At 39.7% G+C, this 72,089-nt stretch overlaps 2 protein-coding genes and 1 long non-coding RNA gene across 6 annotated transcripts in view; 2 read left to right on the top strand and 1 right to left on the bottom strand.

Annotated features, from left to right (window-relative positions):
* Positions 1-12,877: 12,877 nt before the first annotated feature.
* LOC141284834 (uncharacterized) lies at positions 12,878-59,466 on the bottom strand. 3 transcript variants are annotated; one of them, XR_012338499.1, is made up of 6 exons: positions 58,693-59,466; positions 56,437-56,501; positions 30,613-30,662; positions 30,318-30,496; positions 16,768-16,888; positions 12,878-13,549 (listed from the first exon to the last, which is right to left on the bottom strand). It is a non-coding gene; the product is annotated as an uncharacterized lncRNA (long non-coding RNA). The 3 variants fall into 3 exon arrangements; XR_012338498.1 differs by lacking the exon at positions 30,613-30,662; XR_012338500.1 differs by lacking the exon at positions 30,613-30,662 and having other exon boundaries at positions 16,688-16,888.
* On the top strand, positions 19,328-44,744 carry scn2b (sodium channel, voltage-gated, type II, beta). 2 transcript variants are annotated; one of them, XR_012338497.1, is made up of 6 exons: positions 19,328-19,573; positions 30,364-30,530; positions 30,655-30,865; positions 35,055-35,250; positions 35,336-35,403; positions 41,237-44,744. XR_012338497.1 is itself a non-coding variant. In XM_073817854.1 (5 exons), the coding sequence occupies exons 1-5, from the start codon at positions 19,492-19,494 to the stop codon at positions 41,265-41,267; spliced, it is 687 nt and encodes a 228-aa protein (XP_073673955.1). In that variant the 5' UTR covers positions 19,328-19,491; the 3' UTR covers positions 41,268-44,744. The 2 variants fall into 2 exon arrangements, 1 of the variants encoding a protein (XP_073673955.1); XM_073817854.1 differs by lacking the exon at positions 35,336-35,403.
* Positions 59,467-64,635: 5,169 nt separating the features above from the next.
* The window catches only part of scn4ba (sodium channel, voltage-gated, type IV, beta a), a 25,340-nt gene continuing 17,886 nt past the window's right edge, over positions 64,636-72,089 (top strand). The window contains exon 1 of the mRNA XM_073818170.1: positions 64,636-65,158. Within this exon, the coding sequence (XP_073674271.1) occupies positions 65,071-65,158 (88 nt within the window). The 5' untranslated portion in view covers positions 64,636-65,070. The remainder of the gene's footprint in view (positions 65,159-72,089) is intronic.

Raw genomic sequence — 72,089 nt, forward strand, 5'->3', positions numbered from 1 at the left:
CACCCTCACAAAAAGAGCTTTTTTCTCCTCCTCCAATGACTACGGTTGCACACACGCAACCACCCCGTGTACACACGGCGGCATCACACACACATTTAATAAGAGGCTCGCGCTCCCCGTCAATCGGCGATGCGCGTCCCTCGCTGTCACACAGCGCTCCCGTTTGCCTAGTGAATTCACGGGGCGCGCCCCCGATATACAGCGGCGCTATTCAGACTACAGAGGGCGGGGCACCCCGTCCTCTGAGTCATTTCGCCAGCGCTTGGCGATCAATTACGGGCATTTCGGAGTGGGTACAGAACGTGATAGAGAACGGCTACACGCTTCAGTTCCAGCGCAGACCACCCCGGTTCAATGGTGTGGTCACGTCTACAGTTCTGCCGTCCAGCGCGCCAGTGCTGAGACAAGAAGTGCTCAATCTCCTCGCAAAACGAGCGATAGAAGTTGTCCCGCCCAACGAGAGAGAGAGCGGTTTCTACAGCCGCTACTTCGTCGTTCCGAAGAAAGGTGGGGGTCTCCGTCCAATCTTGGACCTGAGACCAATCAACCGTGCATTATACAAACGCGCTTTCAAAATGACAACGCTGAAACAGATTCTCGCGCAGATCCGGCCCGGAGACTGGTTCGTTTCAGTGGACTTGAAGGACGCATACTTTCATATCCAGATCGCCCCCCGGCACAGGCGCTTTCTGAGATTTGCATTCGAAGGCACAGCATATCAATTCACGGTCATGCCCTTCGGTCTAGCCCTGGCACCACGCACGTTTACGAAGTGTGTGGATGCTGCGCTCTCCCCTCTGAGAGCCGGAGGGATGCGCGTCTTGAACTATTTGGACGATTGGCTGATTTTGGCCCATTCAGAAGATGTGCTCAACAGCCACAAACGCGTTCTATTGCGTCATTTGGAGAGCCTGGGCCTCTGTGTGAACATGCAGAAGAGCGCGTTATGCCCCAGCCAGTCGATTACATATCTGGGGGTGCAGCTGGACTCAGTCTCGATGAGAGCGCGTCTGTGTCAGGAGCGTATTCGAGATTTAATGTCAGCGCTGGATGCGTTCAGCCTGGGACGACCCGTAGCGCTGAAAGAATATCAGAGGCTCTTGGGCCGGATGGCGGCGGCTGCGACGTTGTGCCACCTCGGTCTGCTCTATATGCGCCCCCTCCAGATATGGTTAAAAACGCAGGTTCCAAAGAGGGCTTGGAGGACGGGCCGTGCCCGCGTTGTGGTCACTCGCAGGTGCCTAAGCACGCTGGAGCCATGGCGGGATCCCGATCTGTACCGCCGCGGTGTCCAGCTGGGACTGGTCACACGGCGGAAAGTCGTCACGACAGACGCGTCGACGGCGGGCTGGGGAGCTCATTGCGATGGAGTTCCAGCCTCAGGCCGCTGGACAGAGTCGGAGGGAACATGGCACATAAATCGCCTCGAGCTGAGAGCAGTATTCTTAGCTCTTCAGAGCTTCATCACGCAAGTCCGAGGTCACCATGTGCTGATTCGTACGGACAACATGTCAGTGGTGTCATACATAAACCGCCAAGGCGGGGTTCACTCGAGAGCCCTTCACGAGCAGGCAGCACGCCTTTTGCTGTGGGCAGATTGTCACCTGAGCTCCATCCGGGCAGCGCATGTCCCAGGCTGTCTGAACAGCGGCGCGGACATGCTGTCGAGAAATGGAATCCCTCACGGGGAATGGAGACTGAACCCCAGGGCGGTGGAACTGGTCTGGGATCAGTTTGGGAAGGCGGAGGTGGATCTGTTTGCGACGGAGGAGAATACGCATTGCCCTTTGTTCTTCTCTCTGACTCGCTCCCCTCTGGGCGGGGACGCGCTCACAATGCCGTGGCCGAAAGCCCGTCTGTATGCGTTTCCCCCATTAAAGATTCTGCCGCAAGTACTGCACAAACTCAGGGAGGAGAAAGCGTCAATGCTGTTAGTAGCCCCGTACTGGCCGAACAGACCGTGGTTCCCCGATCTGCTGGAGATGCTAACAGCACCCCCGTGGCCGATCCCGCTGAGGCGGGACCTTCTGTCTCAGGCGGGCGGCTCGATATGGCACCTGAACCCCGAATGGTGGAGACTTCATGTGTGGTCAGTGTGCGGGAACCGATGAATGCGCGCTCTTTGTCTCATCGCGTTATGGGCACAATCACGGAGGCGCGAGCCCCCTCTACGAGACGCTTGTATGCACTCAAGTGGGCGGTCTTTGTGAAATGGTGCAGACTGAATGACCACGACCCGGAGAATTGCCCTGTGTCGGACATTCTGGAGTTTTTGCAACAACGAATGGACGGCGGCAGTATGCCTTCCACTCTTAAGGTTTATGTTGCAGCCCTCTCAGTTTTTCATGCCACTATCGCTGGACAATCAGTGGGTAAGCACGATCTAGTGACCAGATTCTTGAGGGGCGCGAGACGGCTAAGACCCCCTCGTCCCCCCACAGTGCCACCTTGGGATCTGGCTTTAGTACTGGAGGCGTTGGCACGCCCCCCCTTCGAGCCGCTTCAGTCAGTTGGTCTAAAGGAGCTGTCATTTAAAGCGGCCTTACTGCTCGCTCTGGCTTCAGTCAAGCGCATAGGAGATTTGCATGCGCTCTCTGTGAGTGCTGACTGCTTGCAGTTTGGACCGGGTGATTGCAACGTCACACTCAAGCCGAGACGGGGATATGTGCCTAAATCGTTATCAACGCCTTTCAGGGCGCAGGTAATAACGCTTCCTGCTTTCGCCCCGGAACTGGCAGCATCGAACGCCGCCCCTCATTGTGCGCTCTGCCCAGTGCAGACTTTGCGCGCTTACGTTGACCGCTCGGCTCACTTTCGTCAGTCTGAGCAACTTTTTATATGCTTTGGAGGGGCTACCAAAGGGCGGCCCGTCTCCAAACAGCGGCTTTCACATTGGGTGGTCGATGCAATTGCATTGGCTTATGCTAGCCAGGGAAAGGAATGCCCTATCGGTGTCAAAGGCCATTCAACAAGAGCGATTTCCTCTTCCTGGGCCTGGGCTAAGGGGATTTCTATCAAAGATATCTGCACGGCAGCTGGATGGTCTTCACAGAACACCTTTGCCAGATTTTACAAGTTGGATGTAAGCTCTTTGGCCTCTCAAGTCCTGTCGATGAGTCCAGGCAGCGGTTCCACCTATAACTATCAGCCGATTGGCTCTGCGGGTGGTTTCGACTAGGTCGTATAAGCTGAGGGGCGGAGCCATCGCCGTACCCAGCCTGCGATGCTCGCCTTATTGTTGATAGACGGAGCTGCGTTTTTACTACTACACGTACCTCCGTTGTCTACATGATACGGAGTAATATTTAGCGAGGCACAGAGCTGTTGTTTGGCTGAGCTCTCGTTATGTATGCTAACGTGATTTATCCTTATGTGCTTTATGCTAGCGCCAGCGGCAGCCGCTCGCGGAGTATATTGTTACTATTATTGTGCCCGGCTTACCGTTCACATTCTTCTTGGCTTTATTATGTTTCATGCTTGTGACACATATAGCTGTGATAGGTTAAGGGGATTGAGCTATTTCTTCTGCATAGTACAGCTGCTGTTAACTCCGCCGAGGCTGAGTTCCTCTTCGCTGTTCACACGGCGTTGTTCTATACAGTCCCCAAATGCGTCAGCTTCTGACGCAATGTCGAGTGAACCGTCTTGAGAGGGAACGTCTCCGGTTACTGTCGTAACCTCGGTTCCCTGAAAGACGGGAACGAGACATTGCGTACGCTGCCGTGCTCTCCGCTCAGATCTGCTGTACTGTCGGTTCAGTCGGAAGATTCTGAGTTTATGCCGCCAAAACAGCGTATTATATAGCGGCACAGGCCCCGCCCATAATCGCCGTCTTGGCTGGCATTGGCCAGCGAAGAGTTGCAACTTCACTGGCGTTGTGCAATAAGATTTCAGGTAGGATAGGAAGGAAGGGAGTCCCCAAATGCGTCAGCTTCTGACGCAATGTCTCGTTCCCGTCTTTCAGGGAACCGAGGTTACGACAGTAACCGGAGACGTTAAGCGTAGTGTGAAAAGCCCTCATATTTGCAAAAGAAGGCGATGCAGAAGAAGATGGTGCAGAAGAAACCAGAAACCTTGTTGCTTCCCGCATCTACAGTGCCTTGCAAAAGTATTCATACAAATTTATAAAAAAAATGAAATGCCCTTTTCTAAGACAGTTGGAATTTTTCTCAGGAGCATATTGCTTGTAGATGTTACTACACTTCAAGTGAAGTTAACCTGTGGCAAATTCGATTAAATGGGTATAATTTGGAAAGGCACAAATGTCTTAATACAAGGTCTAACAGCTGAAAATGCATATTAGAGCCCTGAAGTCAAAAAAAGTTCAGAAACAGGATTGCATCAAGCCACACATCTGGGGAGAGTGGTGACCAAGATTCTGATGGTCACTCTAGCTGAGCTCTATAATCATCTACAGAAGGACAAACATCACTGCAACACTCCACTGATCTGGGCTTTACGTGAGTAACAAGACACAATCCTCTCCTCAGTAAAAACACATGAAATCACACTTAGAATTTGCAAAAACGTACCTGAAGGACCCTCAGACTGTGAGAAACAAAATTTTCTGGTCTGGTGATCCTCAATTCCAAGCATCTTGTATTGAAGAAACCAGGCACTGTGCATTACCTGGAGAATACCATCCCAAAAGTAAAGTGTGCTGGTAGCAGCCTCTGGCTGTTTTTCAGCAGCAGGGACTGAGGGGACTCACCAGAGTAAAAGGAAAGCTCAACAGAGCAAAATGTAGAGATAGCCTTAATGAAAACCCAGTCCAGAGCATTCAGAACATCAACTGTTTAGAAGGATCACATTCCAACCAGACAATGACCCTAAGCACACAGCAAGAGTGGCTTATAGACAACTTTATGAATTTCCTTGAACCCAATAAAACATTTCTGGAGAAACCTGAAAATGTGTGTCTACCCCATCCAACCTGACGTAACCAAAAAGACTTGAGGCTGTAAAGGTGCTTTAACTAAGTACTGAATTAAGGGTATGAATACTTATGCAATGTACTTATGTACTGTAGGTTATATATATATATATATATATACCTACAGTACATAAGTACATTGCATAAGTATTCATACAGAACATACAGTATACAGTATTCATACAAGACAGAAATACGTACCAATAAGTATATATCACTGCAGTTTCCAACAGAAATGAACACTAGAGGCAGTACTACTACTATTTGTAGGTTTAGGGTTAGGTGTGGGGTTAAGATTAGGCAATCATGTAGCATTTTCAATGAGAGAGGGTAATATTTTGGCAGGGGGTCAAAAATGGGCATCACACCAAATGTGACAAGCTTGCTCTGAAGCTCAGCCGGCACAGAACTGGACTAAGGATATAGAATCCTTGGGTACGAATCCTGTGAGAAACATGACTGATGAAAGAGCTGAAAGATGAGGAATCAAAAAACAAGCTAAAAAGGTATGATTGTGATTGCGTTTTTATGTCACATTTGCTTTTGTTCATACTATCGGGTAGGACTTAAACATTCTTGGAAACATTTGGGATAATGTAAGTACACAAGTCAGCAAAATATATAACACTATTTTAGTGGTACATATTGTGCCTTAAATCCAGTGCACTAAAGTCAGCGAAACATTCATGTACTTCCTCTGAAATAAACTTTCTATGCAGTAGTCTATATGAAATAATACAGACACCTCCTCTATGATTATCTCTAACCTGAGTGGAACATCTCACAAGTGTTGTTCCTGTGCAAGAGTGAGCTCAGTTGCTGAGCAACAGCCTTCCCCAGTACCTTGGAGATAAAAGACATATGTGGAATAGACTGATAATTAAACCAATCACAAGGATCTGCTTTCTTAATTAAGTCCTTAATGTCAGCAGTTTTAAGAAATCCTGGCATGTGATGTAGCAAAAGCACTGGGATATTTTTACTAATTCACACACCACAAATGACCAACTTCACACTGTGAATCTATGAGCCGTATTAAAGGTACAAGATTGAACAGACATATGCTGTTCTTTGAGACGGAACCAGCCAATTGGCTCAAAAATAACAAGCTGTCTGTAAACTAAAGACAGTCTTATTTATTGACTGGATGTGAGCTATTTTAGCCACTGTATTGAAAATTAAGCTATTCTTAAAGGGCTCACATAATCTGCCCTCCAAATGCAAAGTGCAGTAACTACGCAAACACTGAAACTGAGAAAAATGCCTTTAAAGTTTTTGCAACAGCTAGTCAAACATGTTGACACTCTTGTTTCTCTGAACGTTTCTCTGAAACGGGACAAAATTGAACCAGGAGACTTTGTCACAAGACAAAACAGCTGTCACAAAGTCCATTTTAAACCATAACTCAATTTTGACCAAATGTGTAGTTACTGTGATTTGCCTTTGGAGGGCAGTAATGAATTCTTTAATTTTCTTTGACCTTTCCAAAAGTTCCTCCAAAGTCTCTCTGGTGTCAGACTGATGAATATATTAACAAATGACTGCATACATTTGCATGTCAGAAACATATTCTGTGTTCATTAAAAGAACAGATCACCCCAAAATTAAAATATGCTGGAAATTTACTCATCCTAAGGCCATCCAATATATATAGAATTTGTTTCTTCCTCAAACCAAATTTGGAGAAATGTATCATTACATCACTTGCTCACCAATGGATCCTCTGCAGTGAATGGGTGTCATCAGAATGAGAATCCAAAAAACTCTGGTCCATCAATTAACATTAAACAAATACATTATTAAGACATTTTAACTGTAGACTATTGTTTATTGCCAAAATGCATGTTCATAATCTATAATAATGTAATATTATGGATAGAGGACTTTTTCTTACAAACACACAGTTTTTGATTATGCATTATTGTGATGATTTTATCACCTGTTTGGACTTTCATTCTGACGGCACCCATTCACTGCAGAGGATTCCATTGGTGAGCATAAGATATAATGCTCATTTTCTCCAAATCTGTTTTGATGAAGAAACAAACTGGACTATAGGGTGAGCAAATGCAAATTTTTGTTTGTACTATTTTTTATTTGGCCCACACAGTCAAAGACAAGATTACAGACAGATACCACAACTACAGTGCCTTGCAAAAGTATTCAAACACATTTTCACATTTTGTTTTGTTGCAGCATTATGTTAAACTGCTTTAAATTAGTTTTTCCCCACATCAATTTACACTCCATACACCATAATAATGACAAAGCAAAAAAGCAGATTTGCAAATTTTACAAATTTATTAAAAATAAAACACTGTAATAAGTACATTGCATAAGTATTCATACCCTTAACTCAGTACATAGTTGAAGCACCTTTACAGCCTCAAGTCTTTTTGGGTATGATGTGACAAGCTTTGCACATCTGCATTTGGCAATTATCTGCCATTCTTTGCCTTATCTTTTCACCTCTCAAGCTCTGTCAGCTTGGATGGGGGCTGGCAGACATTTTCTAGAGTCCTAGTTGTTCCAGTCATCTTCCATTATGGATAATGGAGGCTACATGCTTCTGTGAACCTTCAATGCAGCAGATTTTTTTCTGAACTCTTCCCTAGATCAAGTCTGTCACTGAACTCTGCAGGCAGTTATCTTGACCTCAGGACTTGGTTTTTGCTCTGATATGCATTTTCAGCTGTTAGACCTTTTCTGAGAGGTGTGTGCCTTTCTAAATCATACTCATTCAAATGAATTTGCCACAGTTTAACTCCACTCGAAGTGTAGTAACATCTAGAAGCAATATGAATGCCCCTGAGCTAAATTTCGAGTGTCCCAGAAAAGGGTATGAATACTTATGCAACAGGATCTTTTCAGGTTTTTTTTTATTTCTAATAAATTTGCAAAGTTGTTACAAACCTGTTTTGTGCTTTGTCATTATGGTGTATGAGATGTAGACTGATGTGGAAAAAAAGTAATTCAAAGCAGTTTAACATTATGCTGCAACAAAACAAAATGAAGGGGTATGAATACTTTTGCAAGGCACTGTAATGTATGTATAATTTTATGTATTTTTATATTCTTTTATAATACATGACATTATTTACAGTACATTAATTTTAGAATGAACTTTGCCTTTAAATTTGTGTAGTATTGACACTTAAAGACCCATTTAATTATCTGTTCAGAGTGAAGGTGTAAAAATGGTCATGTAAATGGTAATGCAAGACTTCCCTGGTGAAAAAAAAAAAACTGTCTGGTTTTAGCTGGTCAACTAGCCTGGTTTTAGCATGTCATAACTGGTCAGCAGGCTGGTTTTCTGGTTTTAGAGGGGATTTGGCCACGTTTTCAGCCTGGTCAGGCTGGTCTTAGCTGGTCAGGCTGGGAACCCACCCACTAAAACCAACCTGACCAGCCTGGCCAGGCTGGGAGACCAGCTTAAAGCAGCTAAGACCAGCCAACCAGCCTAGCCTGGTTTTAGCTGTTTTTTTCAGCAGGGTTGTTTTTTTATCATACAATTAATTCAGTAACCAGCAGGAAGATTCACACTGCATATAAATAAAGGTTATTCTGAATCTTTAAGTCATTGTCATTTGCATTTACGAGAGCCACTAGATGCTGCAGCTGGCTCACATTTGCAGCCTGCAATACATCCGATGAATACTGTCACTGTTGCATCCTGCATCATATAATCGCTCTGATTAGAGAATACATATTAAAGTCAGCTTGTTCGGTTCAAACATCTGGCCATTGCATGTGTTCAGTCACAAATAATTGATTATATATTCTCTTACTCATGAATAGACTCACTGATCTGATGAATAATTCAATGATTCAATGATACGTGATTCAGATTGCTGGTGTATAAGCACTATTTCAATTTGCCAACAAACGTTGTATTGCAGCACAATGCCCATGGTTATGAATAATTCCTTTTACAATGCTGATGGAATTTCTGACTCATGTAATGACATCATCATCCGACAATTGTGTCTTTCATCAAATGAACAGAAATGCCTAAGTGTTTTGTGAGAGCTGAATCAGAAAGAATCGATCCATGTGACAATGTCTTTGTGTTAAATTAAGTTCTCCGGTAGGTACATAACCTGAGGCAATAAACAATGATGTCTCTGTTCTCTTGAGGGAGCTTTTTCGCTTTCTTCAATCTAATATAGCTGACATTAAATGATACACTAGAGGGCGAAAGAGATTCGTTTTACTGTTAGCAAAAGAGGACTGCGTTCATTTGTCTGACCTCCGTTCCATAACACAGGTTTTAAAGGCATAGTCATCATTTACTCACCCTCATGTCGTTCTAAACCCTTATGTGACTTTCTTTCTTCAGTGAAACACAAAATGAGACTTTCTGAATGACTTGTTCCTATTCCCAAGGAGAAAGGAAACCCATTGTTGTCTTGCACTTCTTTGGATCTATGATAAGCCCTCATCTTTGAGCAAACTATGTTTATTTTTTGCTTTTTACATGATTAAAAGGGAGAAACATCTGTTTAAGTTTGATCATGTGTTCGGACCACAGAGGATGTGGTAACAGTTTCACACAATGATAATTAACCATCACAGAATGTGTCAGGAAACAGTCGGCTAAAGTGTTTCCTTGATGGCAGCAAAAAACTTCTGAGTTGCAAAAAGTCTATAAACAAGATTATTCTGGATCCTGGAATTTCTGCTCTTCGTTATTAGGGAAAACAAACAAACAAACAAAAAAACTTTATAGTGTCTTTATGCTCAGTTATGTGGCACCTAGTGTTTATCTTCACAGGTAAGCATTATTTTAATAAAGCGTATTACCATTTAATTACTTTTTAAATCTAATATGCACTCATTTGGTTGACAGTATATGGAACCCATGGTTGTGTGATGACCAGTCCAGACCAGAAGGTTAATGTTGGGACAGATGTCCATTTGTCATGTAATTTCTCAAAATGTCCTGGACCTCTGGACATCATGTCTCTTAGTGTGGAGTGGGAATTCCAGGTAGGCTTATTTTTAGACCAGTACAAATACTTTACATCACTTTAACAGTAATCTCTGTTACTTTGTGTATTGTTTTTAAACACAGAATATCTCCTCTGAGCCAAAAACAATCCTGTACTACATCCAAAATCGAATTGTACCACTTCGTGGTGTTATTTTTCGGGGAGATGTCAAATTAGGAAGTTTTGATATACATCTTCCATCAGTGACCTATAACAACAATGGAACTTATTTGTGTAGAGTGCGTCTCAATGGGAGTTTTCACAAAAATCTAACACACCTTTTTGTCCATTCAGGTAACAGACTATTACTTATGTTTTTTTTTATTTTTTTTATTCACATTGTTGTTTACTTGGCAGTCCTTGCTTACTCATTGTGCATCAGTGGTTTGTGTAACTAAAAAAGTCATCCTGATCTCATGAGGAAAACATACCTGTGGGAACTTTTCGCAACATGCGAAATACATATAAGCATGTACCATTTGTGACATATTGGATGTGAATTGTCCATTGAGTGGAAAAGAGTAAAAGAGTGTTCGGTTTTTTCCCCTGGAACAGATGAACATACATATGGTACATTTTATGTAACGACGGTTTTATATGTGTCACTGCAGTTCTGACTTGAAATGTACCATATGCACTACTTCTAAATCAAAACCTACCCAATAGTTTTAACCAAAACGAATGTGACTTAAAAATGTCAAAATCTTTCAGTTTTTTTATTGGGAGTCATGTTTTTCACAGGATTTGTACCCAAGGATTCTGCAATTCAAGTCCAGTTCCGTGCCGGCTGAACTACCAAGCAAGCTTGTTACATCTAGAAAGTGAAATATATGTAGCTGTAATCATAACTGTGTATGAAAACAATTACAAGTGCTAATAGTGTTCATTTCTGTTGGAAACTGCAGTGATATGTATTTATTGGTACGTATTTTGCATCTTGCAGAAAGGTTCCCACAGGTATGTTTTTGTATGAGATCGGGCAGCAAAAAGTTTTGACACATTAAAAGGATAGTTCACCCAAAAAAAGAAAGTTCTGTCAAAAATGACTTACCCTCAATTCATTCCAAACTTGTTAGACCTTCGTTCATCTTCACAAATTAAGATATTTTTGATAAAAATCCGAGAACTTTCTGACCCTGGATAGACAGCAATGCAACTGACACATTCAAGGCCCAGAAAGGTAGTAAGGACATCAGTAAAATAGTTCATGTGACACCAGTGGTTCAACCTTAATTTTATGAAGCTACAAGAAATTCTGCCGTATTTTACTATTCTATCCTGCTATCATCCCATTTAAACATAATAAGCTTAAAGGTGCCATATAATGCATTGTTACAATATTTTAAATTGTTCTTTGATATCTACATAGAAGGTATATGGTATAGGAAAGGGCAAAAATTCTCCAGAAACGGTTTTACAAGTCCATTTACAACCCTAGGATTTGTCCCTAGAATGAAATGCTCTGTTATTGCCTTATTTGGAAGGTCCGTGAATATTAATGATGAGCTCTACTCTGATTGGCTGTATCACAGAGCTGCTCATCTCAATAGCTTGCACATAGAGGAAATATATATTTAATAGCGGAGCTTTAGCCGCTTTTAATATGTGGTTTGTTGAATCTGCCGTTTTGAATCCGCAAAACATTTTACTCTCACTATTGTGATCACATGTGCTCTGTGTAACGTTATACTGCAGTGACACAAGTACTTACCACACAAGTTTAGATGCTTGTTAGTGATACTCAGGATCTGTAAATCATTCGTCATCATCAGCGCAGTCATCTCTCCAGCTCTCTATTTATGTGAAGATGGTAAGTGAAATCTTATGTACTGCAATGTAACAGGCTACCTTCAGTGGCTTGCCTTATTTAACTTATGTACTGACGTTACTGATGATTAGGCTATGCAAATGTTGGGGGCATAACTATTAACAATCACAACTATTGCGTAATAGTCGGTGTTATGTTGGAATTGACCTTTCAGTGTTTTTTGCAAACACCAGATTTATATAAGAAGAAGGAAATGGTGGTGTTTGAGACTCATGGTATGTCATGTACATGTACTGAACTGTTGTTATTCAACTATGCCAAGGTAAATACAGTTTTCCATTCTATGGCACCTTTAATAAAAAATGACAATAAATAAATAAATAAATAAAGTATCTGGATGATGCAGTGCTAACATAATTATTTAACCTAGAAAATATAAAATATATTTTTTGCCTTATTTTGTGATAAAGATGTTAAATAAAATGCATATTTATTAAACAAATCATGAAATTACCATTAGGGAAATATAGGGATAGTCCAAAATACAAATTGTTATCATCAGTGTGTTAAATAAGTATTTTTGTTTTCTTAGCACACACATAAAAAATATTCTTGCAGCTTCATAAAATTATGGTTGAAACACTGTCACATGGACTATTTTAATGATGTCCTTACTAACTTTATGGGTCTTGAACGTCTCACTTGCCTTGCTGTCTATGCAGGGTCAGAAAGCTCATGTGACACTGAAGTAATTTCTCTTGAAAATTCAGTTTTGCACCACAAGGAATAAATTACATAAAAATAGAAAAGAGTTGTTTTAAATTGTCATAATATTTCACAATATTACTATTTTTCATACACTGTAAAAAGTTTTCGTCAGTTTCAACTTAAAAACTTAAGTTTAGCAACTGCCTTAAGATTTTAAGTTAAATCAACTTAAGTCATTAAAACTCACAAGTTATATCAACTCATTTTTATTGTAATAAGTTAAAATGACTTGTAGTTTTAAGCTGATTTAACTTAAAAACTTAAGGCAGCTGCTAAACTTAGGTTTGTAAGTTGAATCTGGTGAAAACTTTTTTACAGTGTAATAAATGCCAGACCAAATTACAAAGCAATTAACTTTTAAATATTTGATCGATAGCATACAGAAATTCTTGTAAACACCTGTCAAGTTTATAAAATACTAACATTTTAAAGGTGTCTTTATGTGGATAACTTTGTATATGAGTTCCAAACTCAGTTATCTTCTTTATTTTCTTCAGCACTGACCAGGAGAAACAATCCAGGTGTGAATCTTCCACAGGAACATCCTCCCTGGTGGCTGGCCGTGGCATCAGTGTCTGGGTTTGTGTTACTATTTGGTACTGTGTTTTTGGGGAGGAAGGCTTGCAGATCGACCCAGAGAGAAAACAACGCAAAGTAAGTCATTGTCAGTTCAGAAAGAGATGTAGCAGCTTGTTGGACTTTTTTTTTTTCTTTTTTGGTGGCTTCATGTTGTGCTTTATTTTCTACTAGGCAAAATAAAGAAGAAGTTAAAACCAGCACAAATATTGAAGACAACGGAATCACATACAAGGTAACCCACTATCTTTGCGACTTCCTTCTGCACATCTGCTCTCATTTCCTCTCTTTGCTTTTTGTACTTGGTAAAGTCAATTATTCAACCAAATTTATTTGATTTATGTTTATTCTGATTAAATTAAGAAAACAGTGGTTGAGGTTTGTTTCTAGAATGTTTAAATGGGTTCTTAGGTTGGGTTCTTGGGTTGTTGCATAGGTCTTGAAGATGGCTTGTTGTGTGTCTCAGGTGGAAAGCAGCTCTATGCCTGATCTGGTAGAGGTGAACAGTCCTCCCTGCAGTGCAGACAACATCTATGTTACCATGGTAAGGTAGACTTGAAAGCACAATATGAAATAAACAAAATAATGTAAATGATTGATTTATGAAATGTGCATGTCTGTTTATACATCATTAGAATAACTTTTAAGTTAAGTGAGAATGGATTTTGCATGCTTTTGAATTTCCACTGTGAAAAAGAATTGTGCTTAATTGTATCGACACTTGTTGTGCACTTCAAATCTTAAAAATATATTTTTAAAAACCTGAACTTGAAATAATATAATTTTTATCACCTAAAAGGCCACTTAAAGGATAACTATTGCCAAAATGCAACCTGGGCTGTTTTTTTTTTAATTGTAAACAAACTTATATCTAAAAGTATAATTACGACAAACGAGCCGTTTTTGAGATTGACCGTGATTTCGTTTTGTGGTCAGTGGCCGGTGAATGGGAGTACTAAGGGCATAACTTTGAACGCATCAAAATCGATATTTTTACAACACTAAGACTGCTCGACACACCATGAAACTTTGCTCAAAGTATCGCCTGGGTCTCTACACATGAACTCGAGCATTGAGAACATTGTTTGTGTCCACAGAGTTTACTAAAAAGAAAGTTTTTGAACAACTCACTTTCACTGTTTGAGTTTCCACTCGCGGCCGTCTGGCCAGTCAAGAAGTGTCGATCTCCGAATGCAAGGATGGATAGCTCCTAAAGCATATTTCCATATAAATGCACGGCTAATTCGTTGTTTTGTCGCAAGTGAAAAACAATATTAACCTTCTAGTTGTAAAAAGAGCCTCATATAAGCCTAATATTTCGTCCTATGGAGTCCATTCATTCGCATTCGGAGATCGACACTTCTTGACCGGCAAGATGGCTGCAAGCGGAAACCCAAACAGTGTAAGTGAGTTGTTCAAAACCTTTCTTTTTAGTAAACTCTGTGTACACAAATAATGTTCCCAATGCTCGAGTTCATGTGTAGAGACCCAGGTGATACTTCGAGCAAAGTTTCATGTGTCGAGCCTTCTTTATGTTGTAAAAATATCGATTTTGATGTGCTCAAATTTATGCCCCTAGTATTCCCATTCATCGGCCATTGACCACAAAACGAAATCACGATCTCAAAAACGGCTCGTTTGTCGTAATTATGCTTTTAGATATATGTTTGTCTCGTTTGCAAAAAAAAAAAAAAAAAAAAAAAAAAAAAACAGCCCAGGTTGCATTTTGGCAATAGTTATCCTTTAAAGGATCAATTCACTTCCAGAATTAACATGTCCTGATAATTTACTCATCCCTATTTCATCCAAGATTTTCATGTCTTTCTTTCTCAGTCGAAAAGAAATTAAGGTTTTGGAAGAAAAAATTCCATGATTTTCTCCATATAGCGGACTTCAATGGTGGCCAACAGGTTGGAGGTCCAAATTGCAGTGCCAATGCAGCTTCAAAGGGCTCTACATAATCCCATCTGAGGAACAATGGTCTTATCTAGCAAAACAATCTGTCATTTTCCAAAAAAAAAAAAAAAAAAAAAGCATTAGCTCTCTGATGCACATTTGCATCTTCACGCATTACGTAATCACGTTGTTTGCCACCATTGAAGTCCACTATATGGAGAAAAATCAAATTTTCTCTTCCAACCTCAAACTGACTTTCTTTGCGCGTTCGCTCTGTAAACACTGCACTCTTAAGAATAAAGGTGCTTTAAAAGGTTCTTCAAGCGATGACATAGAAGAACCATTTCTTGCTTACCTTTTTATAATCTGAAGAAACTTATTTGCCACAAAGAACCCTTTTGTGAAACAGAAAGGTTCTGCTGATGTTAAAGGTTCTTTATTGTACCATTTAGACAAAAAAGGTTCTATGGCATCGTGAAGCACCTTTATTTTTAAGAGTGTGGGGCGGTACTTCTTCTTACATCATACATGTGTTATTTCATAATGTGGGAGTTTGAGTGAATGCAAGACGGGCATTTGTGGTTAAAAAGTATTTACATTTTTGCTTCTTTTATAAAATGACAAATAGCTTTGCTAGATAAAACCCTTATTCCTCCGCTGGGATCATACAGAGCCCTTTGAAGCAGCACTAAAACAGAGCCATCACTATATGGAGAACAATCCTGGAATATTTTCCTTAAAAAACATAATTTCTTTTCGACCTAAACATCCTGAATGACATAGGAGTGAGTAAATTATCCGGAAATGTTTATTCTGGAAGTAAACTAATCCTTTAAGTGTACTTAAAGAGACTTTCATGACTGTGTTTCTTAACACACTTCAGTACACTTTTAAAAATTGACTTTAAATGTTAATTTAATTTAAAGTATATTTTATTATATGTAATTGTTTTAATAACTATTTTTATACTTTAAATAAGCACACAAGTACACAATTTTGATGTGCTGACTAACATACTAAAGCACATGTCAAGTACTTGATTATTTTTTAAATTTTACTATTTCATATTACAAAGTTAGTATATTTGAAATACACAAAATTGCAATTTCACGATTAGAAATGTGTAAATACAAACATTTAAATACATGACATACACGTTTCAACAGAAATCCAATTAAAGTATTAACCATAAATGCTTATCAGTACATTTAATATGTGTCCCTGGACCACAAAACCAGTCTTAAGTATCACATGTATACTGTATTTGCAAAAGTGAACAATACATTGTATGGGTTTTTATTTTATCACAAACATCATTAGGATATTAAGTAAATATCATATTCCATGATAATATTTTATAGATTTCCTATTATAAAAATATCAAAGCTTAATTTCTGATTAGTAATATGCACTGCTAAGAACTTCATTTGGACAACCTTAAAGCGATTTTCGCAATATTTAGATTTTTTTGCACCCTCAGATTCCAGATGTTCAAATAGTTGTATCTAGACCAAATATTGTCCTATCCTAACAGCTTACTTATTCAGAAAATTGACCCTCATGACTGGTTTTGTGGTCTAGGGTCGCATATGGACAACAGAAATAAAATAAAACTAAACAAAGGCAATTACAAATAAAGATGTACTTAAAGATGTGGAAATTAATTATGTTCTTAATGACATGCATTTCCATATTGTAAGTGAAAATGTATATGCATACATCTCTTTATGTGTAAACTGATTATTAATCATTTACCACAGAAAATAAGTGTTCACAACATGTAAAATGGCTTGTGTTTGTCTGTGTTCTCCATCGCTGGAAGCAGCATGGTTTACCATTCCCACCAGATGCTCCTGTCACAGCTGGACGCAACAGACGTCTTCCCTCTGATTGGCAGCCGAAGGATGAGGAGCCCGTATATGTCCGCTGCCAAGATTTATCAATCAGACCATGCCGCTTAAAAGATGAGACAAAGAATAACTGATTATTTAAATGAATGAAAGTGTATTGTCAGATATGTATTTGTGTACTTTTTTCAATACTCATTGGCTGACTATACATTGTCCCTCATAATAAATATGTGTTCATCTGTCTAAAAGTGCATGCAGTTCAATGCAGTTTAATCAAGTAGCCTTTGTTCCTCACGCATCTCTTAAATTATCTGTGAGATGTCAACAAAGGTCATTATAGTTGTTACAGCACTTTACAAGTATTTGCCAAAAGATTTGAATATCGAGGGAAAGTCCATTTATTTCAATAATTTGTTTCAAAAAGTGACACTTGTATGTTATATTAGTTCTCTACACCCAAAGTGAAATATTTCAAGCCTTTATTTGTTTCAATTTTGATGATTATGGATTAAAGACAAAAAAATAAAAAATAAAAAATCCAGTATTTCACAAAATTAGAATATTTGATGTGACCAATAAAAAAGGATCTTAAACACCTTAAACGCCTTCTGAAAAGTGTGTTAATGTACTGTATTATGCCCTCAGTACTTTGTTGGGCCTCCTTTTGCACTAATTACAGCATCAAGGCGACGTGGCATGGAGTCGATCAGCCTTTGACACAGTTGAGGTGTTATGGTAGCCCAAGTTGCTTTGATATTGGCCTTCAGCTCGTCTGCATTTCGGGGTCTCTGTTCCCTCGTCTTCCTTTTGACAATACCCCATAGATTTTCAATGGGGTTTAAGTCAGGCGAGTTTGCCGGCCAATCAAGTTCAGTTATTCCATGGCTATTAAACCAGGTATTGCTAGTTTTGGCTTTGTGGGAAGGTGCCAAATACTGCTGGAAAATAAAAACATCATCACCAAAAAGCTTGTCGGCAGCAGGGAGCATGAAGTGCTCTAAAATTTCCTGGTAGACAGCTGCGTTGTGTTTTATCAAGTCCACAGTCAATGGACCCACACCAGTAGATGACATGGCTCCCCAAACCATCACTGACTGTGGAAACTTCACACTGGACTTTAAGCAGCTTGACTTTTGTGCCTCTCCGGTCTTCCTCCAGACTCTGGGACCTTGAACTCCAAATGAAATGCAAAATTTGCTTTCATCTGAAAACAGGACTTGGGACCACTAGGCAACAGACCAGTACTTTTTCTCCTTAGCCCAGCACAGACACTTCTGACGTTGTTTTTAGTTCAGGAGTGGCTTGAGGCATAATCAAGCTTTTTGGAGATGATGATTTTATTTTCCAGCAGGATTTGTACTTGATTGGCCGCCAAACTTGCCTGACTTAAACCCCATGGGAAATCTATGGGGTATTGTCAAAAGGAAGATGAGGAAACAGAGACCCCGAAATGCAGACGAGCTGAAGGCCAATATCAAAGCAACTTGGGCTACCATAACACCTCAACTGTGTCAAAGGCTGATCGCCTGCATGAAACGCCGCCTTGATGCTGTAATTAGTGCAAAAGGAGGCCCAACAAAGTACTGAGGGCACAATACAGTACATTAACACACTTTTCAGAAGGCCAACATGTGTTTAAGATCCTTTTTTTATTGGTCACATGAAATATTCAAATTTTGTGAAATACTGTTTTTTTTTTTTTTTGGTCTTTAATCCATAATCACTAAAATTGAAACAAATAAAGGCTTGAAATATTTCACTTTGTGTGTAGTGAACTAATATAACATACAAGTTTCATTTTTTGAAACAAATTAATGAAATAAATGGACTTTCCCTCGATATTCTCATTTTTGGCACATACCCGTATAGTTAACTTCAGCCTCTTGACTTTTTCTCTGTCTTCTCAATGGCATCTACTAACTTACATCTAGAAGAGGCAAACAAACTTTTTTCTCCAGTGCTAATAGTGAAGTGGTTCTAAACATTACACACTTACGTATTCATGCCAACTCTGTCCTTTGAGATTTAAGGAACCACAGACCAGTAGATTTATAAACCATAATACAACTAGTGGCTAAAACCATTATTGGCCATCAAAACCATCAAGGCACAGCCCTCAATGTGCTCTCGTTTCATTAATGAGATATATACACTGCCTTATGAAAGATGTAGGAAGTCTATATCTTTAATAAGCATCATCATCGTCGTCGTCGTTTTTTTTTTTGTTTTTTTTTTGTGGCACCATTCTCATCCCTTGTGTGTATTTCCACCTCTTGCTCATCTCTAGTGCACTTTGATCTCCTTTAGTGAGGAGATGAGGAGAGGTGGTCCTACTGCAAGCTAGCGACTCGTTATTTAGGTTTGCGTCAACGGCCGCTTGGATTTTTTAAGTGATTTCTGAGGAGATACATGTGATATAAAGAGGCATTCTGATTTGAATTGCATTATTATTTCAATCTTATGAAATGAGTAATATCTTAGTTCATATTCTGCTATTATAGTGTATTGTAACGTGGTTCAATTGAAGCACGACGAATTGCAAACGACAACCATACTATCAACCAGTTTTCCTGCTACAGACACTGCCAGCCATATCATAGCACAAAATAAAAACATTTTACGTGTTATTTTGTATATTTGAAACGAAGAAATAGATCTCAAACGACTTTCTGTTCTTATTCTCCGCTACGTTTATTGTCATCGACCAAAATGCCTGTTTTATTGCATTTTGGGAAAACGCAGTGGGCGTCCGCTTTGAAATTATCCTGTGTTGCATTGATGATATTCCTGGGTAAGTAAAACAAGCTTATGCAATGGGGGGGAAAAAAAGAAGGACATTATTAAAAGGACAATTCGACGTTTTAATTTCAATGTACCAGCCAAACAGATCTAGTCAGGTATATGCATTATAAGAGGATGCTTATAAAATTAGGCGTGTGTCATTACATCATAGCGTTTGATAGTTATTGTTACTGATCATCTGTCAGATACATTGAGCAACAATGTTGTGATGTTTTCTTCACATAGTCATCAGAATTATCACTGCTTTGATTGTGATGCCTTGTGAGAGCATTCAGGTTGTGTAAACAGGACATATGTCTATATGTCCATTCTTATTTTTCCCATTTATTGTCACACAATAGGAGTTATAGGGTAGGTTTTAAACAAGCAGCTTTGATAAACACTGCAGTGCTGCAGGTTTATTGATCTGTTTAGCATTGAACAATTAGATCCGTGTCATATTGATGATATAGAGTCTATAGTGTTTTTATCACTCCGTTTGTTTATTTGTTTGTTTTGGGGGTATTATTTAGTGACGCTTTATTTAAGTTACATCGTTAAACCAGTAGGTGGCAACAAGAGAATGTGTTTATAAACGAGTCATCGAATCTTTCTCTCAAACAAATGATTCTTTAACACTGACTTATTTAAAAACAGAGATACTTATTTATTCTGTTTAGTTTTGAACTATTTTCGTTCAGGATCAAAACGTATATTGTGAATAAAATGTAAGTTAATGAACTTCAGGTTCACTTCCATCCATTGGCTGTTAAGTGAAAATGTTGATAAAAATATAATAAACAATGATAATAATGAACTGGAGGCAATACGTTTGGGTGAGGAAAAGGGGCCTGATGAAATGAATCAATATAGTAGTTTTATGTTTACATTTGCAAATTCAGTAATAATACTAATAATACAAATCAAGGTATGTCTGAACAAGCAAACAAGTCTTGTTAAAATAACAGTCATAACCAGTGTGCATGTTTTGGTTGTTTTGCGAATAGGTTTATTGCTACAGCTGTTGCCTCATAAAACGATTTCTGTTAAAGGCTGTATTAGGATTATGTGTTTTAACAGAAGGCAGATGACCTACTTTTTTGCGCATAATCCATGTGGTATAGTCCACAAATTTTAATTCATTAAAATCTAAGCGAACTACTGTTCATTCTAGGCTTAACCAAAGAGTATAGAAGTACTTCTATACTCTTTGGCTTAACACAAAGGAAAGGAAGTTGAACACAGCTGAACTGGGAAGTTATTCAAGTTCAAGTGAATATAATGCCGTTTTTCTAAACAGTCACTAGATGGCGTACAAAACTGTGTTTCAGTGACTGTAGAAGAAACATGACCTGCAATTATAATTAAACCTAGTTTCACAAAACTGTCTACCTCCAAAAAAAAATCCTCATACTTCTAATCTTAAATTATTTATTGACTTTAAATGATATGGCCATATGTAAAAATCTAAGAGCCTCAACTATTAGACATGTTATTAGACAAACACACCCTACAAATCGCAATAAAAAAGATAATTGCCACTAGAATTCACATGCTCACATTTCATTTAGAATGTATTTATTTTAAATAAATGACACCTAGTTTGATATTTTAATTATTGCAATAGGATTCATAAGTTTTCAAATATATTGTATGTATGCATTTTAATACAAGTTTTTTTTATTCTCTAGAGAACTTGGCCTTAGTGACTTCTCTTAGCAAAATGATTTGCATATCAATACCACATTCATGTATACAGATAAATATATGGATTGTAGCAATATTTGTGCGGCATCCTGTTCTCAGGGAGATTGAAGTTAATAATACATTTCAGTCAGCTTCCTGAAAAAAATATTAAATTATTCCACAAAACCTAAAAGCTACTGAACCCAATCTCACTATAGAAACCTCCTCCACTTTGACTTCTTCAGTGTAAAGGTTTTACTTTTTTTTTTTTTTTTTTTTAAATACTATGAGAAAACGCATATCAACCCCAAACTTTTGAATGGTAGTGTGTATGCATTTAAAAGAGAGGATATAAAATATAAAAAAGCAGTACATATCTGCTGTACTTTTAAATGTTTTGTTTATTGCAATATTGTCACAGATTGTTAGTTTAATTTCAAGGGATAGTTCACCTACAAATGAAAATTGTTCAGCATTTACTCACCATTATATTATTCCAAAACCACCCACTTTATCTTGCAAAGCAAAACATTTCCTGTAAATGTGCGAGACTTTCAATTTATTAGCTGCTATAAACAGAACAAAAAAGCTACATAAGACTTATTCCAAGTCTTATATATATATAAAAAAAAAATCTGTTATTCACTGAAGATTTTGTCTAAGAATCTTGGTTGCCATTCAGTGTCATTGTATATGGGAAAGAGCAACTCCTTTTGTGCTCCATAGAAAAAAATAATAATACAGATTTCAAGATCAAATGGGTAGATGACAAAATATTTTTGGGTGAACTATCTCTTTAAATAGTGGATTGAAAGATAAAATCCAACTGCAGTACTGAATGTGACATATGGACTATGAGAAAAAGATAACTGTTAATAGGCTTGTGAAGATCTGCTTCTCACTGAAATACAGATGCCTGGATTTGCCCACAATATTTCAGTCATTAGGGAGAAACACACTAAATGTGGTAAACTTAAACCACTGAAGCAGTTTTTTTCTGGTTACATTAAGTTTAAAAACTTTACACTTTCACTTTTGAAATTAAACAGAGGATCTTAGTAATTAACAAATATCAGATGCATATGTGTGAGAAATTAAACGAACAGTGAAACACCCCAAAGCTGTTAGACTGTATAATAATCTGGAAAACTTGAAGTCAGTGTTTATATGTTTAGGAAGATTTTTCATATAATGTTTAATGTACTTAAAGGATAGTTCAGCCAAAGATAAAATTCTGTCATCAATTACTCACCCATATACTACGGGGCCGTTGAATGCTTGAATCTATTTGACTGACTAACGTTCTAATAGTGTGCATTATTTTCAGGGAAACGCACAGCGAACGTAGTTCCAGGCAGCGCTTGACTGCATTACATGTCTATATCACTTCGCCACACAATTTCAGTTATCTCAAAGGTCCTTACAGTCCAAAACAGCAAAATAACCAAAACCCAAAACGACACTGGCCAAACAAATAAATACAGTAAACAGCAGGATAAAAACGACAGATTATTTCCATGTTTTTGCCACAATATTACATTTTATTATGTACTGAAAGCACATACTCTATTTCTCCCACTCTCTCTCCCTTACAGACGCACACACATACAGTTTGCACACACGTTAGCATACGTGCTAATGTTGTTAGCGCTGTTCTGACGATTAACAACTTAAAAACTACATAAAAACAGTCGTTAGTTTTGTTTTCTTTGGACACAAGAAGTATTTTCATAGCTTCTTAACATTGCAGTTGGACAACTGATTAAATGAACAACTGTCACATGGACTGTTTTAACAATGTCCATACTACCTTTCTGGGCCTTGAACGTGGTAGTTTCATTGCTGTCTATGCAGGGTCAGAAAGCTCTCTGTCTTCATCAAAAAAATCTTATTTTTATTTTTTTTAAGGTGAACTATCCCTTTAATGTTGATATATAGAATGCATATTTTGTTTTCATTTGGATTTTTTCATTAGAATGCTACAGTGTTTTCTACTTAAATCTTTAGATTGATATACACAACCCTCAAATATCTATATTGTAGTGTTATCCTAATATTGTAATCATAATGAGCACAAATCGTAATTGTTGCTTAGCACGTTCATTGTGTCTGCTTAACTGAACACAAGTCATTAACTAAGCACATAACATATATCATAGTATAACTGTAAATTACTGCCATATGGATGTTACTTTGACACTCATCTCTGGCTGATAACAGAATATTTCCAATTAAGGGCTATGTGCAATAAACATGTTTTCTGTAAAACAGAATATTTCATTAAACATGAAATTGAAAATATGAAGCTTTGTAAAATATAAAATTGTTTTACTCAAAATGGCCAAAGTAGATAACAAAGATGATCAAAACCGATATCCATCACATTATTTTTCTTCTCACAAACCTTCAGATATTAAAAGTGAATAAAACAGCAACAATAAAATCAACTAGGTTAGCAGGCATCAGATATAGCCATCAGTTCATACTGCTTTCTCTCTGACAAGCGGATGCGATGAGACCTGTTTTCCTGTTTGGTCAAGTAAAGTTCAACCCACTGTAACACTCAAAACAAATATTTTCTGTAGAGCTGCTTTGAAACATTATGTTTTGTTAAAAGCACTATCTGAAATGAAATCTATGTGATAAGTTAGGTCAAAAGTAAGCTAAAAGATATAAAGTCAGTGTTGTATAATATAAACTCGCAATTGTATGGAAAAAAATAATTTGAAAAAACCCCTTCAATGTTAAATTTTAATTTGACATTGGAGGAAAACATTTGGCATCAAACTCCAAAAAAAAAAAAAACTGCTTTCAACACCCTGCTGAAAAAAAAAAAAAAAAAAAACACAGCTAAAACCAGCCTAAGCAGTTTGGCTGTTCTAAGCTGGTTTAAGTAGATTTTTGCTGATTTTAGCCGGTTGTTCCAGCAGGTTTCTCAACCAGACCAGCTAAGGAAGTGGCAAAACCCCTCTAAAACCAGCCTGCTGACCAGCTAAGACCAGGCTGGATGACCAGCTAAAACCAGCCTGAGCTGATTGGCTGGTCTTAGCTGGTTCATGCTGGAAGTAGCTGGTTTTCGCTGGTCTCCCAGCCTCTCTATGCTGGTTTTAGCTGTTTTGTTTTGATATAAACAAATGTATTATGTATAAAAGTCGAAGAATGTTCGGTGCAAACCCAAAAAAGCTGCATCTAGCTTATAATCACTTTAATATGAAAACACAACAGACAACAAATCCATTTGTCTTAAAGTGGTGGAACATAGTGCAGAACAAAGTGCAGCCATTAAGTTCCTCTAACAGGGCATTGTGTATCAAAAATAAAAAAGGAATTAAAATATAAAACAGCACTAGACACTAAAAGTAACCCTAATCGTGTTAGCATCATGTTAACAACATGCTAACAAAATATTAATTGTGTTAGCATTATGCTAACAACATGTTAACACAATTAAAATGTTAAAACAAAATTAACATGGCATGATGTTAACATGTTTAAACCACTGTTAACGTGATTAGCATAATGCTAGCAACATACTAACATGTTTTTAGCATGAAGTTAGCATGTTGCTAACATGATGCTACCATGTTTTTAACAAGAAGCTAACATGAGTAGCATGATGCTAGCAACAATTTGTTGTCATTATATCAATTTTAACCCATTTGTGCCTAATTTTTTTCTGAATGGTTTCATGCATATGTTAATAGTGTCCTATGTGAATGTGTTTTGTATTTGATTTCTCCATTTTTTTTTTTAGCATTTTTTTAGGTAGTATCCTCCATACCTCATGTGACAGGAAGGAAGTCAATGTTTTTTTTTTTTTTTTTGTTTTGTTTTTTTTCTTCTTCTTGAAATCCTTTATTTGGTTGTTTGCTTGCATGTTATTAAGACATAAAACATAGATAACATCTAGAAAAATACTTACAAAAGGAAAATGACAACTGAACTGCAGCAACTATAGTTGCCGGTAGGCTTAAATGGGTTCAATCTCACACTATTCACTTTTAAAATTAAAGAGAGGATATCAGTAATTAAGAAATATCACATGATTATGAGTTAGAAGAGAAATCAGTATCCATTGTGAAACACACTACACAAATAAACTGCAATTGAAATTAAATCTGTGATAAATTAGGTCAAAAGTAGTCTCAGCCTCAGACGTCACACCCACGGAACGTTGGCTAAACGTCTGATGCATATGGTACACTTAACTGTGAACACTTCAGGAATGTCGAAGTCATGATCTGATTAGTTTAATTTGATCGGATTTCCGGGAAACGCGATTATTAACTCCGTGTCGCGTTTATTTTCGGTCCGCCGGGAAACAAAGCGCAGACTGATTTACTTGCATTTGCTAAAAGATGCTTATGCAGACGCCATTGTTGTTATACACTTTTGCGACATTTGCGAACAAATTACTGACTTACTGCTTGTTCTCCCTCTTCTTCGTTAACTTTCAATGCTGGTTATTTCAATGACTGATTTGTTGCACGCCAGTCTGTTGCTGTGGGGCATTTCCACGCACTGAAACGTGACTCTGAACGAAACGAACTGTGATTGGTTGTTTGATTGGTTGTTCAAACGTCCTCATGGGCGGGCCTTGGCCAATGAAAGCTGCCATGAATTCCAGACCTTTAGCCGTCAGTCTGAAGGTCTGGCTACGCGAGACTAGGTCAAAAGTAATGTAAAAGTTATTAAGTCAGTACAGCGTAATATAAACTCGCAATTGCGAGAAAAAAGAAAACAACTGAATTTGTATTTACAATTCGGAGGAAAAAAAGAAATGTGAGATATAAACTAAAAGTCACAGTTCTAAGAAATAAAGACTTTTATCTCGCAATTGTGACTTTTTAACACGTTATTGCGAGTTATTAAATCAGAATTATGAGATAAAAACTTGCAATTCTGAGAACATATCAGTCTTTTCCCCCTCAGAATTGGACTCTATAATCCGCAATTGTGAGTTTATATCTTACAATTCTGAGAAATAAAGTCAGAATCTAAAAGTAATCCAAAAAGTAGTCAAATAAAAGTAATCTAAAAGTAATCCAAAAGTAGTACAAAAATTTTACCTAAAATGTGTAATCTAATACATTACTGACTATTTTCAAAATTTTCGTTACGTAATTTCGAATCAGAAATGGATTAAATTTTGTAAGTAATCTACCTAGCACTCTATGTACTATATGTATGTTACTATATGTATGTTTTTTTTTGCGTGTGTGTGTGTGTGTCTGTGTATGTGTGTGTGTGTATCATATTATTTGTTTTTGCATGCACATCCAGCTCCACAATGTACCTTGTCCACATTTCTCCTTTTACCATAACCTTGAGAGCAGAAAAAAAAGAGGACACAGACAGCGCAGGGAGGCTGTAGGGATGGGGTTTGTCAGAGACTGTTGTGTGAGAGAGGGTGAGAGAGAGCTCCACTGCAGTATTTTATGCCTACAGCACTCTGAACCAGTGAATATTGGTACATAACCATCAAATCAGTACCCCAAGAGTGGGCTAAATACGTCAATGCTAGTCATACCCCTTATGTCCATGCTTATATAAACCTAAAGATTCACAAACAAGAGTTTACATATATTAAAATTCACTGTAGCTTTTAAACCACAATAATTTGAGTATTATTACTGATTCTTGCATGGATTCAGAGATTAAATGTGCATGGGGTGTGTGACGGAGTTTTAAAGCGTCCCTGCTGTGGTACAGACCGCAGAGAGAAACGGACTAAATATACATGAAGGTAAAAGGGTGGGTGGAGACGATATTGACGTAGTGCTGGTATTGAGTAACACGCCTGGCCAAGTGCTGACTCTGCATGTGTGTGTGTGTGTGTATATATTTATGCTGAACGTGTGTGTGTGTGTGTGTGTGTGTGTGTGTGTGTGTGTGTGTGTGTGTGTGTGTGTGTGTTTCAACCCACACTGTAGGATACAGTGACATGTTGCAGTACTGCATCATTTGTAGCACAAAAAAAAGCTATGTATATAATGTATTGTTGCATATCTGTATAGTTCAAATGTTGCCTTGTTAGCACTCTGGATTTAACGCACTATAAATCATAATAGTTACTAAAGCTATTCACGTATGCGAGGTTTGTGCGTGTGTGCGTATGTTTTCTCTGAACACAGCTGCTGTAGTTCTTGCTCTCTATCCGTGAGGACACCTGATTTTTCTAAAGGGAGGGGGACGGACTAAACTGCAGCACTTTGAGGGGGGTGGGGATGGGATGGGATGGCATGGGAGGGTGTGACGAACTTGCTGCTACTACTGCAGAGAGCCAGGCCGATAAAGCATAACTGCTGCAGCAGTGGGAACTTGTCCAGAAACACAAAACTCCTGACTGCAGAGGGATGAAATGGTGCAGAGATGGAGAAAATAAACCTTTAAACAATGTGATATATAAGATGTAAGATACACAGTATCAGTATCACATTTCAGCAACCATTTTAGTGTATCTTCTCAAGGGACAATACTAAAGAAATGAAACTTGGATATATTTTAGAGTAGTCAATGTGCAGCCTGTATAGCAGTATAGATGCACTGTCCTCTGAAAATAACTCAACATACAGCCATTATTGTCAAAATAGCTGGCAACAAAAGTGAGTTCACCCTAAGTGATAACAGCAGTATGTTGTTTAACCATGCAAAGCCACATGTCCTAATTATCATGTTTATGTTTTGTCTGCTTGACAGGACTTTACAAACGTGTCTATCTTGTATTAGAGCAGTTAAAATTTGGTGCTTTAAGTACAATTCTCTCATACTGACCAGTGGATGTTCAACATGGCACCTAATGCCAAAGAACTCTGAGGATTTGTGAATTAGAATTGTTGCTCTCCTCTCTCTCTTGGTTCAGTAACGTCCTGAAACCGAGTTATACTACAGTGGTCAGGGTCAGACAGAGTTTTTCCAAGATGGGTTACATTTGGAACAGGTCTTGCAAGGGTTGATCAAGTTGAGCGCTCGTTCTGTGTGCAGGTGCAAAACCTGGCTTCAAAAAACAGATGCATGACAACTGCCAGCATTGCTTTAAAGGTTGCAGAAGTGGAAGGTCAGCTTGTCATTGCTCAGACCATACACCACACACTGCAACGAATCGGTTTGCATAAGCGTCATCCCAGAAGGAAGCCTCTTCTATGGGTGGCTCACAAGAAAGCCTGCAAACAGTTTGCTGAAGACAACCTGTCCAAGATCATGAATTACTTTAACCATGTCCTGTGGTCTGATGAGACTATAAGATAAACTTGTTTGGCTCAGATGGTGTCTAGCATGTGTGGGGATGCCCTGGTTAGGAGTACCAAGAAAATTGTGTCTTGCCTACGATCAAGCATGGTGGTGGTAGCATCATGGTCTGGGGCTGCATGAGTGCTGCTGGTACTGGGGAGCTGCAGTTCACTGAGGGAAACATGGATTCCATTATGTACTGTATATTCTGAAGCAGAACATGATGTCTTCCCTTCAGAAACTAGGCCGAACAGCAGTATTCTAACATGAGAACGATCCCAAACACACCACCAAGATGACAACTGCCTTGCTAAGGAAGCTGAAGGTGAAGGTGAGGGGGTGACCAAGTATGTCTCTAGACCTGAACCCTATTAAGCACCTATCGGGCATCCTCAAGTGGAAGGTGGAGAAGCACCATGTGTCTAACGTCCAGCAGCTCCATGAGGTTCCATGATCAGGATGATTAAAGCAGTGCCAGATAACAATGGTGTTAACGCAATATATTGACACTTTGGACAAGTTCACTTAAGGTGTACTCACTTTTGTTGCCAGCTATTTTGACAGTAATGGCTGTATGTTGAGTTATTTTCAGAGGACAGTACATCTATACCGCTATACAAGCTGCACTTTGACTACTCTAAAATATATCCAAGTTTCATTATTATAGTATTGTCCCTTAAGAAGATATACTAAAATGGTTGAGGGGTGTGCTCACTTTTGTGACATACTGTATCAGTCTTTTTGCCTTCAGAATTGTACTTTATAACTTGTAATTGTGTATTTATATCTCACAGTTCTGGAAAAAAAAAAAAGTCAGGAAAGAATTGTGAGGAAAAAGTCAGAATTACGAGATGCAAACTCGCATTTGTGAAAAAGAAAGTCAGAATTGCAAGTTTTTTTATCTTACAATTCTGACTTTATTTCTTGCAATTGAGTTACAAACTAGGAATTGCAAGATTTGCGAGATTTTAATATTTGAATATGAGTGTATGTCTCTCAATTCTGACTTTTTCCTCGCAATTCTGACTTTTTTTAATAAAATTGTGAGTTTATATATTGCAGCTATGAATTTTTTTTCTCAGAATTACGAGTTTATATCTTGCAATTGCGAGTTATTAAGTCAGAATTGTGTGATATAAACATACAATTCTGAGAACAAATCAGTCTTTTTTCCATTTTGAATTGGACTTTATATCTCGCAATTGTGCATTTATATCTCACAGTTCTGGAAAAATAAAGTCAGAAAAGAACTGTGAGGAAAAAGTCAGAATTGCGAGTTTTTATCTCATAATTCTGACTTTATTTCTCAAAATTGCAAGTTTATACCCCACTATTCTGACTATACAACTCACAATTGTGAAACAAACTTAGAATTCTGAATTTTTCTGACAATTGTGACATATAAACTCGCAATTGCAAGAAAAACAGTCAGAATTACAAGATACAAACTCACATTTTGTGAGAAAAAATAATTGTGAATTTTTATTTCACAATTCTGACTTTAGAACTGCATTTACAAACTTGCAATTTGACTTTTTTCCTCAGAATTGTGACCTTATTTCTCACAATTGCGAGCTTATGTCTCGCAATTCTGACTTTATAACTCACAATCGTGAGTTTATATTACAGAATTCATAGAAAAATGTACAAAATTGCAAGTCTCACTTTACAACTCACAATTTTGACTTTATATCATGAGAAAAATAGTCAGAATTGTGAGATAAAATGTCACAATTATGTTTTTTTTTAATTTTTTTTTTACTTTTTTCCTTCAGTGGTGGAAACGGGCTTCCATACATTTTAACATGATAAACATTTGCTTGACAGAAACATCTCACCAATTAGATGGCACTTGTTAGAAGTGTATATTTGCATCTCTTGTAGCCTGTCCAGTGAATTCCATGGATGTGTTGGTGCCACCACAGATCAACGCTCTCAACGGGACAGATGTCAAAATCCCCTGTGCGTTCACCTCATGCTACAAGTTGGACCCCAACAAGTTTGCCATGAACTGGACCTATCAGGAGACAAGCAACAGCACAGAGGAGATGGTAAGAGAAAACAAAGACTAAACATAATAATACCGTCGTAATACCAGTTCTTTAAAGTTACACAATTCGCTTGTTTCTTTACCTTTCCCAATCTACCTTCATCCAAAATGTCTTCTTTTCCAAGTTCATGACCTACAAGAACAAGATAATGCCCTTAAAGTCCAGTCGATTTGGAGATCGAGTCATATTTTCTGGAAACCTGGATAAAAACGACCTGACCATCACTATCTTAGATGTGCAGCTGACAGACGAAGGCATCTACAACTGCTATGTGCGCAACCCTCCAGACCGCATTCAGGGTCATGGCACCATCCAGTTCGTCGTGCTGACTGAATGTAAGGCATTCAGCATGGGCCAAAAAGCTGTACTAACAAAGTTTTTTTAACTAAAAGCAGAGTTAGTTTTTCAGGAGAGGCCATGATGAATAGGGTTTCCTAATTGCAGGTGTTGTTAAGTGCAGAATTAGAATAGAGCGCTGCGTTGGTGATGTGTTTTTGTAGGCCAATTCAAGGTTGTTTGCTCCTCCTGTCGTTCCAAACCCGTAAGACCTTTGTTCATCTTCAGAACACAAATTAAGATATTTTTGACGGAATCCAAGAGCTTTTGTTGTGGTTTTCAAGGAATTGAAAACAATTGCACCATTGACCAGCTAAAACCTGGTCTAAAGTAGTAACACAGTATTTGTTTTTTTATGCGCCTATAATATAATATGTGCCTATAAGTGGGTGCACAATGTGCATACCGTGAGGGAAAAAAATATTTGATTCGATGCTGATTTTGTACATTTGCCCACTGACAAAGAAATTATCAATCTATAATTTTAATGGTAGGTTTATTTGAACAGTGAGAGACAGAATAATAAATGCATTTTCAAAGAAGTTAAAACAGAGGTCAGATATTTCTTATAGTTGGCCAGCAGGTTTGCACAGATCTCAGGAGGGATTTTGTCCCTCTCTTCAAGTCATTAAGGTTTTGAGGCTGACGTTTGGCAACTTGAACCTTTAGCTCCCTCCACAGATTTTCTATGGGATTAAGGTCTGGAGACTGGCTAGGCCACTCCAGGACCATTGATGTGCTTTTTCCTAACCCATTCTTTTGTTGCCTTGACCATGTTTTTTGGGTCATTGTCATGCTGGAATACCCATCCACAACTCATTTTCAATGCCCTGGCTGAGGGTTCTCACCCAAGATTTGAAGGCACATGGCCCCGTCCATCGTCTCTTTGATGTGGTGGAGTTGTCCGGTCCCCTTAGCAGAAAAAATACCCCCAAAGCATAATGTTTCCACCTCCATATTTGATGGTGAGGATGGTGTTCTTGGGGTCATAGGCAGCATTCCAACTCCTCCTTTAAACACGGTGAGTTGATTTGATGCCAAAGAGCTCGATTTTGGTCTCATCTGACCACAACACTTCTCCCAGTTCTCCCACACCCAGTTCTCCTCTAAACCATTCAGATGTTCACTGGCAAACCTCAGATTGGCCTGTACATGTGCTTTTCTTGAGCAGGGGGACCTTGCGGGTCCTGCAGGATTTCAGTCCTTCATGGTGTAGTGTGTTACTAATTGTTTTCTTGGTGACTATGGTCCCAGCTGCCTTGAGATCATTGCAAAGATCCTCCCAGTTAGTTTTGAGCTGATTCCTCACCTTTCTCATGATCATTGAAACCCCAGGAGGTGAGATCTTGCAAGGAGTCCCAGAACGAGGGAGATTGACAGTTATTTTGTGTTTCTTTCATTTGCGAATAATTGCACCAACTGTTGTCACCTTCTCATCAAGCTGCTTGGCGATGGTCTTGTAGCCCAAAACTTTTTTTAATGTGTTTTTCTGGATTTTTTGTTGTTATTCTGTCTCTCACTGTTTAAATAAACCTACCATTAAAATTATAGACTTATCATTTCTTTGTCAATGGGCAAACATACAAAATCAGCAGTGGATCAAATAATTTATTTTTTCCCTCACTGTACACTCTGCTTATTACACAATCTGACTTGTGCAGTGGATGGTCTGCTCGTTCACAACCAAATCAGTTTTCTCTATGGAGAAGCATTCCGTCTTTGCTCATGTAAATAGTGAATCCACCATGGTGCATGCGCAACTGGCTTTTAAAGTTAATGGGAGATGAGACTCTGATTGGTTTATTGAACGTTATGGCTAAAACACACCCGTGACTAGGCATGGGATGATAACCGGTTTCAAGGTTTACCGCGGTTTGAAATAGGGATGCACCGATCCGTATCGGCCGATCACTTGCGCGTTTTGTCAGTAAAGCCGGTTCTGTAATCAGCGGTAAATGCCATCAGGTGCGTGATTTCACGTTGAGCCGTATATACTACACACAGCCGTTGTTCACTGACGAGCTGCGCACTTTCACACTGATAATGAACATTGATTTGCGCAGCTCGTCGGTAAACAACGGCTCAACGTGAAATCACGCACCTGATGGCATTTACCGCTGATTACAGAACCGGCTTTACTGACAAAACGCGCAAGCTTTATCGGCCGATTCGTATCGGTGCATCCCTAGTTTGAAAAAGTCACGGTTTCAAAACCGCAAACAAAAAAAGTTATACCGTTCCTACGATATGTGCATTTTTTGTGTTGTCAAAGTGAAGCGCAGGACTCTCTACTAGGTTGTGTGTGTGCGTACCTGCAGCGAAAACAATGCAGCCCCTCCCCCAGCGGTTAGTGCTGGCAAGCGCGTGTCTGTGATTGTGCACGTGCTCCGCAGTCAGTGAGACTCAGCGGTAATATAAGTTCAGGATGGCCAAAGGAGGTGAACCCCCACAAAACAGTGTGGGGAATAGCAGACTATATGTACTAACGTTACGTTTCTGTGATTGAACATTAGTACAACAAGTTAAAGTGAAATCACGTCTTTGCTTTTAAGCCTTCAGTCACGCTAAAGGTGCAGTGTGTAGGTTTTGCGGCATCTAGTGGCGAGATTGTGAATTGCAACAGTCCACCTCTCACCCCTCCCTTTACAGAACTACGGAAGCCCATACAGGATTAGAATCTCGCTGTTTTTGACAGCAACGAATAGTGAGATTTCTTGTAAAATGTAATTTAAGGAATTATATTTACTTAATCATTTCAAAAACTATGTTATTGTGAATATTACTATTACTTGTTCATCATTGTGTCAGTGTTTTTTTTTTTTCCCAAGCTGATAATTCTAAGTAAATAAAGACATAATTCTTCATTAAGGTCTTTATGCACCCCTGAAAACATAGTTATTGCACCTCTGTCTAGAGATCATCTTAAATATTACACAGTGCACCTTTAACATCTTTTCAAATTCACGGCTTTAAAAAAAAAAAAAAAAAACCTTGCTGGCTCTCACGTGTCTTTGAGTATTTGTTTATTTTTGGAGCTGTCACTAATGGTCATATTTATGCTTTGATCAGTGATTGCATTTTTTCCATTTAAAAGGATTTGTTTTTGAACATTTTATTTTGTTAATTATTGTTGAGCTGCAGGTTTAGGCTCACACAAGTGACTGAAATTTAATTTAATTAAGAAGATAAAATTATTTATTTTAATTATTTTGCCTGATGTTCCATGTTACAAAATGTTCTAAATGTTTCCTAAAATAAATTATACTGTGTTGAGTTAAAAAAAAAAAAAAAAACTTTTTACCCAGACATTTAAATATAACATTGTAGAGCAGTAATTACAATACAGTGATACCGTGAAACCGTGATAATTTTATCCAAGGTTATCATACCGTCAGAATCTTATACCGGCCCATGCCTACCCATGACTCATTAAAGGGATAGTTCACTCAAAAATGAAAATTTGACGTTTATCTGCTTACCCCCAGGGCATCCAAGATGTAGGTGACTTTGTTTCCTCAGCAGAACACAAATGAAGATTTTTTACGAAAACCGGTACAGTCTGCCAGCCAAATAATATGAGTGGATGGGCACCAGACCTTTAAAAGTAAACAAAAACATGCACAGACAAATCCAAATTACACCCTGCGACTCGTGACGATACATTGATGTCCTAAGACATGAAACGATCGTTTTTTGTGAGAAACTGAACAGTATTTATATCATTTTTTACCTTTGATACACAGCCACGTCCATCTGTCCTGAGCACAATGTATCGTCACGTGTCTGTGCGTGTTTTTGTTTACTTTTAAAGGTCTGGTGCCCATCCACTTCCATTATTTGGCTGGCAGACTGCACCTGTTTTCTTCTTCTTAGGAAACAAAGTCACCTACATCTTGGATGCCCTGGGGGTAAGCAGATAAACATCACATTTTCATTTTTGGGTGAACTATCCCTTTAAGAGAATATATAAAACCATGCAGACCTTTTTTTTTTTTTTTTTCGTCGTTAAACTAGCAAAAGTGGATTCGAACATGCCCTAAGTGCACTTGCACCATGCGTTTCAGACAATGCATTTAGTTTGTTAATAGTGTCCACAATTTATTTTCAGAATACACTTTTTTGGAGAAGCTATATGCTCTAGTGTACTTTGTTGTTAGCATCACTAATTTCTTGTCCTCCTCTGCCCAGTGCCACCACCAAGGGATTCGACCATTGCTGTGGCCATCGGGGCATCTGTGGGGGGAATCCTAGCTTTGCTCATTCTGTCCATGGTGGTGGTGAAGTGTATTCGCAGACATAAGAACCAGGAGCTGATCTCAGATGAGCAGAAGATGGAGGAAGAGGGCAAAGCAGATGGAGAAGGAGGCACAGAAGAAGCAACAAAGTAAGAATTTCTTTCTTGTTTGCTTTTCTTGGAATATTTTTTTTTTTCTCTATAAACAAACTGCTTACTTTAAATCCTGAAACAGACAGCCCTAACCCGCCATCTTAGCCCTGGAGGCCTAACGGATGGTGGAGCTCCATCCTACACATTCTGGTAAAACTGATTGCTAGCAAGTGTGTTTTAGTGGGTCATGTGACTGTGGTTGACAGTAGCGGTTGCGAGTTCTTCATCTTCGTTTCATTAGCCTGTTCTCTGTTTTTGAGTTCTGGACTCAAATTTCCTGGTTACTATCAGCCTGTTTGTAGTCTTACTTTATCTGGTTGGATTCTGTGGTGTCTTTGTTGTGGTGGAATATTGTATTATTGTTATTATTATTTTTTTAAAAGTTCTTTGAACATATGTGACCTATAATTCTCTTTAATTTTCTATGTACAAAAAATCTGTAAATACCTATATGTGACACTGGACCACAAAACCAGTCATAAGGGTCTATTTTATGAAAGTGAAATTTATACATCATCTGAAAACTGAATACGGTTGATGTACGGTTTGTTAGGATATGACAACAAAATCAAAATACTAAGAAAATCATCCAAATGAAGTTCTTAGCAATGTGTATTACTAAGCAAAATGTAAGTTTTGCAATATTTACACAAGGAAATTTACAAAATTTATGTATGGAACATACATTGGCATAAAATAAATATCAATCATTTTGACCTATACAATGCATTTTGGCTATTGCCACAAATACACCCATGCTACTTAAGACTGGTTTTGTAGAACAGGGATATATAACTTGTATATATAAAAATGTGGTGTTCTAGTTGCTAGTAAATTTCAGTTACAAAAAAAGGTAAGTAACATGTAACATTGAATTAAAATGTGACATTTTGAAGTAGAAAAACGTCTCAGGTTACGTATGTAACCCTAGTTCCCTGAAGGGAATGAGACGCTGCGTCGAAACACTTTGGGAACGCCCCCAGCGTGACCACACTCTGAATCACGTGTGTAATCAGTCCAATGGAATCGCGAGACGTCACGTATGTGATGACGTCACCGACCAGTAAGCTTAAAAGCACGTACGGTGAGAGCAGCGCTAGCTTTCTGGAAACAGCAAGCGCCGCAGGGATGCCGGAAGTATGGCCTCGAGACGCAGCATCTCATTCCCTTCAGGGAACTAGGGTTACATACGTAACCTGAGACGTTCCCTTTCAGGTCACTTACGCTGCGTCGAAACGCTTTGGGAACGAGAATGCCCACGCCGCCATACTGAGGGTGTCCCTGCCGGATTAGGGCAAGAGAACGAAGGAGCCGGGAGAGGCTCTGAAATCTAGGCCATAGAACCTAGCGAAGGTTAGGGGCGTGGACCAACCCGCAGCATTACGTATCTCCTCCAGGGAAAGTCCCGAGAAGAAAGCTTCGAGGCAGATACTGAATGGGTAGAGTGAGCCTTGGCTCCCAGGGTGGGGGGAGACCAGAAGGCTCAAGGGCTACCGAGATGGCATCCAAAATCCACCGGCTTATGGAAGGCTAGCAGGATTGCCTCTCCTAGGAGGGCCGAAACAGACCAAAAGTTGGTCAGCCTTCCTCCACAGTGTAGTTCTGTGGATGTATGTGCCCAATGCTCACACTGGACACATACAAGTAAGCTTCTGATGGCCGGGCTCCCGAAAGGGAGGAGGATGAAAAGCCTGCAATACAACAAGGCGTGGTGCAACGGTGGGGACCTTATGGACGTATCCCGCATTGGGATACTGAAACACTTTGGGCATACCAGGCGCAAAGTCAAAAAGGAAAGGGCCACAGAGAGGGCCTAAAGGTCCCCAACCCTCTTGAGAAAGGTTCGAGGGGAGGCTCACACAAAGCCTCTAGCACCACAGCCAGGTCCCACGTAGGGACGTGAGAGCGTACTGGAGGCCTCAACCTCAGCGCACCGCAGAGGAAACATGTAACAAGAAGGTGTCTGCCCACTGAGAGCCACCGAGAGGGGCGTGGTAAGCCGAATAACCGCCATGTAAACCTTCAGGGTGGAGTGGGTCAACCCTGCGGAGAGGTGGCCTGCAGGAACTCCAGCACTGTACCAACCGGGCAGTTAACTGGGTCGAGCTGGCAGTCTCTGCACCAAGAAGTGAAGAGTCTCCACCTCAGGGCATACAGTTTCCTCGTGGAGGGAGTTCTGGAAGGAGGATGGTCTCCAAGCTCCGGGCGGGGGTGAGGAATCGCCCCTGCCTGTGAGAGGAGATCCCTCCTGACGGAAACTCCGTGGAGAGCCGCAAGAAGGGAAATCAGGTCCGAGAACAAACTCAGCCTGGCCAGTATGGGGCCGTGGACCGAAGTCCACAGGGGCGTACAGACGTAGCCTCAGCCACATCTGTACCATGGCATCCAGTCCAGTGGGCTGGATGACTCCGAGAGACAAAGTGCTCTCAAAATCTGCTTCACCGCATAGGGATGAAGCATCAATTCCCCGGGCCTCAGCCCCTGCCTCGACAGGATGTCTGCTCCTAAGTTGAGATGCCCAGGGATGTGAACTGCTCTCGGTGGAGGAGTTCCCCTGGGACCACACAGGGATCTGGTGCACCAGCTGTGCAAGGGGCACAAACACAGACTTCCCTGGTGGTTGATGTAAGAGACCACCACTGTGTTGTCGGTGCGCGCCAACACATGGTGATCTCTTAGGCCTGGGAGAACGTGTCTCAGTGAAACACGGCCAGCATCTCCAGGCAAAAGAGTGCCACATGAGATGATGACCTCTCTGTAGACCAAGAGTTGAGCGGCCACTCATGACCGCTCCTCAACCAGTGAGGGACGCATCGGTTGCAAGCATGCCGCGGCAACGAAGAGCTCCCCACACTGGGCCCTGAACCAAGATTTTCTTCGGAAGTCTAGGGCACGAAGGGATCGCCGCGTGACCCTGATCATGCAAAGTGGGTTTCCCATCAGGGAGAACCCGCTTGGTCTCGAGCCACCACTGTAGGTGTCTTATGTACAGCAGGCCGAAAGGTATCACGTTGGACGCAGCTGCCATAGATCCAGCAGTTTCTAGAACTGCTTCACAGTGAGTGACTAGCCCTTTTTCACCCTCGCGACCACGGTGCGGATCGAGTCAACACGAGCAGGAGACATTTGTGCCTGCATTGTGGACAAACCTCACACCATGCCCAGAAAAGTGGTCCTCTGTAATGGAGAAAGCACACTTCTCTTGGCGTTGTTAGTCTTAACCCCAACACTTCCAAGGCGGAACAACACCTCGATGTTGAACTGCCAGCTGCTCAGATTGAGCCAAAATCAACTAATCGTTGATAAAGTTGAGCATGCAGATGCCCTGGAATCGCAGAGGAGCCAGAGCTGCATCCACACGCTTCACGAAAGTGCAGGGTGAGAGTGCAGGGCCAGAGGCCGCAGGCTGAGCAGCCACTCATGACCGCTCTCCAGCCAGTGAGGGACGCATCTGTCGCAGGTGTAATGCGGCGACAAAGAGCTCCGAGCACTGGGCCCTGTGGCAAAAACCAAGGCTTTATCCACCTGTCTGAGGCACAAAGGGATCGCCGTGTGACCTAGCTCATGTGAAGCAGATTTCCCCTCGGGAAACCCGCTTGGTTTCGAGCCACCACTGTAGGGGTCTCATGTACAGCAGGCCAAAAGATATCACGTCGGACGCAGCTGTCATCAGACCCAGCAGTTTGTAGAACTGCTGTACAGTTAGTGACCAGCCTTATCTTACTTCTCACGACTGTGATGAGGATCGAGACGACACAAGCAGGAGACATACGTGCCTGCACTGTGGTCAAATCCCACAACACGCCCAGATAAGTGGTTCTCTATAATGGAGAAAGTACACTTTCTTTGGCATTTAGTCCTAACCCCAGCTCTTTCATGTGTGACAGAACAACATCTCAACGTTGAACTGCCACTTGCTCGAAATGAGCTAAGATCAACCGAATGTTGACATAGTTGAGTATGTGGATGCCCCGGAGTCACAGAGGAGCCAGAACTGCATCCGCACACTTTATGAAAGTGCGGGTTGAGAGTGTAAGCCAAAAGGAAGAACCCGAATTTGGTAAGCTCTGCCCCTGAGAGCAAACCTCAGGAACTTCCTGTGTTGGGGAACAATGAAGAACCGGCTGTATAACCCAGGATCTCACTGTGAGGAAGGACCACCTCGATGGCCTCTTTCCCCAGGAGAAAGTTTACTTCCTGTTCCATAACCAGAGCCTGCTCAGGATCCACCAAAGTGGGAAGACCCCACTGAAGAGGGGAGCCGAACTAAATGCGGTAGCCCCTCTCTTCAGTGTGCAGGACCCATGAGACACATTTGGCAGTAGTTTCCACACTGCCAAAGAGTCTACTAGGGGGATCAGTCTCTCGAGACTGACCTCTGCTGTTAGAGGAACGGCTAGCTCGGGGTCCTGAAGCGGAGACCGGCAGGAAAGCACCCAGCTAGCTGTTCAGGGGACCTCGATGGAGGTTGCGAGCCTCCCAGCACCGCTACGATGTCGGGCGGTAACTGAGAGATATGCTCGCTGGGGACCACTGCACCCTGAAGCACCTGGTGGTGGCAGGGATGGCAAAGCGGTCCCCTGAGGACACTGAGGAGAGACGGGCACCGTATGAAGAGCTGTTAACCGCTCTTTCCCAGAGGGGACTGTCCTCATTAGCCCTGAGCCATGCCATCAGGGCTTATTATAGTTAATGAAACTGTTTGCAGTGAGTGGCCAGCCTACTTATACTCTCTTGACTGGCATGAGGAAAGATTCAATCAGAGCAGGAGACAAACGTGCCTGCATCATGATTGAATTCCACACCAAGCACTGAAAAGTGGTTCTCTATAATGGAGAAAGCACACTTTTCAGTCACAACCCCAGTTTGGCGAGGACGACACCTCAATGCCGAGCCGCCAAAATGCTCAAATGAGCATTAATTAGTATTTATAGGGTGAAAGTGGAGGAATGGCTAACTTAGTATGGGCTGCCTGTATAAATGTATTTAATTCCTCAGAATTAAATGACTATGGGAGCATAGCTAACATTCAAGATACTTCATATGTGCTTTGTGAATGAACACAGCCCGCCCCCTCAGAAGTGGACTGTGAGTACTCAGCTCCCGAACAAAGCTACACATAAACCGTGTGAATCTCCGCAGCCCATTTACTTTAGTTTCTAAGTAGGAAGAGCTGAGAGAAACCAGCAATCTAATATGCAGTCTGTTCAAACGCAAACAGCTGTGATTCCACAATGAAAGCCTCCGCTCTGCCTCGGCAAAACGGGACTTTGCGAGCGAAGCGTGCACAGCGAGAATGCGAGCCGTCAGCTTCCTCAAAAGCTGACACCGCCCACTTCGTCACGCACTCTCACTCAAGGGAGAAGAACCACAGCGCGGGCTTCGGAACCCCGAGAGAGAATGCGCTAGATCCATGGAAAAGGCAGAGATGGATCAAAGATCGTCTCTAACCCGCTTCATAGATCTATGTGCAATCCCCACGAGAACAGCTGCCGCCCTGCCTCGGCAGAAGCGGGACTGAGCCGCGGGGAAGACAATACGGCATTCAGTTCCCTCGAGAACTGACTCCCGTGCTTCGCTCCCAGACAGACAACAAATAGACTGCGTGTATCCCCTTAAGAGGAGCACACAGAATGAAATGCTGCTGCTTATTTGAAGGACACAGTGACACTCTCAAATAAAAGCTGTGCAAACTGGCACATAAAAACAGAGTGACACAGACACACACACATAGAGCGCTTGCTGAATGGCAGAAAGCTAGCGCTGCTCTCACCGTATGTGCTTTTAAGCTTCCTGGTCGGTGACGTCATCACGTACGTGACGTCTCGCGATTCCATTGGACTGATTACACACGTGATTCAGAGCGTGGTCACGCTGGGGGCGTTCCCAAAGTGTTCCGACGCAGCGTAAGTGACCTGTAAGGGAACTGAAATAGTATTTTCTTCTCTCACATTTTTTGATTGTCTTTCTTATTACATTTCAGAAATTTAAGCCTCCTGCCTGAAGATGTGTGAAACTTGTTTGACTCTTCATCCTATAACTGTCTCATTCAACATTCCTGGGTTTTCTTGTGTAGCAGTCAAACTTGTCATGTTAGGAAGATCTCCACCACAGTGCCATGGTGTCCAGTTACCGACGAGAGGGTTTCAAACAGCCTCTTCCACTAAATATGACAGGTTAATAGTTGATAAGAACTTCCTGCAAAACTCTTTGTTTGGACCACACTTTGTTCAAAGTCAACTAATGTATTTTTTCTTCAACTTCTGCCACTTTTAGCACTATTGATATTAGCCATCCAGTATTTCTGCTGAGAATTTTCTAAAGAGATGAATTTTAAATTATACAAAGTCTCACCTGCCAAAGTGTTTTTACCCTTAAGGTGTTTATACGTTTTGACAGTTTCTTGAGAAATCACTGCCCTCAACGTCCTCTCAAGTGGATGTAGAAACATACCGCGTGTGTTTGTGTGTGTGCCTTCTCATTGCGCCAGTTTGCTCCTATTGAGTCTAAAAGTTTATGCTGTTTTTACAATGCAGGAAGTAGAACAGCAAAATATTAGGCAGGACTGTAACTATACATCAGTGTTCGAAATCTATAATTTGCTAGCTTACAGCACATAAAACACCTCCAAAACATGTACAATCATTGCATGACAATTTTCTTACGCATGATACACACAATTTGCACAAAACAAATCATCAATTTGCACAAGCTTCTGGCACATTCCACAAATAGGTTATGCTTTGCTGTCCAATGACATTTTTTAAAAGCCTTAGAGGAACAAATCGTAATAAAACGGACTTCCCCAGTTACTAAATAAATAAATACAAATTTGTGAGCCCCCAAAAATGAGCTGATTTAGAAGTAAATAATCTCTATTTTCTAAGATCAAACAAATAGCCTACACTCTTAAAAATAAAGGTGCTTCACAATGCCATAGAAGAACCTTTTTTGTCTAAATGGTTCCATAAAGTACCTTTAACATTTGAAGAACCTTTCTGTTTCATAAAAGGTTCTTTGTGGTAAAAGAAGGTTCTTGAGATTATAAAAAGGTAAGAAAGAGATGGTTCTTTAAAGAATCTTTGACTGAATGGTTCTTTGTGGAACCAAAAATGGTTCTTCTGTGGCATCGCTGTGAAGAACCTTTTAAAGCACCTTTATTTTTAAGAATGACTGGGTAATTTATGCTACATTTGCTCAAATTTACAACCCTGCTTTTAAAAAAGAAAACAAGAAAGAAGTTTTGGGCACCCTATTTATGAAAAATGCCATTTCCAAAACATTGCTTTTACACATAAACATCATGTCAGGTGCAATGATTATGTGGCAAGTTAAACCTTATCTATTTATAGATAAAACACAAAAAAAAAAAAAAAAAAAACCTATACAGAAATTTGATTGTTAATATCATTGATTGTGTTCAACACGTATGTTGTGGTGTGTTATTTGGAATGTGTGAATTTATTTGACATGAGTATCTTGAACGTATAAGCTGTGAAATTATTTTTGTTTTTAGTCAGTACTATATTTATAACACTTCATATTAGCCTCATAATCAAATTTCACACGTAATCACGTAATGTGTTCTGAAAGAGGCTAAAAAGGTTTCAAATTGAGTAACAAGCAAATTAAAGATACTGGATTAAGTCAATGCACCTTTGATGGAAAGAAAAAAATATACATTTCGTATGACATCTTATTGTATTATGTGTGTATAAAAAGGAAATAATTAGGAAAAAGAACCAATACTATAGCTATTTAGTCTAGAAAGAGAAAATCTGCTGTTTTCATAATGACTGTGTTGGGAATCCATTTTGATAGTGAAACACACAGTGATTGTGAACTCACTTTCAGTGGACTTGTAGTAGATTATGTAGGGAAGGGGCAGGTCCCCTACATACCATCTGCTAAATGGAACAATATCAAAGAATAGCCTCGATATTATTACAGTATTTTGTGTTATTATCAGTAAAAGTGAGGAGTATGTTTTAAATAGTTTTATTCAATAAAAAGTAAATATATCTAAATATATATTATATGTATGAATATTGTAATCTTGAATGATGTTGAAAAGTAGCAGCATATGTCTTATTTAAACATTCTGTGCAAAACAATATCATAGAGATGTAGGCTCATTTAGCCTACAAACAATTCTTCTTTGTTCTGGCATTAAAACTCATAAAGGTATACAGTATTTGTCTACAGATCAGTTTAAAGTATTTTAGCACTTATTTTACTTCACCACATATGATTACTTGGGTTGCATGTAGTAACCATGCATTCATGCAGCATAGGCCCAAAGCCTGGAGCCACAGTGATTTTAAACCCAGGGAACCTTCACCCTCTGCTAGGCAAAGCCGACACCCATACTGGCTTCCGTTTAGTCACACTTTAACTTACTTAATGCCCTTCTGGCTGACTTAAACTGCTTTTTATTTACACATTTAGTTAGTAACTTATTAATTCTGACACTTTCACATCATATTCCAAAAAGTATTTAATGGATTAAGTTATATTGCTTGTTGTTGTCCTATATAAAAATGTACCATGATGGATTCTACTGTTACCTCAATAATTTTGCTCCATTTATTGCATTTCATTCATTGTAAGGGAATGTATTATTTATTATTCTTTTTATTACTATTATTGTTCATTTCAATGTTTAATTCAGTGTTGTTTTATTGTATTACGAACCAAAACTGAGATTTACATATTGTTTAATCATAACTGTATTCAATGATAATCATGTATTCAATGACACTTAGTTACTTTGTTCACGTACACATGTACATTGTGAAACATACTGTATTTTTACCACCTTTTTTGCATAATGTGAATGACACCAGAACTACGTCCGTAAAAACATCTGCTAAGGATTTAACAAAACCATTAAGCTCATAAATAGATTTGCTGCTCAGCAGTTAACATTAAGCCACCTTGTGAAATTCAGACTGTGGCACAATGATTTTATGGCTAGCGCTATTCATAGGTTGACTTGCCAAGAAGACTTGCTAGATCCCTGATTACTTTCTATTAGAATTAGACAACAACATCCTAGTTACTTGTTTACATGTATTAATATGTACTGATGCATAGGCATGATACTGGGTCATTAAATATAATTGCAAACTGTCAGAAGCCTTATATTATACTGAAGGTGAATTTTATCACATATATGATGTAACCATGATACCATATTGTTGGTTGTACTGCCTTGATGTTTTCTTTAATGCATTTGCCTATTCATTTGTACATCAAGATCATATAAACATACCATTTCTATGGGCATAATCAACAACAGCAGTCGAGCGAGGTTGGTTGGAATGGTTTGGGGACCAGATTTTTGCTCGTTTTTTCATCATGCATGCCTCTGTTTTAGTGTCTCGCTGAAGGTCTTACTCTGGCCTACTTTAAATACATATGCTTGCACTGCACCATAAATGTGAGCTGCATCACTGATTGTTTTTTCAATAAAAAATTACGAAACAAAGCATTTTGTTCCTGTCACTTTTTACACCTTTCACTTAAAATATTTAAACTGAAATGTACCCTGATAGCATGTGTACATCACTGAAATGTCTATTTGACGTCTGCTTTTACTGTACATCTGCAAGACATTTTTTAGAGTGTTTGCTCATGCAATACGTCTATTGGACGTTTTCTATCAGATGTCAAATAGATGTACAGCATCTCACAAAAGTGAGTACACCCCTCACATTTCAGCAACCATTTTAGTATGTCTTCTCAAGGGACAATACTATAGAAATGAAACTTGGATATATTTAAGATTAGTCAATGTGCATCTTGTATAGCAGTATAGATTTACTGTCCCCTGAAAATTACTCAACATACAGCTATTATTGTCAAAATAGCTGGCAACAAAAGTGATAACAGCAGTATGTTGTTTAACCGTGCAAAGCCACATTTGTCTGCTTGACAGAACCATACAAAGTTGTGTATCTTGTATTAGAGCAATTAAAATTAGGTGATTTATGTACAATTCTCTCATACTGACCACTAAATGTTCAACATGGCATCTCATGGCAAAGACATCTCTGAGGATTTGAGAAGTACAACTGTTGCTCTCCACAAAGATGGCCAAGCCTGTTAGAGGTTTAGTAACACCCTGAAACTGAATTACACTACAGTGGTCAGGGTCATACAGAGGTTTTTCAAGATGGGTTCTATTCAGAACAGGCCTTGTAAGGGTCGATCAACGAAATTGAGCACTCATTCTGTGTGTAAGGTGCAGAACCTTGCTTCAAAAAACAGATGCATGAGTGCTGCCAGCATTGCTTTAAAGGTTGCAGAAGTAGAAGGTCAGCTTATCAGTGCTCAGACCATACGCCGCGCATAGCAACAAGGTGGGTTTGCATAGGTGTCATCCCAGAAGGAAGTCTCATCTAAAGCTGGCTCACAAGAAACCCCGCAAACAGTTTGCTGAAGACAACCATGTCTTGTGGTCTGATGAGACTATAAGATAAACTAGTTTGGTGTCCAGCATGTATGGCGATGCCCAGGAGTGCCAAAAAAAATGTGTCTTACCTACAGTCAAGCATGGTGGTGGTAGCATCATGGTATGGGGCTGCATGAGTGCTGCTGGTACTGGGGAGCAGCAGTTCATTGAGGGAAACATGAATTCCATTATGTACTGTACATTCTGAAGCAGAACATGATGTCTTCCCTCCAGAAACTAGGCAAAACAGCAGTTCCCCAGCGGGAACTCAAGTTGTGTCCAAAAACGCTATGGGGAACGTCTTCAGCGTGACACACTCTGAAACACGTGTGTAATCCGACCAACGGGAAAGCGAAACGTCATCACGTCGACGTCGATGACGTCAGACCAGGAAGCTATAAAAGCACATGGGCACAAACGATCGGCAGCTTCTGTCTTTCAGCAGCACTCTGTGTGTGTCCTATGTCTCTCTGCTTTTCAGTGCCAGTTTGCACTACTTTATTTTGAGAGAGACAGGTCTATAAAAAAAAAAAAAAGAGAAAAATGTCAAAGAGGGATAAGCAGCAGTTTAGAGCGTGTGTGCCTCCCTGCCCTCGCTTCATTATGGGTGGGGACACACACAATCTTTTTTGTTGCATGATTGGGAGCGAGGCATGCAGAGTCAGCCCTCGAGGGGGCTGACTGCCGTCATTATGAGCGGATGTCTATCCGCACGCTTCGCTCCCGGAAGGCTCTCTTTGCGGAGGGACCCTTCGTGTCTGCCCCCCGCGGTTGTGGTCCCGCTTCCGCCGAGGCGGAGCGGCAGCTGCGATCGTGGGGCTCGCAGATGGATCTGGAGACGAGCATGGAGACGGGCGAGTCCCTTTCTTCTGCTTCAGCCTCCAGATCCAGCCTTCAATCTGGGTTGGAAACTGCGGTTTCTTCCCCCCGGGGAGAAGGCTCGACACTTCATCTCTCCTCTTCTGAGGAAGGGGAGGCTGAGGTTGTCGATGAGACTGTTGACAATCCCTCGCAGTCTCCCCTGTATGAGGAGTTAGTGGAGGTGGTGACTTGAGTCAAACCTAGATTGGCCCGTCGAGAAAGTTCATGAGCCACTGAGAAATAAGCTGGACGAGTGCTTCCTTAAGCCCACTCCACCACCTCCACGCCGGGGCCTGCCTTTCTTTCCCGATCTCCACACTTATAGGACGATGCGCCGGGTAGAACAGCCTTTAGCTGGCTATCTGTCTCCCACAGCGGCGTCGTCCTTAAAGGCCCCGGCACTGCCATCAAAGCCCCTAAGAACCACATCGGCTTTGATTGGCAAGGGTTACGCGGCAGCAGGTCAAGCTGGTTCCTGCCTGCACACCATGGCAGTTCTCCAGGCAACCAGGCAGACCTGCTGAAAGACCTGGATGAGGGAGACCGAGTCAGAGCCGATGACATTGACGAACTTCGTCGTGTCTCTGACCTGGTTCTGCGTGCCACCAAAGAGACCGCCAAAGCCATCAGGCAGTGTATGGCAGCCTTGGTGGCCACAGAGAGGCATTTATGGTTGACCCTGTCAGAAATAAGAGAAAGAGACAGGGTCTTCCTGCTGGACGCCCTGCTTGAGCCTTCTGGCCTCTTCGGCGACGCTGTCAACTCAGTCGTCGAGAGGTTCCAGGAGTCTCGTAAGCAGGCGGCGGCGTTCCAGCGCTATCTCCCTTGCCGGTCTTATGGGGCTGCTGGACGGGAGCAGTTCCATCCACAACCCTCCTCCTCATACAGGGACACTCAAAAGCAGAGTGTTGCGTCCCGTGCTCCCCCTCAGATAGGGGGCCGTGGGGGCCACTCTAGGTCGTGGCCTTCAAAGCCGAACATGGACCTGCGGGCCGTACTTCAGGCTAAGAAGGCCGCGGCCAAGAAGCCCTGACAATTCAGGACTTCAGGGGGCACACCCCTCTGGGGAAGAGCGGAGCTTTCCTCATCATACGGAACCTCATCTCTCCCCAGTGCCCCCAGGGAACCGATCTGTTGTCTCTGCTACCATCCCAGAGCACAGCGGTTCCCAGCTAGCTTCCAGTGCAGTGTTCCCCTCTTCCATCAGGGGGCCTGCACAGCTCGCTACCCCTAAGGGGGTCCTTCAAAAGGCTGGGGTGGTTCACTTCTGCCGGTCATCCGCCTCAGGGCATCACTCCAGCCACTCTAGAAACACCAGAGGTCAGCCTCGAGAAGCTGATTCCCTTAGTAGATTACCTAGCAGCGTGGAAACTTCTGCCAGGAGTCTCAAAGTGGGTCTTGTGTACTGTAGAAAGAGGTTACAGCATCCAGTTCGGTGCACCACCACCCTGATTTTGCGGGGTTCTTCCCACTGTAGTGGGACACGAGCAGGCTCCGGTATTAGGCTCCGGTATTACAACAAGAAGTAGAAACACTCTTGAGGAAGGGGGCCATCGAGGTGGTCCCTCCTCCTTAAAGAGAATCCGGGTTCTACAGCCGGCACTTCATAGTGCCAAAGAAGGATGGGGGGTTGCGTCCTATTCTAGATCTCAGAGTTCTGAACCGCGCAGTTATGTGCCTAGCGTTCAAAACGTTGACCATAAAACAGGTCGTTCAACATATCAAGTCCGAGGACTGGTTTGTCACCATAGATCTCAAAGACGCATACTTCCATATCTCCATCCTTCCTCAGCACAGGAAGTTCCTGAGGTTCGCTTTTGGGGGCGAAGCTTACCAATATCAGGTTCTTCCTTTCGGTCTGGCTCTCTCACTCCGCACTTTCAACAAATGCATGGATGCCGCCCTCGTGAAGCTGAGGCTCCAGGGCATTCGCATCCTGAACTATATCGACAACTGGCTGATTTTGGCCCAGTCAGAGCTCATGGCAGCACAACATCGAGATGCTGTGCTAGCTCACATGAAAGAGTTGGGGTTACGACTAAACGCCAAGAAAAGTGTGCTATCTCCAGTTCAGAGAACTACTTATCTAGGCGTGGTTTGGGATTCGACCACAATGCAGGCATGAATGTTCCCTGCTCGTATCGAGTCAATCCTTTCTGCAGTCAGGAGAGTCAGAGAAGGCAGGTCACTCACTGTAACACTCACAGGGGGTACAATCTTTCACCCCCGCCCAGAGTTGTGGAAGCTGTGGGTGTGGCCCCTGAGAGGGCACAACTACTAGCTTCAGGTCTCTCAGCTGAGGTTGTAGAGACCATTCTTCAATCCAGAACTCCTTCCATGAGGAAACTATATGCCTTTAAGTGGAAATTGTTCACTTCTTGGTGCAGTGCTCATCAGCTTGACCCAGTTCACTGCCCAGCTGGTTCAGTACTAGGGTTTCTGCAAGAGCGCTTGACTGCTGGGCTAGCCCATTCAACCCTGAAGGTTTACATGGCGGCAATATCTGCTTTCCACGACCCTATGGTGGATCGTCCTTTGGGTAGAGATCCCCTGGTAGTCCGTTTCCTCCGAGGTGCACTGAGGCCTTCAGCTCGCTCTAGGGTTCCCCCGTGGGACCTGGCCGTGGTCCTGTAGGCTATGTGCAAACCTCCCTTCGAACCTATCGAAGAAATACCTTCTGGAGTGTTGACACTAAAAACTGTCTTCCTCCTTGCTATTTCCTCACTCAAGAGAGTGGGTGATCTTCAGGCCCTTTCTGTGGCCCCTTCTTTTCTGGAATTTGCCCCTGGCATGACCAATGCTTTCATTTACCATAGACTTGTGTATGTTTCTAAAGTTCCCTCCTCTACGCCACGGCCTGTCATGCTAGAAGCCTTCTGTCCTCCTCCATTTCAGGACTCAGACCAAGAGAAGCTTAATTGTGTGTGTCCAGTGCGAGCACTGGACGCATACATCCACAGAGCTGCCCTGTGGAGAAAGTCTGACCAATTGCTTGTATGCTACGGTCCTCATAAGACAGGGCTCCCCGCCTCTAAGCAGACCCTTAGTAGATGGATAGTTGAGGCCATCTCTATAGCTTATGAGTCCTCTGACCTCCCCTCTCCTTTGGGGATCAAGGCTCACTCCACTAGGAGTATGGCTGCCTCTAAGGCCTTTTTGTCGGGCGTTTCCCTGTCCGACATCTGTAACGCTGCGGGTTGGTCCACGCCTCTTTACTTTCGTCAAGGTTTATGGCCTAGACATTCGGGCCACTCCAGGCTCCGCCGTCCTCTCGCTCTAGTGGTTCTTGGACACCCTAAGCCAGGGGTCTCAAACTCAATTTACCTGGGGGACGCTGGAGGCAGAGTCTAGGTGAGGCTGGGCCGCATCAGGTTTTCCACAAGAAAAGCTTTGTTAAAAAAATTCCAATCTTCTCAAATCTCTTTATTTTTATTTTTTAACACAAAATAAGATGAAAAAATAACTAAATTAAGAATTAATAAGAAAATAAATAAATAAATCAGTACTTATTAATAATAATAATAATAATAATAATAATAATAATAATAATAATAATGAAAATAATAGTAACAATAATAATAATAGATTTCGTTAGTCAGCGACTATATGTGGTTTTTTCAGTCTTCTATATCTGCTGTATTCAGATTCAAAAGTCCGTATTAACAGTTCTTTAACCTTTAACCTTCTTCTGAACATGAATGAAACATTGAAGAATGTGAACTGTTGTTCTGAACATGGCTTCTCTTGCCTACTCCTTGCTGCTAGAGACCCGGCAGCGCTTCCTCTTCGAATTATTTTAATTATTTAGTCAGTGTCGCAAAGATGAAGTTGACGATCCTGACTCGGCATCTGCTCACTGGACGTGCTTTTTATGCCTAAATGTATCTTTATGGATTAGGCCTATAGCTAATGAAAGAGTTTTCTTTTCGATTTGAATTATTTTGTTTTATAGTAGTGAAGTAATAATTTAAAGTAAATTTATTACAGACAGGGAGACAATTAATACTCAGCGCAAAAACATTCATTGTTCTGAAACATCTGTCGTTGAATGTTAAATTTAGATTTAAAATACATGTAGTGCACGTAGGAACTGTAAAGTATAGGGCCAACTACTACAACTACCGCCGGTGGTGCAGTGTTTTTATATTGAAACTCAAAATAAATGAGGCTCAAACATTATTAACAAACGTGCGTGTTTATTTTAGCAATTCCGTCGGTGAACAAGCAACCTACAAAACGCTAAAATAAATCAAAGAAATAATACATTTAAATAAGAAAGTAGCCTAAATAAGTGTTAAATAGGCTATTAAACAAACATTCGTTGCAAAAATTCAACCTCGACAGCTCATCAGAATTACTGGCCGAGTTCTCTTTCTCTTCCTCATTACACAGCTGCTGTTTTTAATAGCAAAGTAATTACATTTATTTTTGTTTCTTTAGTTTATAAAGTTAATTTAGAAATATATTTGGAACACATTTTGTTTGTGAAATTCAAGTTTTTGTTTTTTAAAGTAACAACCAAGCTGCCAGCAGCAGACAGATCAATTTAGCCTTCTCAAGTCATCACAATTTAAATTAAAATCCATAGATATAAAAAAAAAAACTTAAAGCATATCACAATATTAGTTTAATCATTTAACCAAGATAAATGTGTGCTATTACGCGCATATCCATGTGGAGAGTGAAAGCTTTGCAGGACATGGAGGTGCCAGCGCCCTGTGAAACTTTATTTTTGTTCATAAAGGTAAGAGTGATCCAGTCTGACATGCTCATTCAGTAAAGATTTAAACTTAACAAAGACTTTCAGAATGGACTTTTATGCATAAATGGAAATGCTTGTGTGAAAATGTGACATCTAAAGATAATGATATGACCGTAAACTGAAAGTTTTCATGCTGAGGATGCAAACTTATCTGTAAAAGCGCCTCACAGGGCAAGCCATTACGCTATTAGCTTCAAGTTTAAAATAAGGAGTTCTCATGTTTTGGGCAGCTTGGATCACGTAACTCTCCTGCAGCATCTCAGCCTGTTTCCTCCACTATTTTTAGATGCATTTTGTCTATAGAAATGCGTCATTCGCATGGGCGTAAATTTCATTTAACAGTAGGGGGGACAATAAATATAAAATTTCTCATGAGCAATTTTTGAAGGGGACACAAAATAATACAGTCAAATTGTACGTATAAAGATACACAACAATAAAAACAAGGAATTAAAAAAAAAGGTTTAAAATTGAATTTAAAGTGAGGTCAGTTCGGACTTAACACAGTGCTCATTTAGTAAATGCACAGCTAATTGAAACTCATCACACTCGCGACGAGCGGGTCTCGAACCCGGGTCGACGGCACAGAGGCTAAAGGCTGCACCCACTAACATTGCTCGCTAGTTTATCTCTTGAGGTGCACAGCACCTATAGCTGGCCTCCGTTAATTGTGTTATTCTAATTGTGGCCGTTAATGTTAAGTTAACATTATGCCAAGTCGTCACAAATAAAACAATGCATGGGAAACGACTTTGGCATCTTGCAGTGCATTATGCAACAAGCTATGGTAAACAAGCTAATGTTAACTAGATAAGTAATATTTTAATCGATAATATAGCAGATTCATGGAAAATTACATCGGTAATCAGCATTTTTGCCGTAACTAATTTATTAATGAGTCTGCATCAACTACATTAAAGAGAATCACTTTATCTTAAAGTGAATAAAATACACTACTTACATTAATTGAGCCGCAGCCACACACCTGACTCGGGTGTGTAGAGCAGACAGTGGGCCAAACCACTGTGAGGAAGGGGAGGGGGAACTCAGCTGTTTCTAAAGCCATTTTTTCTACTTACATGAGTATTTTAGGTATGCATACATATATTTTTCACAATAGACAGTGCGATTTTTTTGTTTTTTTTTGCATCAATTTTTTTTTAGAGGGGGGGGGGGATGTCCCCTCCTTCCCCCCGGGATTTACGCCCATTCGGTGCTTTAATTTGACGTAATCCTCTGAAGTTGTACGTGCACTGTGGGTGGACCCGATTAATCGCTAATGAGAATCGTTGTTGTTGTAGTTGTTGCAGCCCTAATATATATATATTATTATTATTTTTTTTATATATATACGTAACGTATATAGGCCTACGTCGTATAATGTCCCGCTGGGCAGCAACTTAAAAAAACTTTTTTTTTGAAGTGTTGTGAACGCAGCGCGCTGGGACAAATGTCTGCGTGTGCCCAATAGAAACGAGGCAGCCAGCCAGGCATGGAAGAAAACACTCCATGGCAACGCTGCTGTAACTTTCACTCATTGAGAAATGTTTCTCTGCTTGCATCAAGCCCGGCCCGCCCCCAAGAGCCATATACCCCACCGTGATTGGTAGGTTCGCTCAGCTCCGCACACAACACTGTAAAGTGCCATACATATCAAACTCGCGGGCCGCAGTAACATTAAACTTTCATATTAATGCGGGGGCCACAAACTATCAATTGGCCCGTGAGCCGCGAGTTTGAGACCCCTGCCCTAAGCAGAGGCTTGCAAGTCTGGCGGTGTGGGCATATCGTTCCCCATAGCGTTTTCGGACGCAGCTTGAGTTCTCGCAGGGGAACTCTCCTAGGTTACGTATGTAACCCTAGTTCCCCTAGGGAACGAGAGCTGCGTCTCAAAGCCATACTTCCGGCACCTCTGCGTCGCGCTGCTTCAGCCAATCAGAAGCTGCCGATCGTTTGTGCCCATGTGCTTTTATAGCTTCCTGGTCTGACGTCATCGACACGTGTCACGCTGAAGACGTTCCCCATAGCATTTTCGGATGCAGCTCTCATTCCCTAGGGGAACAAGGGTTACATATGTAACCTAGGAGAGTTTTCCAACATGATAACGATCCCAAACACACCACCAAAATAACAACTGTCTTGCTGTGAAAGCTGAAGGTGATGAGGTGGCCAGGTATGTCTCCAGACCTGAACCCTATTAAGCACCTGTGGGGCCTCCTCAAGTGTAAGGTGGAGAAGCACCATGTGTCTAGCAGCTCTGTGAGGAGTGGAAGAGGATCCCAGCAACAGCCTGTGCAGCTCCGGTCAATTCCATGTCCAGGATGATTAAGGCAGTGCCAGATAACAATGGTGCTAACACAATATATTGATACTCTGGACAAGTTCACTTAGGGCAGTGGTTCTCAAAGTGGGGGGCGCGCCCGCCAGGGGGAGCGCACGAGTTGCAGGGGGGGCGCGGGCCATCAGCAGAAAAATAAATATAAAAACGTAAACAGCCAAAGGACGTAACGAACGGGAGATGGATCGGTGTGTGAAAGAAAAGAGAAAACCATAGATGAATTCGCACAGACCCAGGCAGGTGCTGGTCATTCAAAAGCTCAATGCAGGGCTTCAAAGTTAATATTATTTGCAACTTTGTCGCGTCCAGCAGAGATGTCTCTGACACTGCGCTCCGCTGAACTGCGGCATTCTGGCGCCTCAGTCTCGGTATACTGTACAAATCGGCATACATTCACAAATGATAACTCAGCGGCAGAGTTCAGCTCATGCAGGGGCGTAATTTCCACTTGGGGCTTTTCAAAATCCTGTTTGTGTCCTCCCACTTCCAAATGGTTTTGTAAAAAGTAATGTCTTGTATTGTAGAATGCACGCTCAGCGCCGCTGATTCGCGCGATCGTTAAAATGAAACCGAAAGTAAAACGCGCAAGTGCATTCAAAACCAATTTTGGTAACACTTTCTATGAAGCCCCTATTTATAACACATTATAAGGGCATTTCTAAGGCATTATAATAAATGCATAATGCATTATAAGAAACCTTATAATATGTTATACCATCTCGTGAATAATAATAACAACAATTATAATACATTATAATACTTGAGTATTTGAGGTTATAACTTTTAAGATTATGATAATTTATAACACACAATGAACGGCATATTAAATCTTCTTAATTTATAATGGACTATATCATATTAAATTTATTTTTTACATTATATTATGTTTTATTTTGATGGTCCCCTAAGTCTATTGACTATAAGCTTAAACTTTCTAACTACATGCCAACTAACACTCCTTTGAGTATTAGTAGACTTAGGTTATGGTTGGGCTAGGTAGAATGTTCACATACTTACAAAGTTACTTATAATATAACATAACAGTTTGTCTTTTGGGGAAACATCGAAATTTAGTGTTAGCATACTGTATATTCAGCATAATAATAATTACTTCTAGCTGACATGCAGTTGCAGAGTTACTTATCAAAATCTGTCTGAAGGGTACCATCAAAATCATCAAACTGTTCATATTACACATTTATCTAAACTGATACCTGATCTTAGGGTTCTTTGGGAAATATTATTATAATTACTTATAAGTGGTCTTTGTATGTTTTAAGTAAAGTGACATGAGAAACATGGCAAGATATGAGACTTAAAATATGTTATAACTATGAGGAGGTAATCATTCTCTTAAAAGCTATAACCACAAAAAAGTAAAAATTATAATACATTAAAACTGTTCTTATGAATACTCATGAGATGATATAACATATTATAAGGTTTTTTATAATGCATTATGCATTCATTATAATGCCTTAAGAATACCCTTATAATGTATTATAAATACGGGCTTCATAGAAAGTGTTACCGCAATGGTAATACCCCAGTTTACAGAGCGACTCCCCAATGCGCGCAAATTAGGCTACATAACATATCGAAGCTGTTATTAGTATGTGGGCTATAATAAGTTGTATAGTTGTCTATAACTCTGTATCATGGTGGGAAAATTCGGTCTATTTGCACTTTGAATATTGAAAGAGTAGCCTACTTTGATTATGGCTGCATTTATTGTCTACACGACTAAGAAAGAACTGTGTCAATTATTTGTTGTTATTTATACTGTAGATTCTTTAAAAATGCAGTGACTGCCTCTAAATGGCTGTACTAATAATAGAGAAAATAAACATTTATATTTTCATTTATATTTTACAATAAACTCATATTTTCATTAATTCCTGTCCCTTGCTTAAGGCGTAAAATAAATATAAAAAAGGCTTTTAGAATCAGCCCATTTGCTTGTAAAACATCTGCAATCAGAATCAGCCATGAAGAATCAAGATCGGCACATTACTAAAAATAAATTGGGTGCTCCTATATTTTTTTTGTGCTTTAACTTTTTTATGTGGTAGCACTGTAAGCCCTGCTATGCCTTAGGACAGCATGAAACCTACAAAAAATATATAAATAAATGAATAACATAGAGAATTATAATAATAACAGTTATTCTCCCTGTGCTATTTTTTTATATTTCAAGTGTTGCATGTGTTTTTCTCCTGTAGCTTTTTTTTTTTTTTTTTTTTTTTTTACTAAGAAAGCATTAACTTTTCATTAAGTTTAGTAAAATCATTTATTAGTCTTAGGTGGGATAGGTATTTTTGGGAGGGGGGGCGGAAGATTTTTTTAAAGGTTTAAAGGGGGCGCGACCAACAAAGTTTGAGAACCACTGACTTAGGGTGTACTCACTTTTGTTGCCAGCTATTTTGACAATAATGGCTGTATGTTGAGTAATTTTCAGGGGAAAATAACTCTATACTGCTATACAAGCTGCACATTGACTACTCTAAAATATATCAAAGTTTAATTTTCATAGTATTGTCCCTTGAGAAGATATACTAAAACAGTTACTGAAATGTGAGGGGTGCACTGACTTTTGTGACACTGTATGACATGTCTTTAAGATGTTTATGATTAAGAATGTATGTAAAATTGACATCTAAAAGACGTCTGTCAGAAATTTGTGCACAGCAGATGCTTTCCAGATCAAGAGATCTTTAACAGACATCTTGCAGATGTACGTGTGCTATCTGGGATTAATTTACTCACCATCATGATGTTCAAAGCATACGACTTTCCTTCTTCTGTGGAAAACAAATGAAGATGTCCCATTCCTTTAAAAGAAACATTAAATGTTCAAATGAATATTAGTAGAACTAATTAAAAAACAGTATGAAAATACTGATTAATGTTTAGTTTGTTACAGCCAGCTGAGCTACTTTTCACTATGTTGGCAAAAAGAGTGCTTGGCAATGTGCAGAAGATGTAAATTTGGAGCAGGTAGGCAAGGCAGGTGTTTTTAAATAGGTTCTACAGAGAGAAGCTGACAGAGGGGGTTGAGGGGGCAGCAGCGTCTCCGCAGTGTGATCAACACCAGCTACTGCTGGAGAAAACTGCTGCACAGGCAAAAGTGAAGGTGACTCATGCATGCAAATATAAAACAATATTTATCAAAGTGCCAAAATCAGCTAGACCACAAAAACACAACAACTTAAAATTCAGAATAATACAAATCAAGCAGTGTGATAATCTGCAAACAAATCTGAGCTGAGCACTACAGTCATTTGTTCAGTTAAACAGAACATTTGAGTTGTGAATCTCTGTACCAGATCAGTACTAATAAAAGTTGTGCTTTTTTAATGTTGATTTTTTTCAATATGTACTGCTACAGCAGTGAGTCAGCAAGACAGATGTAATTTCAAACATCTGGTGCAAAAACCCTTCAGCTAATCAATCGCGCTGCAATTAGTCAGATCTAGAATACACAAATGCGACCATTTCCTTATAATTCTTGTATTCTTTCATATATTCCTCAAATATACACATTTTGTCATTTAATGTCAATTAATCTAAAAACTGTCAAGTCAATACTTCTCATATTTACTGTTTCCATAGGGGTTCCTCATTCTAACTTCCTTCTCTTTGATAACACATCTACAGTCCATGTGCAAAAGTAAATTTAGTAATGGTTCAGCAATGCTTTTTTAAGAATGAATGCTGTTTTTTTTTTTTTCAGGGAATTTCAGGGAAGTTTCTGCCATTTTATGAGCAGATAGAAATTACCTTTTGAGGCTTGTCTAGACTGAAATAAATGGTAACCTAAAAAATGGTAAGATCTAAATAAATTGGTTTTATTCAAGTCAAAAATATTATTTAAATACAATTAACTCATACCAACAAAACTCATTTAATGCATTCAATCTATACTGTAGAGTATATTATTTTAATATATTTTACTGATATTATGAACAAATTAAAAGTTATACCTAAACAGTGAGTGAACAAATAATTGTGCAAAAAAACTTTTCAGAATTATATTTAACAGTTACCCTGTTGTCAGCTGCCAATAGAAGACTAGTAATTAAAATAAAAACAGAAGATAATAATTTTTGAGAGGGGGACATAACATTTAGACATAAAATGGATTTAACTTCATGAGAGTTTTAATAATACACAATGCAATCTCCTATCTAATTTTCCAAGACAAGTTTATAACATCATACTGCATGTGTTTGGTTTAAGAAAATGTATATGTGACCCTGGACCACAAAACCAGCCATAAGTAACACGGGTATATTTGTAGCAATAGCCAAAAATACACTGTATGGGTCAAAATTATAAATTTTTCTTTTATGGCAAAAATCATTAGGATATTAAGTAAAGATCATGTTCCATGAATATATTATGTTCATTTCCTACCATAAATATATCAAAACTTAATTTTTGATTAGCAATATGCATTGGTGATTTAAAAATGTAACGGTGATTTACTCAATATTTTTTTTATTTTGCACCCTCAGATTCCATATTTTCAAATAGTTGTCTCTCAGCCAACATACATGTATACATATCAATTAAAACTGAATTATCACTGGTTTTGTAGTCCAGGGTCACATATTATAACCTTTTTTAATTACTAATGCTGACAAGCTTTTTTGTATTGCTAAATTTGCCCATGAATTGTCTTGAGTGTGTATAAAAATGTACTATATCTTCAGATTATACGTTTTCTGAGCAAACCTAAAAATGTGCTTCATGTGGTAACATCTAAAATCAATCCAATTTTAATTAAATTACTAAATCAACCCGACTACTCTAAGTTACACCAACAAGTCACTTAAGTATCGGATCAGGAACAAATAGTTCTTGAAGAAACAACCACACTACTGACACTTTTTACACCACTGCCATAAATAATATAAACTAAAATAAAAAAATGTACAGACATCAATATCAGTGAAGTGAGTTTAAAGAGATCCATACGCATACATTCAAAGTACAACTAGATAAAATGACTGTACTTACCAAGTAATGAACCATGAAACGAGAAGTCTTCGTTCTTCAATTCAAACCAATTTTAAAGGGCAACCCCGTCCTGCAAAACCCATCCTGCCCACAAGCCCAAACTTCTCCTCTGCTCTCAGGCCTCAGCGTCACTGTTCATCGTCCACGCATCATAAAGTTGTAGAAAAAGAGGGAGGAAGAGAGAAACAGAAGTAGGGAGGGGGCTGCATCCTCCTGCAGACACTCTTGTAGTTGGTCCCGGGACGATAAAGGTCTGAAGAACTGCAGCATTGTACTTTAATGCAGAGTGAGAGAGTGAGAGAGACTGAAGAGGGAGATTCTAAGGTCACTGTTAAGCACTTGAAATGCAGAGACTCTCTCGCTTTCTACCTCTCCGGCTCGCTTTCTCCCTCCTCCTGCTGTCCTCCACACCTCTCCTCATCCTCCACCCCTCCCCTCCATTCCTCTCTGCCTTTCCCTTCTGGCTAAGTTTTGCAACATCATGCTCCCCTCGCTGGCGCAGTCCAGGGGAGTCCAGCATCTTTGCAATCACCGTTGTTTCAACATTTCACGCTTTCCAGTACTTGCATATCATTAGTTTGACGTGTGGCGTCCCATATCTGACTTCCAAATGAAATCCATCCATATCAAAGTCACCTTAATAAAATATTCTTCTCTTATCCCTTACTATGCGTAGTAAATCTCTGTTCGAAGCCCATGGTTGTGTTTCTTCCTCCAAAGTGTCCCAAACTCGGTCTTGTTAATGCCTTCCTCCATTCTTCAACTGTGAGTGGGTCTCTCTCTTTCGCTCTCTCTCTTTCGTTCTTACTGGTTCTATACAGTAGATTGCATTATGGGAATTGCTCTCTCTCTCTCTCTCTCTCTCTCTCTCTCTGATACTCCACCCTGCATAAGCACACACACATATGCTGTGTTATGGACTCCCAAGGTCACATTGTCCTAAATGTGTGTGTGTGTGTGTGTGTGTGTACAAGAGTGTGACCACAGGGGGTTGATATCGAGTGCTATCCTATAAATCACAACGGCCCACACAGTTCTGTCAGTCAGATATCTGTGTGTGTGCGTGTGAGTAAACGTCTCTGTTTGGATCAGGTGTCTGTGAAACATCTGCTGTCTCTTTTTGGTATCACATCTGCATCAAGCGACGGCGCTGTTCATCAGCAAATGTTCCCCACGATCAGGCCTAAAGATTTAATCACAGTCATCAGAAACAAAATATATATGTATCTTTTCCAGACAATCATATAAACCAATCACATGTCCAAAATGTATTTGATCCCCTGCTGATTTTGTATGTTTACCCATTGACAAAGAAATCAGTCTATTACTTTAATGGTATGTTAATTTTAACAGTGAGACAACAAAAAATCCACAAAAATGCAATAAATAAATTAAATAAGTATTTCAGAAATCAATCAATCAGAATAATTTCTGGCTCCCAGGTTTCTTTTATACGGGTCATGAGCTGAGATTATGAGCACTCTGTTAAAGGGAGTGCTCCTAATCTCAGTTTGTTACCTGTATAAAAGACACCTGCCCACAGAAGCAATTAATCAGTCAGATTCCAAACTCTCCACCATGACCAAGACCAAAGAGCTATCCAAGGAGTCAGGGACAAGACTGTAGACCTACACAAGGCTGGAATGGGCTATAAGACCTTCGCCAAGCAGCTTGGTGAGAAGGTGACAACAGTTGGTGTGGATTATTCGCAAATGAAAGAAACACAAAATAACTGTCATCTCCCTCGGTCTGGGGCTCCATGCAAGATCTCACCTCGTGGACTTTCAATGATAATTGAGAACGGTGAGGAATTAGCTCAGAACTACACGGGAGGATCTTGTCAATAATCTCAAGGTAGCTGGGACCATAGTCACCAAGAAAACAATTGGTAACACACTATGTTATGAAGTACTGACAACAAGGTCCCCCTGCTCAAGAAAGCACATTTACAGGCCTATCTGAAGTTTGCCAATAAACATCCGAATGATTCAGAGCAGAACTGGGTGAAAGTATTGTGGTCAGATGAGACCAAAATCGAGCTCTTTGGCATCAACTCAACTCACTGTGTTTGGAGGAGAAGGAATGCTGCCTATGACCCCAAGAACACCATCCCCGCCATCAAACATGGAGGTGGAAACATTATGCTTTGGGGGTGTTTTTTTTTTTTTTTTTGCTTAAAGGGCAAGAAAACTGCACCGCATCAAAGGGACGATGGACGGGACCATGTACCATCAAATCTTGGGTGAGAACCTCTTTCCCTCAGCCAGGGCATTGAAAATGGGTCGTGGATGGGTGTTCCAACATGACAATGACCCAAAACACATGGCCAAAGCAACAAAGGAGTGGCTCAAGAGGAAGCACATTAAGGTCCTGGAGTGGCCTCTAGCCAGTCTTAATCCCATAGAAAATCAGTGGAGGGAGCTGAAGGTTCGAGTTGCCAAAAACCTTAATGACTTGGAGAGGACCTGCGAAGAGGAGTGGGACAAAATCCCTCCTGAGATGTGAAAACCTGGTGCCCAACTACAAGAAACATCTGACTTCTGCGTTTGCCAACAAGGTTTTTGCCACTAAGTGACCAAGTCAACTAAATAATGTTTTGCGAAGGAGTCAAATATTTATTTTACTCATTAAAATGCAAATCAATTTAAAACTTTTGAAATATGTTTTTCTTGATTTGTTGTTGTTGTTGTTGTTGTTCTGTCTCTCACTGTTCAAATAAATGTACCATTAAAATTATATACTGGGGAAGCCGTTGTTGTTGTTCTGTCTCTCACTGTTCAAATAAATGTACCATTAAAATTATATACTGGGGAAGCGGCGGGTAAACGTACAAAATCAGCAAGGGATCAAATCATTTTTTTCTTCACTTTTTCAGAAATGCATATACAGTAGAGGCACGTATTTCCAATGAGCCTACGTTGAATACACAGAAAAATGAAGTCAAAAACTATTTGGACACAACAGTGCTATCTTACGTCCAATTTGTATTTTACAAGGTGGCTAATTCGTACAAGTCCATATGACCTCACTCATACGATTTTGTATGATTTGTCTAGACCCCAGTGACAGTTAAATTTAGGGGTGAGGTTAGGGGTAGATCAGCCGTACAAATTCATACGAATTAGGGAACTCATAAAATCCGTACCATTTAGCAAAAATTGTATGAATATGTACGAGTGAGGTTGTGCGAATTCATACATATTAGCCACCAATTGCCATGAGATCGGGTTGAACACCTAACATTTGCAGACAACACTCTGCTTGATAAGTTGTATCTAATCAATACAGTAATATTTGGCTGTTGTATGCCTTATAAATTTGACAGGTGCATCATAACTGTTATGTTATGGTACGTCTAGATAAACCACATATATCTTGAATGACTAGCCAAGTGTCATGTCTATAAAACTCTGACCACAAGGGTCCCAGACCACTTCCCCATATTAAGCTTTCCCTTTTAACGGCTGCACTGCTGGCTCATTTACCGTTCAATTCAATTGTTACAATTCTGGAGAGATGAGACATAAATAATCAAATAATCTATGGGATAGCACATTTCAGATTGCTTAGACTCAGTAAGCCAGGCTTTTTAGCTGAATAACATCTGTTTCTACTTTGCCGATGACGTTCTGGAGAAGAACCACCAAGATCAATAGGAACACTTCAATAGCAACCAACCACAGGCCATTACGTTTTTATGCAGCCTTTAACAATGGCTAAAATAAATTTAAATTTGATTAAAAATTCTGTAATTAAATAAATGCCTATATTTCACAATGCACAATATGTATTTAGCTCATAAATGTCTAGAATACTTGGTACTTAGTGCCTCGAGCATTGGATGGCACCCAAATTACAAACATTAATGTACTATTATAACATAATGAACTTACAGATTTTGCACACCATTCAGCCAATCAGAGCTAGAGATTTCAACCAGCTTTTGCTATGTTTGTGTACATTATGCATGAGGCGGTCAATGAAAAGACTGCGGTCTGTGAGCGTGTCATCTGAAGCTGTGGCAACAGAATGCTGAACTCAACATTTTCTTGGGCTTTAGTATGGAGCTTGTGGTATGTTTGATAAAAAAAGGACATGACTAATCATAAATTTAATAGGGGAAATCCAATCATTTGTTCAGTTAAAATATGCAATAGCTATTGACCTAATAAGATAAATTGAATGCTAGAAAAATAAAATAATAAATAATTTAAATATATATATTTTTTATATTTATGTGCTCTAATAATATTCTTTAATAAATACATATTAAATAATATTCATAATTTGCATTTTGTGTTGAATCTAATTTAATACTCTTGGGGTCAGGATATAAATGGTATCATACAGAGAGGGGGGGTTTGAGCAAACAGCCAGTCATTTGTTTACAAGCCTAAAATGGCCACTACGGAAAACAAAACTGTTTGGATGCATTACTACAGAGATTAAAACGGCATCATAAATTATGCACATTAAACATTTGATATCCTGAATGAGCTCAGCTGGGATACTACAGGACTCACAAGTGTCCATTACTTCATTTATCATGCATATTTAGTATTTCAGTCAAGCTAGGGAGTGTTTGATCTCGCTTCTCTTCCTGGAACCTTAATCATTTATCCGGTTCTGCGTTGTAGGGTGGTTTGTGGTTGGTTTTACTCAAGGTCTGGCTAAGCGCCAAATACAGAAACAGGCAGAATTAGGTAGACAGGCATAGGAGAGGGTGGGTGGGTTTTTTAAATAATTATTATTCCTAGATAGCAATGAGATTAAATGAAGACTTTTCTTATGTCCTGCAACTCAAATGTCTTCACAAATGTTTCTCCAATTGGGAAGAAAAAAGTTTCACAGGAGGTCTCAACAATGTCTCAAATTATCTTCAGATTTGCCTAGGTGCCAAAGATTTTAAAATATCTAGGCTATGCTATCCCTGGTAATTTACTAACTCCTTGATATTACTCTATAATGACAATTTGAGTCTATTTCAATTCCTCTGATGGAATTCTAGAAGAAATATTGCAGGCAAACACTCCTGAGAATTATCAGAAATATCCAGGTACGTTTTCGTCATGAGATCATGTTGGCCCTAGATTAAAGGATATCTGTTTCTATTATTTAATTATTTTCAAATTCCAAGCATTTTATTTTTCTATTATGAACGAAATGCACTAGTTCAATTCACAAACATAAATGCAAAATTTTTTAACTAGTATATTTGTCTTTCTTTCCAGTAAAAAAGGCCATTTTTTAAATTGTAAATAATGATTACATCAAAGTATGAATGTGATTTAAGTCACATAATTATTTTAAAAGCACTTGTATTTTGTCTGACTTGTATTTGTTGCAAAATATGAGGCCCACAACAAAACAGGCTTAAAATGCAACTCGAAGATGAAAACTGGAATATATCAAATGATATAAAGGCATTTAGGATCCTACATTTTAAATATCTGGGACGTTTTTGTCACATTTATTGCAGATTTTGCCCCGTGTCATCTTTAATTTCTGACCTTGCTCTGGAGATGTGAAAGAGCAACCTCTGAGCAATACAATACTTTTGTGGGTAGTGCAACAAATTTAGAGCACAAAAGTAGGAAGGCAAAACACAGAAGGCAGCAGTAAAAGTAGAATAACAAGAATAGAACATACTGAACTGAAGAAATCATACAGTCATACACCAATACAAAAACAAATAGGGGCAGAAAGAAAAAATCCCCATGCTAACAGGCACGGACTATAACGGGACACACTGAAGGTTTTATGATCTCCACAGATGTGATTAGTCTAAAAGACAAACCCCCCCCCCCCACAACACACACCCATCCCCACCTCATACACTCTCCCGCCCTCCCTTATTTCTCTCCGTCTTTCTCTCTCTCCCTCTCACTCGTCCCGTGCCTCTGCAGTGGCTCATTCTTTCCTGCGCCGGCTACAGACACACGCCGCCCCCCTCCACCCCTCCTCTGGCCAGTCATCCCAGCATGCGGCACCTATTCAGGGGTAAGACCGACAGTCTCTTCCCCAGACTGAAAGTGGAGCTCTGCGCTGCAGCTGCTGCTGAATGAATGCAGCATTTCCTGCGTCTACAACCACGCTGAGTGAGACAGAGTATCAGCAAGACACTGCCGGCAACTGAGAGCCACTGATCAGAAGATCAAGCAACGGATCAGGTGCTGCCTCCGTATTTCTTGCTCTCCCTCCCTTACCGGGACATACTGCAAAGGAGGATCGAGGACAGGGAGGTACTCCGCAAGACTTCCCGTGCTGAAAGTCTTTCTGTTCTGATTTTGTGTCGGGTCCCGTGTGGCCCCCTCAGACCAACAGTATCCCACCCAAGACATACAGCAGAGGACTCGACCAGGGGAGAGACAGTCTGACATGGAGCAAGACAGAAGATCATTCTTGCACAGGTGTGCGAGGTCCGGCGATGTAGTCCATGCCGGTCTGGTCGTCACACTTCTGATTGGTAAGTCTCCTACAGCCATTCCCGTACTATTCCTACCTTGTCCCCCTCTCTAGCTGTTTACTCTTGAGCCCACCGTCCTACGCTTTCCTAGTGGGGCGGCTGCCAAAATGCTGCAGTTTTTGCAAGGCTTGCACAAGTCGAGAGGACCAAACAAGCTGGGTTATACTTGTTGATGTTTGTTGAAAGATCTCAGGTCTTGAAAAGATATAGTCTGGGAGGACTAGGTTTGTTCTCTTACCTCTAGTGAAACAAGAGGGATAGAGGGTGAATAAAAACTGTGAAGTGTCAGTACGTAGTACATATCAAGAGTGCAGGATCATATTGGCATCAGACGTTTATAAAATACTCTGGTGACTTTGCCTTTTCTTCTCAATTGTCGTTTCAGAGTACTCGTAAAAAAACGGGCCGTAACCAAGTAGAGTTTAAGGGGGAACACGTCCTCCTTGTTTTTCAAACTGATAACGGTTTATCAATGACCGATTCTTGAACTTCTACACATGGTACCCCAAATCTTGAACATTTAGGTTACTTCCATGAAAGAACTTTCTTCACATTTGCTCTTTTCTCCACTGTAAAAGGAATTCGCTCTACCTTAGCTGCAGGATGTTTGTGGGACATGTGGCTTTATGCTTTAGAGCGTCTTTATGATGTATTGCGCTATGTGAGTCTTGAATCACACTGCACAACAGTATGCTGAGCTCACTGAATTTCGCCACTGTAATTCTTTTTGAGCAGGTGGGCCCAATTCATCCAAGCAAGCCCCCCTCCTCTTTCCCTGTACTGCTTGTGAAGGTGAATTAGAGGCCGTTAAAGTAGGTCATTTTGACTCTCTCCTTCATAGAATGAACTCAGACGGTTAACATGCATCCTCTGCAGAGTTCCCAGTGGACTTGGGGAGGTATGATGTATTGTTATATGTTCGCGGCACATCCGTCAGGTTACGAGAAGGTGCACCACTTAGGGGCGAATCATCATTCTGACAAACGACACAGTTTTGCTGGTGGATTGATTATAATTTTTTTTTTCTATCGTGTGCCTGCAAATGACAGAGAGTGAGGTTAATTGAAATATAAACAACTCTTTATCAGAGTTCATCAAATTTGTCTGTGTCCATGCCTTTAAGCAATAAAAAACAAATCTTGTTTACAAGCCTACTAGTATTTAGTACTTGTCAGGATGAAACAAATTAGGTTTGACAATCATAATGCGTTGAGACTTTTGGGTGATGAGGGGATAAGCCTGGAAGGTCTTGTAAGACAGAGACGTTAAATGTTGAAAATGGCCACCAGTAAAGTACCAAATGGACACTGATTGTAGTCACTTATATTTCTAATTAAATGTCAACAGAGTTTGTCCTGTGTAATCTATAGGAAAACAAACAAGTGGATAAGAATAGGGCTCTATAAATAGTCCAAGAGCCCACGTGTGTAATGTCATGGCATGCAGAGCATGTGAAAAACAGTTGTGGTATCTCCTCTACAGTCACTAGTCCCTCACACCTCAGGACATGATTAGGAGCTAATGTCTGGAACCTGGAAATGAGCATCATTACTAAATGACAGTATAGGATCCACCTGATTATGAGGAAAGTATCTTATTTATTGGTAGTTGCCAACTTCGCAACAGCTGCTAGATTTATCCACCTTTCATATTCTTTTTAGCAACTTTTTCATGAAGCACACACAGCAAATCTAGCAACTTTCTTGGCAAACCATAGCTTCTTTTCTTGGAAGAGAATATGATACGAAGACTGTGCTGTGCAATTAATAAATGTATGAGATAAAAACAAGTCAGGCAATGCTGTGGTTATAAATCAGGAGATAGCTTGGAAGTAACAGTCATAATTGGTTGCATTTCAGTCACTATTTCATGCTCGTTCCAGAAAGAGAAAAATATGTAAATGAGCTTTATGGGGAATTTGGATGCATTGAAATACAATATGTGAGCAAAGATGTAAAGGGCTGACTCAAGGCAGAATGCAATTATGGTATGAAGATGCCATGAACATGCTGATTAGCACATGACATAATTTAGCATCATATAGCCAGTAGTTGGCAACATTGGTTGCAGTTTTTACTCAACCCCATGTCATCCAAGATGTTCATGTCTTTCATTCTCAGTCGCAAAGAAATTAAGGTTTTTGAGGAAAACATTCCAAGATTTTTCTCCATATAGTGAACTTCAATGGGGATAAATGGGTTGAAGGTCCAAATTGCAATTTTAATGCAGCTTCACAGGGCTCTACATGATCCCAGCTGAGGGAAAAGAGTCTTATCTAGCGAAATGGCCGGTCGTTTTCTAAACAAAAATAAAAATGTATATACTTTTTAACCACAAATGCTCGTCTTGCACTAGCTCGGCCTCACGCATTACGTAGTCACACTTGATGTAGGTGGAAGTGTTTACAAAGCGAACGTGCAAAGAAAGTCAAATGCTAAAACAACGATGACGGATGATTTTGAAATTGGAGGAGAAAATGAGTTGGAGTTTTTAGCCCGACCCTAACTTTCTGAACCGAAATACACAAATGAAAAACTAACTGCTCGTGACTTTTCCAACGTGATTACATAATGCGCATCACAGAGCTAGTGCAAGATGAGCATTTGTCATTAAAAAGTATATAAATGTTTTTTTTTTTTTTTTTTAGAAAATGAAAGACCGCTTCACTAGATAATACCCTTATTCCTCGGCTGGAATCGTGTACAGCCCTTTGACACTGCATTGAAACTGCAATTTGGACCTTCAACCCATTGAGTACGTTTACATGGACAACAATATTCCGATTTTAACGCGATTAAGTCAATACTCTGATTAAGAAGCAACCATGTAAACTGATATTTTTGATTAATTTAATACGACTAAAGTCATAATCTGAGTAAACAAAAATCGAATTAAGACAGGTGGAGTATTCCTATTTTAGTCGCATTATGGAAGACATATACACACCTTAATCAGACTATTCCCCTTGTGTAGGACTTTTCGGCATATTTTGTGACAGGATACACACTAATGCTGCGTTCCAGACAGGTTTTTGAGCTCGTAAATCACGTCTTCAAAGGACTTTGTAGCGTTCCAGGCAAGTCACGCCAAGCATTTATTATTTTTATAGTATTAATAATTTGATTGCAACGTTAAATTGTCCTAAATATAACTCTATTTTTCCACCGTGTGCCACTTGCATAAACACCGCACCCCTAGAGGCTTTATTGTTGTTTCTTGGGCTATGTCACGTCAGAACTGGGAACTGGGAGTACGTCGATCTAGTACGAGTTCACGGGTGGGAATTCACGGGTTTAACTGCCGTTCCAGTGCACTTTCACTGGTAGAAGTTTGGAAAAACACGGGTAACGGGTTGCCTGGAACGCGGCATAACGCTCTCAGTTGGTCGCGCTTTGGTTTCATTTTTATTTATTTATTTTTTGCTACAACATGGGCTTAATCAATGCTCATTGCTGATAAATAGTTTGTCTGTTATCATAATTTATTGTTTTATGGAAACGTATTTAACATTCAACCCCCTTTTTGCATTAGTATTATTTGTTAGTAGGCCTATTTATTTTAATTTTGTGAACGGGATTTCCGCTATTGCAATGTTTTAGGATGCTTTTCACTTTTACTTTTGAATTCATGGTCTTGGTTTTGCTTACATATATAAGGCTACACCTATCAATTTTAAGATTAAAACAAATTCTTAAAAGATGGATTTGTTATTTTTAATTAAACAGCATAACAAAAATAAAATGAAACTAGTTTATATAGCATTTATTAACAAAAACTAATAAGACGAGGCATAGACTCCATCACATGCTGTGTTATATGCCGACTAAACAATTTATTACAGGGCGCGCAAACACTTAGCAATCAAAATAATTAATTAAAAAATAAAAATAAATTTATTTGTGAGGTAAACGGCAAAGATAACAGGGTTTTCAAAATGAAAACAAACAAAAAAAGTAAAACTAATCTGGCTTTCAGTGACTGTGCTTGCGTGTGTTTTTTTTTTCCCCCTAAAAACTGACTGGTGCTTTGGAGCAGCACAGCATGCACTCGCACAAATGCGACCACGGCAAATTTTAACTCACACATTCTAAAAAAAATGTGTTGCATATGTCCAGAGCCACTTCAAGCTTTTGTAAAATTAAAACCGAAACATCCAAAAGTCTATAACGAAGATGAACTGATAGCGTCGCATGTGGACGTGTGTCATTAATCGATCTATATACTATAACATGTAAAACGGGAATATGAAAGGAATATTCTAAAAGCAACTCATGTAAACAGCTTAATCATATTATTGTCTTATTCAGAATAAGGTCATTAATTAGATTACTGGTGTCCATGTAAACGTAGTCATTGTCCAACATTGAAGTCCACTATATGGAGAAAAATTCTGGAATATTTTCCTTAAAACCGTAATGTTGGATGACATGGTATGGTGACCGCAAGGGGACATGTTCGGTTCACGACATATGGTCATGACATATTAACTCGTGGGAATGTCATATTATGTCGTGGCCATGAGATAATTTTGTTGAGGTAACAACATCCTTATGTTGTGATCCTCGAGATCCTGTGTTGAGGGAATGACATCCATTTCTCGTGGCCACGACTTCTTATGTTAAGGGAACGACATATTTTTCTTGTGACCACGAGTTTAATGCATAAACAAACCTGCGTGACCGTACACTGTAAAAAGTTTTCACCGGATTCAACTTAAAAACCTAAGTTCAGCAGCTGCCTTAAGTTTTTAAGTTAAATCATCTTAAAACTACAAGTCATTTTAACTTATTACAATAAAAATGAGTTGATATAACTTGTGAGTTTAAATGACTTAAAGTTGATTTAATTTAAAATTGTAAGGCAGCTGCTAAAGTTTTTAAATTGAAACTTTTTTATAGTGTAGTAACCCGGGATTACCAGAGATTAATTTATTAATATTTTATTATTGAGAAATTATTATATTAATTATTATAGAAAGTAATACATTATTATATTGTTATATTCACCATAGGCGATACTGTCTACATGCAATGTAGACAGCTTTCGAATGAAGTTTGTCATGAATAATTGTTACATAAATTACATCAAATAAAATAGTTATTATTACAAAAATAGTAATTATTAAAATAGTTATTATTACAAATATAATAGTAATTGTGGCTATGCCATAAGGATGTCGTTACCTCGACAAAATGATCTCTTGGCCACGACATATGACATTCCCACGAGTTAATATGACGTTCCCACAAATTAATATCTTGTGACCACGACATATTAGCACATTCCACAAGTTAATATGGTGTAGCCACGACAAAATTAAGTGAACCGAACATGTCCCCTCACGGTCACCATACCATGGGGATGGCAAATTATCATTACATTTTTATTCTGGACAGACAGTAATCAAAATGTACAGTTTACTTTTAAATAACTGTCTATGGAGAAAAAAATCTTAATTTTATTATTAAAAAAAAAAAAAATCATAATACAGCATCTACCAGCAGTGGCTAACTCCCTAATGTAACCAGCTGAACCGTGCCACCCTTGCAATGCTAGCTAAACATGCTTTGTGAAAAAGTTTATCGTACACCAATTGTACATCTTATTTGTATAGTTTCCGCATCGAGAATGACTTAGCTGTACTTGCATGACTATAAATTTAAAAGCCCTATGGCCACAAAGTGGACTGACTGACCCTAAAGGGACTTTGGTTTAATCCAACAGCAAGAACTGCCGGCTCTGAAATATGTTGGGCTGGGTTATTCGAGCCAGACATGGAGTCCTGTTACAGAGAGTAGATATAGTTATACATCGCTCTCCTCTGTTTCTCTCACTCAACTTCACTTTCTTTCTCCCTCCACTCCCTATTTGTCCTGTTAAGCAGCAATATGAACCTTATACCACTGCACATTAGCGTTTGTGGTATGTATTATGGGTATTGATTATCTCCCAGGGGGTGGAAGGTGAGGTATAGAAATTTCTAAATGTACACTGTTTTTAAATGCTTAAGTTACATCTAACAAAACTTTTTTATTTATTTATGTATTACTTTTTTGCTGCTTTATATGCTCACGCTAAGAAAACTTTGTTTCATTCATACTGGATTTTTATTTGTATTATTAATTCAACTTAAATACTTCATATATTAAACTGACTGCATCTTATGACTGATTTAAAACAAATCTGAATATTTTTCAGGTATCTCACAGCACACACATATAATCAATCTGGCTTAAAAGGTTAAAGGGTTACTATTAAATATAAACAAACATTTATTTTAAATTAACATTACAGAAGCACATTTTTAAAAAAATAGGTCTCCTGCTTTGTCTCTGCATCTGTCAATATATATATATATATATATATATATATATATATATATATATATATATATATATATACACACATATACCGGAAATTACACAGGCTTCTCCCAAAAGATAATAAGACGATGTACAAGAGGCATCATTGTAGAAAAAATATTTCTCTGCTTTTTTAACATTTGAACAAAACGTTGCATGTCCAAAATTATTCATACCCTTTGCAAACTGTCACAGTCTATGGGAAAATCCAAAGTTCTATACCAATCCAAATAGTCCAAGCTGTTCTAAAGCATTCTAATTACCCTGATTCATTGGGAACAGCTGTTTTAATCAACTCAACAGGTGAAAAACAGAAGCTCTCTGCTGTTGGTTTGTGGTATAGTCATGGCTAAGACAAAGGAGCTCACTGAGGACCTGCTCACAAGTCAGGAAAGGGCTATAAGACCATATCTAAATGTTTTGAAGTTCCAGTGGCTATAGTGCAAAGTATTATTAAAAAATACAAGACGTTCCGCGCTGTGAAAAATCTCAGAGGATGTGGTTGGAAGCCAAAAGTGACTCCTGTGCTGGCCAGGAGAATAGTGTGAGAGAGGTAAAAAAGAATCCAA

The sequence above is a fragment of the Garra rufa genome, chromosome 14 (genome assembly GCF_049309525.1).
Source record: "Garra rufa chromosome 14, GarRuf1.0, whole genome shotgun sequence".
Lineage (NCBI taxonomy): Eukaryota > Metazoa > Chordata > Actinopteri > Cypriniformes > Cyprinidae > Garra > Garra rufa.

Coding starts and splice junctions, on each gene's coding strand:
- scn2b (XM_073817854.1), top strand. CDS start 19,492: ATGCCTGTTTTATTGCATTTTGGGAAAACGCAGTGGGCGTCCGCTTTG. Junction 19,574..30,363: donor TGCATTGATGATATTCCTGG/GTAAGTAAAACA, acceptor CATCTCTTGTAG/CCTGTCCAGTGAATTCCATG. Junction 35,251..41,236: donor GGCACAGAAGAAGCAACAAA/GTAAGAATTTCT, acceptor ATTACATTTCAG/AAATTTAAGCCTCCTGCCTG.